This window comes from Heterodontus francisci, unplaced genomic scaffold (genome assembly GCF_036365525.1).
Source record: "Heterodontus francisci isolate sHetFra1 unplaced genomic scaffold, sHetFra1.hap1 HAP1_SCAFFOLD_341, whole genome shotgun sequence".
Taxonomy (NCBI): Eukaryota; Metazoa; Chordata; class Chondrichthyes; order Heterodontiformes; family Heterodontidae; genus Heterodontus; species Heterodontus francisci.
In genome coordinates, this window is record NW_027141749.1 from 571,871 (window position 1) to 643,959 (window position 72,089).

The following is a 72,089-nucleotide window of genomic DNA, read 5'->3' on the forward strand; positions in this document are numbered from 1 at the left end:
CAGAGATAATGTTTGAATTAAAATGATTGTCTCAGTTTGATCAACTTCTTATATAAAGGAAGTCGTGGAGAAGACGAACTAAAATCAGGAAGAGGAATGGAAAAATTGTGGGTGGAAAATGAGAGACAGACACAACGGGATAAATGTACTGTCAGAACAGGCAAAGGGAAAGACATACATGGAGTCATAGAGTTATACAGCGCAGAATCAGGCCCTTTGGCCCATCGTGCATGTGCCGGCCATCAAGCACCTAACTATTCTAATCCCATTTTCCAGCACTTGACCCGTAGGTTTGTATGCTATGGCGTTTCAAGTGCTCATCTAAATACTTCTTAAATGTTGTGAGGGTTCCTTCCTCTACCACCACTTCAGGCAGTGTATTCCAGATTCCAAGCACCCTCTGGGTGATTTTCTTCCCGTCAAATCCCCTATAGACCTCCTTCTCCTTACCTTAAAGCTGTGTCCTCTGTTTATTGACTCCTCTGCTGAGGGAAAACGTCTCTTCTTATCGAACGTATGGCCCTCATAATTTTGAAAATCTCAATCCCTTCCTCCATCCTCTTCTGTTCTCAGGTAACAATGCTAGCCTTTTCAATCTCTCTTAATAGCTGAAATGCTCCAGACCAAGGCAGCATCCAGTTGAATCTCCTTTGCACCCTCTCCAGTGCAATCACATCCTTCCTATAGTGTTGTACTGTACACAGTACTCCAGCTATGGCCTAGCTAGCGTTGCATACAGCTCCATCATCACCTCCCTGCTCTTATATTCTATGCCTCAGCTAATAAAGACAAGCATCCCATATGCGTTCCTGACCACCTCATCGCACTGTGCTGCTGCCTTCAGTGATCTTTGCCGAAACATGAATGGAGAAAAATGAGAAAAAAGAGAAGCAGGAGAGAAAAGGACTCGAACAGGAAGATGCGACCACCAGAAAAAAGGAAAGGGAGAGGGAGAGAGAGATGGCGAAACATGGAGACAGAAATAGAGATAAACAGAATGTAAAATCAGGACCGATAAAGATACAAAGACATAAAGATAGGAATATATGGAGAAAGAGAGAAATCGAATAAGGGACAAACAGGCAGGAGAAACAGGATAATAAATAAATAAATGGACAACATCAAGGGAGAAAAGAGAAAGATATGCTCACTGACACACAGATTGTCAGAGGCAAACACATGACACAGCATGGGTGATAGACGGGTGTTCAGACAAAAATACAGATGTAAACAACAAAAATGAGAAGCACTAGCTAAATTAAGACAAATTGATAAAAGAGGCAAGTAAGCCAACGCCAGAGAGAAGGCATTAAGCAGTATTGAGACACAGAATGAGCAAAGTAAATGGTGACATATAAAATAGAGACAAAACAGCACTATATAGAGACATTGACAGAAACAAATATTAATATGACAAGGAAAAAAAATCACAGAAAAAATAAGAAAATTTGTGAAACCTACACCAAGACACAGAATCAATGAAGGGCAGTCAGATACAAATGCAGAAATGTGATGGAGGAATGAGACTGACACATATGGCCATTCAGTAATAATTCAAAACAATACCTGGAATATGTGAACAGAGCAGCAGAACTGCACCAGAGGAAGGAGATAGGCCAGTTAGTGTCTATTCAGGATTTTAGTTTTGACAGTTCTAAAGGTGGTGCATTCATGCTGCAGAATAAAGTCACTCAGTTATCTGTGACTGATCCTGTCCATTACTTACTACAGATTTATCTCCTGCAGTTCTGTCCAATATGTACATGTTTCAGCGCCTTGCATTTCCTGGAGTGCATAGCGAATTGGATTAGAGGATGGAAAAAAGTAGGTATGCTGTGATGTGCCCCTGCAAGTTGTACTGGAGCCCCAATTTTTCACAACAATTGATAATTATGTTTTGATAAAGGAATAGAGGGATGCATATCCAAGTATGGTGACTGAAGTAAATTAGTTGGTACAATGAATAGTGTTGATGGGATCAGAAAGTTGGACAGGTGTGGAAAAGACTGGTGCATTTTGGCACTGTAGGCTAAATAAGGAAGACCTTAATACTTCTAACAAGTTCCCTAAACGGTTCTTAATGATAACGTCATCTGCACATATTACAGCTTATGCAACAACGGTTGTATAAGCAGGATCAAAGTATTCATCTTCAACACAACTTCAGAAACTAAAAAAGAAAATTATTGAAATAATAACCTGCAAGGACAGACCCGGTGTGTTCTAATCTTTGGGCCAATCCGTTCAGAGATGCTCAGACAACTTCTGAATACAAAAGATTGTGAGAGAAAGGAAGGCAAAACAAAGAACTAACAAAGAACAGTACAGCACAGGAACAGGCAATTCGGCCCTCCAGGCCTGCGCCGATCTTGATGCCTGCCTAAGCTAAAACCTTCTGCACTTCCGGGAATCGTATCCCGCTATTCTCATCCGATTCATGTATTTGTCAAGTTGCCTCTTAAACGTCCTTATCGTACCTGCTTCCACCACCTCCCCCAGCAGCAAGTTCCAGGGACTCAGCACCCTCTGTGTAAAGAACGTACCTCGCACATCTCCTCTAAACGTTGCCCCTCTCACCTTAAACCTATGTCCCCTCGTAACTGACTCTTCCACCCTGGGAAAAAGCTTCTGACTAGCCACTCTGTCCATGCCGCTAATCACTTCGTTAGCCTCTATCATGTCATCCCTCCACCTCCGTCGTTCCAGTGAAAGCAATCCGAGTTTATCCAACCTCTCCTCATAGCTAATGCCCTCCAGACCACGCAACATCCTAGTAAACCTCTCTGTACCCTCTCCATAGCCTCCACGTCCTTCTGGTAGTGTGGCGACCAGAATTGCACACAATATTCTAAGTGTGGCCTAACTAAAGTTCTGTACAGCTGTAGCATGACTTGCCAATTTTTATACTCTATGCCCCGACCGATGAAGGCAAGCATGCCGTATGCCTTCTTGACTACCTTATCCGCCTGCGTTGCCACTTTCAATGACCTGTGGACCTGGACGCCCAGATCTCTCTGCCTGTCAATACTCCTAAGGGTTCTGCCATTTACTGTATACCTCCCACCTGCATTAGACCTTCCAAAATGCATTATCTCACATGCATCCGGATGAAAATCTGAGATGGCAAGGTGAAAACTGAAAAAGCAGTGTCTTACAGGTGTGCTGCCGAGCACAAGATGAGTTCATTGGTCAGCATGAGATGCAATATCAAATGAAGCAGCAACCTGTTGACATATTATCACCAAGCTTAATAGCACAACAAATGGTGCAACAGACAAAAGCTCATTGGCATTTGAACTGCTGCCTTCGCTCAAGCAAATCAGATAAAGTTAAGGGGTGATATTTCCTCCTGATGAGTTGTCGCCCTTTGTGATCATCTCTCTGTGACAGTAATCTCATACTCACTCTCTGTAATGAGCTGCAGAATAAGAATAAAGAAGCTTTTAACAGATGCCTCATCATTTCCCACTTTTCAGGCTTCAGGGGTCTGTATATGGACAATCCAGGAAAAGGTAAAGACACGTTTCGCCTATTTTGTGGCAAAAGCAAAACATTGGAATGATGGTCGTTATATCAAAGGTGCTGGAGTATAAAGGGGTGGACGTTATGTAACAGTTATATACAGATATGGTTAGCTATATGTTGTGCCACTTTCGATAATGCAAGGGAGAATTACGCTGAATATAGAAAGCGCAAAGTAACTGTGATAGGAACAATACAAAAGGCCAAGCGATAGTTCGAGAATAGATTTGTGGTTAACCTTACAGGGAATCTAAAGATATTCTAGTGGCATATTCACAGTGGCAGGTTTGTCAGAGAAGTGGTGGTATTTATTTGGGACAATCTACTGGTAAAAGCAGAAGACATAGCTGAGGTACTAACTGATTTGCATCAGTATGTCATCAGGAATGTGACTTTGCCAAGGATATGGTAAGTAGGGAAGCTGTCTCAATATTGGATGACACAAAATTGGTTCAAGAGAAGGCAATAAATGGGCTGCCAGTAGTTAAAGTGCATACGCCAACCAATCGGGGTTGGATGAATTCTCGGTTGCTGCGGGAAATAAGGGTAGACATTGCGGAGATGATGGCCACAATCTCACAATCCCTCATGGATGCAGGGGTGTTGCTAAAGGAATGCAAATGTTTCAACCTTGCTCAAAAATACAGAAAAGTTATAAACTTGACAACTGCAGAGATTGGGTGGTGGGGAAGCTTTTAGAAACAAGAATCAAGGGGAAATGTAACATTCACTTGGGCGACGTGTGCACTGCATAAGGAAAACCTGTACAGATTGAGCAATGGCAAATTCTGTTTGACTAACGTGCTCGAGCGTGGGCGGAAGGAAACAGTGCAGCTGGTGATTTGTACATGTTCCTCCAAAGTATGTTCGATAAAGCACTGCAAAACAAGACCTTTTGGCAAAATATAAGCCTGGAATAAAAATAAGGAGGTCGCAGCATGACCAGAAAATCAGCTAAGACAGAGAAAACAGAATTGTGGTGAATGATTGTTTTCCAGAATGAAAGGAGGTATACCGTGGTGTTCTACAGGATTCTGTACTAGCACCACTGTTGTCTTAGTTATCGGTTAATGATTTTCGATTTCCTGGTATCAAGCACAAAATATAATTTGCAAATGACATGCAACAGTGTGGAGGATAGTTAAAGCATCATATATGTATAGAATGGTTACAGCACATAAGAGGTCCACGCAGGAAGGATGTTCCCGATGGTGGGGGAGACCAGAACGAGGGGTCATAGTCTAAGAACACGGGATAAACCTTTCAAGACTGAGATAAGGAGACATTTCTTCACCTCAAGAGTGGTGAGCCTGTAGAATTCGCTACCACAGAACGAAGTCGAGGCCAATTCATCGTATGTTTTCAAGAAGAAGTTAAATATAACTCTTGCGGAGAAAGGGATCAAAGTATATGGGGGGTCAGTGGGAACAGGTTACTGAGTTGGATGATCAGCCATGATCATAATGAATAGCGGAGCAGGCTCAAAGGGCTGAAGGGCCTACTCCGGCTCCTATTTTTTACGTTTCTATGTTTCTATAACAATTACATTTTGAAAGTGTGCAGTCAGTGATAATATGTAAGTAAGTGTTTTTTAATAAGCAAGACAACCCAAAGTAAGAATTTCCCAGGAATCTTCGTGCGACGAATGCACTTCGAAATTGATCAGTAATTTCTGACGCACTTCCTCTTGCTCTCTTGCAGTTAATTTGATTGCCATCGTGATACTATCCCGAGGAAAATGCGGTCTATCCAAATGTATCACTCTCTACCTGTTGGCCATGGTTGTGACGGATCTATTGGTGATTATCACTGAGGTCGTATAGTTTCGGATTAGTTATGAATTTTACCCAGGATCATTACTGTCCATCACTCCTGTGTGCAGTATCATTGCTGTCCTGACTCGTGCATCCAGAGACAGCTCGGTCTGGTTAACCATCACTTTCTCCTTTGATCGCTTTGTTGCTATTTGTTGCCAAAAGCAGAAAAGAAAATATTGCACGAAGAACACAGCATCTGTGGTTATAGCAACAACGTGCATTCTTCTGAGTTTGAAAAGCATTGTTTGGTACTTTATATATAAACCACAGGAGATCATCGACAATGTACCGTGGTTTTGTGATCTAAAACCAAGCTATTTTACTGAACCCGGATGGGTGGCCTTTGACTGGTTTGATACGATTTTAACTCCAATGCTCCCATTTGCATTGATCTTGCTACTCAACGCTCTGACTGTCAGGCACATTTTAGTTGCCAATCGTGTCCGTGAGGGATTAAGGGGACAGACCAAGGGAGAGAATCACATCGACCCAGAGATGGAAGGCAGAAGGAAGTCGGTTATTTTACTCTTCACAATTTCTGGCTGTTTCATACTTCTATGGTTGACCTATGTTACAGAATTCTTATATTATAACATTGCAGGGACAACTCTCCTGGACTACAATCACTCATTAAATACTTTTGCTCGCGTCGGGTTTATGCTGCAGAATTTAAGTTCCTGCACAAATACTTTTATTTATGGGGTGACGCAGAGCAAATTCAGAGAGCAGTTCAAGAGCATTGTGAAACATCCGATTATCCTGATTACTAAACTTATTTGCAATAAGAAGTGCTGAGCTCAGTACAGAGGCAGTAATGGTCGTGCCCAGTTCAAACTATGGAAAATAATAAAAAGAGAAATTATATTTGGAGTCAGGCCGCTATTGTTGGATGATGCGCCATTTTGGTTCAGGTGCAGGAGAGTCATTTTGATGACATTCAGCTGAAGATATTTTGGTTATTAGTTCATCCCTTCCGTGCAACAAGCAATGAATCGCATCCATAATGATGCCTTGCCAATAAGTGGAAATACAGACCTGGCTGATGTTTAAGGTAGATATTGTGTAATATTGCAAATTGAATTTTGGCTTTTCTTGCTGAAGGAATAGAGTATAAAGTAGCGGAGTGTTGCCGCAACTGTACAAGGCAGTCGTGAGACCGCACCTGAAGTATTGTCTACAGTATTGGTCCCCTTACCTGAGGAGGGATGCAGTTGCATTGGAAGCAGAGGAGGTTCACTCGATTGATTCCAGGGATCAGGGGCCTGTCTTATGAAGACATTTTGGACACTTTAGGCCTTTTCACTCTCGAGATTATTAGAATGAGAGGAAGTCTAAATGAGGTATATAAAATGATTAAGGGGATTGCCAAAGTAGATGTAGATAGGATGTTTCCTCTGGTGAGGCAATTTAGACCGAGAGGTCATAGTTTTAGGATAAGGGACAGCAGAGTTAAAACAGAGATGAGGAGAAATGACTTCTCTCAAAGGGTCGTGAGTCGGTGTAATTCACTACCCCAGAGTACGGTGGATGCAGTGACTAAGGAGGAGACAGACAGTTTTTAAATTAGTAATGGGTTGAAAGGTTATGGACAGGAAAATGGAATTGAGGCCGAGATGGGATTAGCAAAGATCGTATAGCAGGCTCGAGGGGCTGAATTGCCTACCCCTAGTTCTTACGTTCTGATGTAACAAGGTGTCATTTTTAATTACTTGTTAAAACGAAAAGCTGAATGGAATCTGAAATTTTACTGCATAACCATGATGAACGTATACCATTTTGGATACGGTTGGGGGGGCGACCTACCAGAGGAAAGACACAGTGGCCAGGTCTCTGGCACTGAGCCTGGCTCAGTGGCTCAGAAGGGAAGGGGGGAGAATAGGAGAGCGACAGTGATAGGAGATTCAATGTTTAGAGGAACAGACAGGAGATTCTGCTGTCGCGAACGAGACTCCCAGTTGGTAGGTTGCTGACCGGGTGCCAGGGTCAGGGATGTCTCGGATCGAGTCCACAGGATTCTTAAGGGGGAGGGGGAGCAGCCAGAGGTCGTGGTACATATCGGTACCAATGACATAGCCAGGAAAAGTGATGAGGACTTGAAAAGCGAATATCGGGAGATAGGTTGGAAGCTGAAAGGCAGGACGAGCAGAGTAGTAATCTCAGGATTGTTATCGGTGCCACGTGCTAGTGAGGCGAGAAACAGGGAGCGAGTGCAGCTGAACACATGGCTACAGAACTGGTGTAGGAGGGAGGGATTCAGATACGTGGACCATTGGGATACCTTCTGGGGAAGGTGGGACCTGCACAAGAAGGACGGGTTGCATCTGAACTGGAGGGGCACCAATATCCTGGGCGGGAGGTTTGCTCGAGCTCTTCGGGAGGGTTTAAACTAGTTTGGCAGGGGGATGGGAACCGGAGCCACGGATCAGTGGATAGGGTAGCTGTTGAACAGGCAGATACCGAGTGTAGAGAGTCTGTGAGGAAGGTTAGACAGTTGACACGACAAAGTTGCAGCCAGTATGATGGGTTGAAGTGTGTCTATTTTAACGCAAGAAGTGTCAGGAATAAGAGTGGTGAACTTAGAGCATGGATGAGTACTTGGAGCTACGATGTTGTGGCCATTACGGAGACGTGGATATCACAGGGGCAGGAATGGATGGTGGATGTTCATGGGTTTAGATGTTTCAAAAGGAATAGGGAGGGAGGTAAAAGAGGTGGGGAAGTGGCATTGTTAATCAGGGTTAGTACCACAGCTGCAGAAAGGGAGGTCGTCGAGGAGGGTTTGTCTACTGAGTCATTATGGGTGGAAGTCAGAAACAGGAAAGGAGCAGTCACTTTGTTGGGTGTTTTCTGTAGACCCCCCAATAGCAACAGAGACATGGTGGAACAGATTGGGAGGCAGATTTTGGAAAAATGCTGAAGTAACAGGGTTGTTGTGATGGGTGACTTCAACTTCCCGAATATTGATTGGAACCTCCTTAGTGCAAATTGTTTGGATGGAGCAGATTTTGTCAGGTGTGTCCAGGAAGGTTTCCTGACCCAATATGTAGATAGGCCGGCTCGAGGGGAGACTATGTTGACTTGGTGATTGGCAACGAACCAGGCCAGGTCGCAGATCTGTCGGTGGGAGAGCATTTTGGTGATAGTGATCACAACTCCCTGACCTTTACTATAGTCATGGAGAGGACAGGAGCAGACGGGATGGGAACATATTTAATTGCGGGAGGGGAATTACAATGCTATTAGGCAGGAAATGGGGAGCATAAATTGGGAACAGATGTTCTCAGGGAAATGCACGACAGAGATGTGGAGGTTGTTTAGGGAGCACATGCTGCGACTGCTGGACTGGTTTGTCCCGATGAGGCAGGGAAGGGATGGTAGGGTGAAGGAATCTTGGATGACAAGAGATGTGGAACAGCTAGTCAAGGGGAAGAAAGAAGCTTACTTAAGGTTGAGGAAGCAAGGATCAGTCAGGGCTCCAGAGGGTTACAATGTAGCCAGGAAGGAACTGAAGAATGGACTTAGGAGAGCTGGAAGGGGACATGAAATAGACTTGGTGGACAGGATTAAGGAAAATCCCAAGGCGTTCTACACTTATGTGAGGAACAAGAGGATGGCCAGAGTGAGGGTAGGGCCGATCAGGGACAGTGGAGGGAACTTGTGCCTGGAGTCGGAGGAGGTAGGTGAGGTCCTAAATGAATACTTTGCTTCAGTATTCACTATTGAGAGGGACCTGGTCGTTTGTGAGGACAGCGTGGAACAGACTGATATGCTCGAACATGTTGAGCTTAAGAGGGAGGTTGTGCTGGAAATTGTGAATTATATGAGGACAGATAAGTCCCCGGAGCCAGACGGGATATACTCAAGGATATTACGGGAAGTGAGGGAAGAGATTGCTGCGCCTTTGGCGATGATCTTTGCGTCCTCACTGTCCATTGGAGTAGTACCGGATGATTGGAGGGTGGCAAATGTTGTTCCCTTGTTCAAGAAAGGGAATAGGGATAACCCTGGTAATTATCGACCAGTCACTCTTACGTCGGTAGTGGGCAAATTATTGGAGAGGATTCTGAGAGACAGGATTTATGATCATTTGGAAAAGCATGGCTTGATTAGAGATAGTCAGCATGGCTTTGTGAGGGGCAGGTCATGCCTCACAAGCCTTATTGAATTCTTTGAAGATGTGACAACGCACGCTGATGAAGGAAGAGCAGTGGATGGGGTGTATATGGATTTTAGCAAGGCGTTTGATAAGGTTCCTCATGGTAGGCTCATTCAGAAAGTAAGGAGGCATGAGATGCAGGGAATGTTGGCTGTCTGGATACAAAATTGGCTGGCCCATAGAAATCAGAGGGTGGTAGTAGATGGAGAGTATTCAGCATGGAGCTCGGTGACCAGTGGTGTTCCACAAGAAACTGTTCTGGGACCTCTGCTCTTTGTGATTTTTATAAATGACTTGGATGAGGAAGTGAAAGGCTGGGTTAGCAAGTTTGCCGATGGCTCGAAGGTTACTGGAGTTGTGGATAGTGTGGAAGGCTGCTGTAGGTTGCAACGGGAAATTGACAGGATGCAGAGCTGGGCTGAGAAGTGGCAGATGGAGTTCAACCTGGAAAAATGTGAAGTGATTAATTTTGGAAGGTCGAATTTGAATGCGGAATACAGGCTTAAAGACAGGATTCTTGGTAGTGTGGAGGAACAGAGGGATCTTGGGGTCCATGTCCATAGATCGCTCAAAGTTGCCACCCAAGCTAATAGGGTTGTTAAGAAGGCGTATGGTGTGTTGGCTTTCATTAATCGGCGGTGGAGTAATGCATATCAAGGTACAGATCTTTTATGGGCGGCACAGTGGCGCACTGGTTAGCACTGCAGCCTCACAGCTCCAGCGACCCGCGTTGAATTCTGGGTACTGCCTGTGTGGAGTTTGCAAGTTCTCCCTGTGTCTGCGTGGGTTTCCTCTGGGTGTTCCGGTTTCCTCCCACATGCCAAAGACTTGCAGGTTGATAGGTTAATTGGCCATTATAAATTGTGCCTAGTATAGGTAGGTGGTAGGGAAATATAGGGACTGGTGGGGATGTGGTAGGAATATGGGATTAGTGTAGGATTAGTATAAAAAATGTGTGGTTGATTGTCGGCACAGACTCGGTGGGCCGAAGGGCCTGTCTCAGTGCTGTATCTCTAAAAAAAAATTAAATGGTCAATTCACTTGTGCACATAAACACTTCACAGACATCGCTATGGAATGTGCTATCTGCTGCATTCCCAAGACAAGATATGGACAGTGAATGACAGAAAAAAATGAAGTGATGGGGGAAGAGCGGGAGAGTGTGACTAACTGGACTGCTCTTCAAAAGAGATAACACAGATTCAATGGATCGAATCGCCTCCTACTTTGTTATCGTACACTATGATTCTATGGCGCTCTTCAGAGAGAGAGAGAGAGATAGAGCGAAAGAGATGGGTTCAGGAGAGGGAGAAAGAGAGAGATAAAAAGAGAAAGAGATGGGTTCAGGGGAGAGAGAGGGAGAGATACAGAGATCAGGCGAAGGAGAGAGAGCGCGATGGGATGAGGGAGAAAGGGTTGGGCTGAGCGAAAGAGAGAGAGAGAGAGACTCAGGGAGAGGGAGAGGATTAAAACATCCCTCAGGGATGTAACAAGCTCGAGGGGCCGATCGGCCTCCTCCTGTCGTCCCGAGGGCTTTATAAATATTACACGCGAAAATAAACAAGGTCGTGATGATAATTTTGGGAAAATAAAATGGAATTAATTAACAATAGTTTCTCGTTAACGATTACTGACCCTATCGCCTCCGAATGTGTTATAGTACTCTATGATTCTATGGCGCTCTTCTGCAAGAGAGAGTGAGGGAGATGGGGTGAGGGAGAGAGAGAATTAAAGAAACAGAGATGGGGTGAGGAAGAGAGAGAGAAATGGGGTGGGAGAGGGATAGATAAAGACAGGGTGAGGGAGGGAGAGAGACGGGTAAGGAGGAGGAGAGAGTCTGGCTGAGGTACAGAGAGAGAGAGAGAGAGAGAGAGGGAGAGGGAGACACCGTAAGGGAGTGGGTGAGGAAGAAAATGTCTCAAAGAGGTAGGATGGGCTCGAGGAGCCAAACAACCTCCTCCTGTCTTCCTAAGGGATTTATTATTACATCCTGAACTAAACTAGGTCTTAATGATAATTTTTAGCAAATGAAATGGAATTAATTAACAATAGTTTATCCTTTGAATTATTCATCCGAATTCATAATATTACTTGTGTGAATTTGGCCTTGACAGATAATTTGCTGTTTATGAACATCACTGAATAAATAAATACTGGAAGATTCAATGTCACTTTGTTTCCATCCTTGTTCAAACACCTGCTGACCTACTCGAAGGTTTAAACCTGAGCAGCAGTTCTGATGGTGCAGGGTCCCTTTCAGAATTTGGGACTGACCCTCTCCCTGTTGCCACCTCCCCCCACCCCTCTCTGGGTCACAGTGCTGGGTCAGGGGTCACAGACTGCACGGACACTGGGATTGACCCACTGACCCAAAGACAAGAAAAGTAAAGCAAAATTCTCCTGGTCCCTGTGAAATCAGATTGACAATAAATGTAAACGCCGAGAGTGAAAAATAGAAGGAGAACAGAGAGATTTTGATGTTTGTATAAACATGATTTACACAGAGGGAAGTGTTTGTGTTTATCTGTCTAAATTGGTCAATGTGAATATTTGTGTCTCTGTGTGGGTTTCTCTCTCTCTCTCTCTCTCTCTCTCCTTCTCTCTCGGTCAGTGGGAATGGATGTGCCTGGCTGTGGATTTCCATGTGTGTGTGTGTTTATCTGGACATGTTAGTATGCCTGTGTTTATGTGACTGTCTTTGTGTCCGTGTGTGGGGTTGTTTCTCTGTGTTTGTGTTTCCAAGGCTGGATATGAGGGTGGGAGAGGACACAGAAGGACATTCTCAAATCTCTTATTAAAGATCTTTCATCTTAACAACTCTGATGAATATCCAGAAATATCCTCCACAAAATATCAAGCAGTTGTATCTCAATACATGTCAGGACAGAAATGCCTCTCTCAAACACTGCCCATGTTAGGTTTATATGGGCTGATGATATAAAGTTAGGTGGAACAGTAAGCTGTGGGGTGGGCACAAAGAGACTGCAAAGCGAGATTGACAGGTTAAGTGAGTGGGCAAGGAAGTGGCAGCTGGAATATCATGTGGAGAGATGTGAGGTTCTTCACTTTGGCAATGTTGAAGTTATGCCCTGTAAACCCAAGTCCAAGTCATTAATATATATCAAAAAGATCAGTGGTCCTAATCCAAATACCTGGGGAATACCACTGTCCCACCATCTCTTCTCCTTTTCCGACCCGTGGAGGCAGATGATGCGGGCATGGGTCTTAATGAATACATTGCGAATGTCTTCACAACAGAGGGGACGAAGCAGACATTGTAATCAATGAGGAGGGGTTTGAAATATTGAATGGGCTGAAAAGTGAGAGTGGCAATATTAAGGGATTTAGCATCTTTGAAACCTGATAACTGACCAGGCTCAGACTGTTAAGAGGTACAAGGGAGGAAATAGCAGAGGCCCTGACCATCATTTTCCAATCCTCTCTGGTTACAGTCGTGCTGCCAGAGGACTGGAGGACTGCGAATGTTGTACTGTTGTTTAACAAGGGAGAAAGTAAGAGACTGAGTAATTACAGGCCACCCAGCCCAATCACAGTGGAGGGAAAATTATTGGGCATAAGGTAATGATTGATTCCTTTCTCATACTGTGTGTCTCAGTGTCTCCATTTCTGTGTCTCTGCCACATTTAAGCACGACCCTTACATTGGTGAGGAGACAGTCCCTGAAATAAATGTCCCAGTGTTGTGGTAACATATAACGGATACCGAGAACGAACCTAAAATGGCTGACTAACGTTGGTGGATTTCCACATATGTTTGAGAGAGGGAGGTGAGAGAGGCAGACAGACAGAAAGATATACAAAGAGGCAGACACAGACGCGACACAGAGAGTGATAGCAGAATAATTGCCGTTGGAGAGAGGAAGAGGAGGAGGCCATTTAGCCCCTCAACCCTCCTCTGTCATTCAATCACCTCATGGCTGATGCGTGATCTAACTCCATGTACCTATCGTTGCCCTTTAATACCTTTGGTGCAAAAAAATCTTTCAAACTCAGACTTAAAAATTAACAAGTGTCTCAGCATCAATTGCCGTTTGTGGAAGAGAGTTCCAAACTGATACCACACCTGGTGTGCTGAGGTGTTTCTTCATTTCACTCCTGAATGGTATTTAGAGTACGTTTAGATATTTAGAAGAGACCCCCAAGTTCCTGACTCCGCAGCCAGTGGGAATAGTTACTATCTGTCCACCTTATCAGTTTCCCTTATTATCTTTAAATCATTCATCGAATCATCGATAACCTTCTAAATTCCATGAATAGACAGTAAAGCTCCAGCTACACTGTCCCATTAAACATTCCCAAGCTAAGCACAATGTTGCGTTTGACATAGAGTAAATTTCCCTCTATGCTGTCCCATCACACACTCCAAGGGCAGGAACATCATGGGGTGGATGCAGAGTGAATCTCACTCTACACTGTCCGGATTGAACAGAGAGAGAGACAGAAAGAGAGAAACAGAGAGACATCGACTGACAGGGTGACTGAGAGAGAAAGTAGAATATTTAACAGGGGATATTGGAAGAGGAGGATGCAATTTAACCCCACGACTCTGTTCCGGCATTCAATGCGATCATGGCTGATCTGTGATCTAACTTACACCATGTCTCTTGCCTTTGCCCCTTATCTCCTAACCCCTTTGGTTAACAAGGATCTCTCAATCACAGATTTAAGAATTAACCAATAAGCCAGCATGACATTTGCATAACCAATATCACGAGTTTGTGTTGGCTCCCACAGTGGAATAGCTTTCTGGATGTTGAAAATGGAGGCTATTCCTTCTGGATCATCAAACGTGGCCGCCCGGGCCCCAACTTCATCTGAGTTTCTCCCTCTCGCGATGTTTTTTCTCTCCAAACCTATCTCGCATACATTTGTGCACACAGCAGTGAAGCATTACGTCAAATTAAAATTTCTTACATTATACTTTTCATCCACCTCAACAATCTCCATCCCGACAACTTTGTCCCTCTCTACAGCACTCTCTCTGCCTGAATATCTAACCCTCTCTCCTTCTGTCTCCCTCTTAGTGTCAGAGATAGCAGGAGGGAGAGAAAAACAAAGAGAAACACAGAGAACAACACCAGCTTCTCCCATCTATCCACGTAACTGAAGTCCCTCATCCCTGGAACAAGGCTTGTGATTCTTTTCTGCACCCTCTCTAATGCCGCCACATCCTTCCTCAAGTGCGGTGCCCAGAATTGTATACAGTACTCCAGTTGAGGCCAAACCAGTGTTTTACACAGGTCTGTCATAGCGCCCTTGCGTTTGTACTCTATGTCTGTATTTATAAAGCCCAGGACACCTTATGCCTTTTAACCACTTTCCCAACCTCCCCTGTCACCGTCAGTGATGTGTGTACAAATGCTCCACAGATCTCTCATTCCTGCACCTCCTTTAGAATTTTATCCTTTACTTTAGATCGTCTCTATTCCTTTTTCCTACCTGTGAAGGCGGAAGATCTGGGCATGGTTCTTATTGAATACATTGCGACTTGTCTTCACAAAAGAGGGCACGAAGCAGATATTGTAGTTAATGAGCAGGGGTTTGCAATATTGAATGGGATAAACAGTGGGAGAGGAAATATTAAGGGGTTTAGCATCTTTCAAAGCTGATAATTCACTAGGCTCAGACTGTTCAGAGGTGCAAGGGAGGAACTAGCAAAAGCTCTGACCATCATTTTCCAATCCTCTCTGGTTATAGTCGTGCTGCCAGAGGACTGGAGGACTGCGCATGTTGTCCTGTTGATTAACAATGAAGAAAGTAATCGACTGAGTAATTACAGGCCACCCAGCCTAATTACAGTGGAGGGAAAATTATTGGGTACCAGGGATTGATTCACTCCTTTCTAGTACTTTGTGTCTCAGTGTCTCCATGTCTGTGTCTCTGTCACGTTTTAAGCTCTGACCTTACATTAGAGAGGAATCGGTCTCTGAAATAAATGTCCCAGTGTTGTGGTAACATATAATGACCACCGAGAACCAGCTTAAAATGGCTGACTAATGTGTGTAGATTTCCACAGATGTTCTGAGTGGGGAGAGGACAGACAGACAGAAAGAGAGACTAGGAGGGAGATACAGACGTGACACAGATTGTGATAGCAGGATATTTGTCGTTGGACAGAGGAAGAGGAGGAGGCCATTTGGCCCCTCAACCCTGTTCTGCCATTCAATGAGCTCATGGCTCATGTGTGATCTAACTCCATGTACCTATCTTTTCCCCTCAATACCTTTGGTGAACAAAACTCCATCAAACTCAGATTGAAAAATTAACAAGTGTCTCAGCATCAATTGCCGTTTGTGGAAGAGAGTTCCAAACTGATACCACACCTGGTGTGTTGAAGTGTTTCTTCATATCATTCCTGAATGGTTTTTAGACTGCGTTTAGATTTTTAGACTATGCCCCCAAGTTCCTGACTCCGCAGCCAGTGGGAACAGTTACTCTCTGTCCACTTTTTCAGTTTCCCTGATTATCTTGAAAACATTCATCAGATCACCCCAGAGCCTTCTATATTCCATGGATAGACAGTAAAGCTCCAGCTACACTGTCCCATTAAACGTTCCCAAGCCAAGCACAATGTTGGATTTGGCACAGAGTAAATTTCCCTCCATGCTGCCCCATAACACACCCCGAGGGCAGGAACCTCATGGGGTGAATACAGAGTGAATCTCACTTTACACTGTCCGGAATGGACACAGAGAGAGACAGAAAGAGAGAAATAGAGAGACATCGACTGAAAGGGTGACTGAGAGAGAAAGAAGGATACTTACCCGGGGATATTGGAAGAGGAGGATGCATTTTAACCACACGACGCTGTTCTGGCATTCAGTGAGATCATGGATGACCTGTAATCTAACTTACACCATATATCCCGCCTTTGCCCCTTATCTCTTGATACCTTTGGTTAACAAGAATCTATCAATCACAGGTTTAAAAATGAACCAATAAGCCAGCATGAAATTTGCACAACAAATATCATGATGGTGTGATGGCACCCACAGTGGAATAGCTTTCTGGATGTTGAAAATGGAGGCTATTCCTTCTCGATCCTCAAAAGTGTCCACCTGGGCCCCAACTTCATCTACATTTCTACGTCTCCTGATGTTTTTTCTCTCCATACCTATCTCGAATATGTTTGTACACGCAGCAGTGAAGGATAACATCAAATTAATATGTTTCACATTCTTCCTTTCAGTCGACCCCAATAATCTCTCTCTCTCCAACCATGTCCCTATCTACAGCCCTCTCTCTGCCTGCATATCTAACCCTCTCTCCCTCTGTCTCCCTCTTAGTGTCAGAGATAGCAGGAGGGAAAGATAGAGAGAGGAGGACAGAGAGAGACACAGAGAACAACCCCAGCTTCTCCAATCTATCCACGTAACTGAAGTCCCTCATCCCCGGAAACAGGCTTGTGATTCTTTTCTGCACCCTCTCAAATGCCTCCACATCCTTCCTCAAGTGCGGTGCGCAGAATTGCATACAATACTCCAGTTGAGGCCAAACCAGTGTTTTACACAGGTCTGACAGAGCCTCCTTGCTTTTCTACTCTATGTCTGCATTTATAAAGCCCAGGACACCTTATGTCTTTAAACCACATACTCAAACTGAAATGTCACCATCAGTGGTGTGTGTACAAATATCCCCCAGATCAGTCTGTTCCTGCACCTCCTTTAGAATTCTATCCTTTATATTAAATTGTCTCTCCTCCTTTTTCCTACCCGTGGTTCTTCATGAACACATCGCAACTGTCTGCACAAAAGTGGGGACGGCGCGGACATTGTGGTCAATGAGGAGCGGTTTGAATATTGAATGGGATAAACAGTGAGAGAGGAAGCTTAGTTTAGTGATACAGCACTGAAACAGGCCCTTTGGCCCACCGAGTCTGTGCCGACAATCAACCACCCATTTATACGAATCCTACACTAATTCCATATTCTCATCTCATCCCCACCTGCCCCTATATTTCCCTACCACCTACCTATACTGGGGGAAATTTATAACGGCCAATTAACCAGCAAGTCTTTGGCATGTAGAAGGAAATCGGAGCACCTGGAGGAAACCACGCAGACACCGTTGGTTAGCAAGAATCTGTCAATCACAGTTTTACAAATGAACCAATAAGCCAGCATGAAATTTCCACAACCAATATCATGATGGTGTGATGTCTGCCACAGTGGAATAGCTTTCTGGATGTTTAAATTGAGGCTACTCCTTGTCGATCGTCAAAAGTGTCCACCTTGGCCCCAACTTCATCTACATTTCTCCCTCTCCTGTTGTTTTTTCTCTCCATACCGATCTCGAATATGTCTCTCTCCTCGTGCCAGAGATAGCAGGAGGTAGAGATGGAGAGAGAATTTTGAAGGAACTGTACTCTGTTCCTAAGCTGTGCTGAAACTGCTCTCGGAGTGTTTGATGGGCTCCATTAATCGGCCGTGTACAGTCCTATATCACGCTGTGAAGAAGCAGAGCATGTTCAGTACAGAATGGGTCAAAGGGAACGATTCACTCCTGTTTGCTCCTGGGAAGACAGACTGACGTTAACATCAAGGCAGTGTTTGACTGAGTGTGGCATCGAGGAGCCTGAGTAAAATTGAAGTCGTTGGGAATCAGGGGGAAAGCTCTACACTGGTTGGAATCATACTGAGCACTGAGGAAGATGGTTGTGGTTGTTGGAATTCAATCATCTCAGTGCCAGGCCTTCACTGCAGGAGTTTATCAGGGTAGTGTCCTCAGCCCAACCATGTTCAGCTGATGTCCCAGCCGATATACTGAGCAGGTCAGGCAGCAGCTGTGGACAGAGAAACAGAGTTGGTGATTCAGCTCGATGGATTCCAGATTTCCAGCATCCACAATTTTTTGCCTCAGATAACGAACAAATCCAGAGCCGCATGCAACAAGACCCGGACAACATTCAGGCTTGGGCCGACCAGTGGCAAGTAACATTCACGTCACACAAGTGCCAGGCAAAGACCATCTGCAACAAGAGAGAATCCAACCACCTCCCCTTGGCATTCAAAGCATCATGCCATCGCTCAGGGACACAGGGCGACAGAAGAATATTTCAATTTTCAAAAGGCATTTGGTGAGATCAATCTTAGATTGAAAAAGAACATTTAATTCTGCATAAATGCGCGTGTTCGGAAGACACGTTCCAAACTACTACCACCTTTTGCCTGGAGTGTCGGATTAACCTGGGTGCCCGGCTCAGGCTCAAGACTCACCTGCCTCAGTCACTGAGACGCGCCTGCATCACCTGCCTCAATGTAAGTTTGGGAACGAGACAGGCAAACGGGATGAGGACGACTGCTCATGTGGAGGATAAGCATCAGTAGTCGCTCAGCGATTCAGAACAGACCAGCGAGACTCAGAAAAGGAAATTTGTGTTGAATTTGTGAGCCTCGTTTTCTGGAATGCTTCAGTGTTTAGTGAGAATGTTGATCCAGTGACATTTTGCCCCAGTGGGACGAATAGATACTATGTGAACTTCTTTGGCCTCCTTATCTCGAGAGACAATGGATACGCGCCTGGAGGTGGTCAGTGGTTTGTGAAGCAGCGCCTGGAGTGGCTAGAAAGGCCAATTCGAGAGTGACAGGCTCTTCCACAGGTGCTGCAGAGAAATTTGTTTGTCGGGGCTGTTGCACAGTTGGCTCTCCCCTTGCGCCTCTGTCTTTTTTCCTGCCAACGACTAAGTCTCTTCGACTCGCCACATTTTAGTCCCGTGTTAATGGCTGCCCGCCATCTCTGGCGAACTCTGGCAACTGACAGGCAAACGGGATTGGGACGACTGCTCATGTGGAGGATAATCATCAGTAATCCCTCAGAGAATCAGAACAGACCAGCGAGACTCAGAAAAGGAAACCTGTGTTGAATTTGTGAGCCTCGCTTTCTGGAATGCTTCAGTGTTTAGTGAGAATGTTGATCCAGTGACATTTTGCCCCGATGGGACGAATAGATACTATATGAACTTTTTACAACAGTAAGGTACCGTGTGTACTGTAAATATGGACTGAAATAACAATGTAAATGATCAATTTTCAGCTGAATACTATGACTACAGTTATACCTGCCATCCTGTAAGACACGATGTGACACTGTTGAATTTGCACCTTGATCTTTGTATGAACACAAGGGTTAAGTAAGTTAAAAATATTAAATGGTCAATTCAATTGTACAAATAAACACTTCCCAGACATCGCTATGGAATGTGCTCTTTGCTACATTTCCAAGAGAAGATATGGACAGTCAATTACGGAAAAAAAAATGAAGTGATGGGGGAAGAGCTGGAGAGTGCGACCAGCTGGACTGCTCTTCAGAAGAGATAGCACAGATTCAATGTGTCGAATCGCCTCCTACTTTGTTATAGCACACTATGATTCTCTGGTCCTCTTCTGAGAGAGAGGGAGAGAGAGATACAAAGATTGGGCGAGAGAGAGACAGAGAGAGATGGGGTGAGGGAGAAAAAATTGGGGTGAGGGACAGAGAGAGAGAGACACACACACAGGGAGAGGGAGAGGATTAAACATCCCAAAGGGATGGAACAGGCTCGATGGTCTGAACGGCCTCGACCTGTCTTCCTAGGAGCTTTATAAATATTACACACTGAAATAAACAAGGTCGTGATGATTATTTTTAGCAAATGCAATGGAATTAATTAACAGTAGTTTCTCCTTTAAAATTATTCATCCGAATTCACAATATTACTTGTGTGAATTTGGGCTTGACAGATAATTTGCTGTTTATTAACATCACTGAATAAATAAATATTGGAAGATTCAAAATCACTTTGTTCCCATCCTTGTCCAAACTCCTACTGACTCACTCGAAGGTTTAAACCTAAGGAGCAGTTCTGACGGTGCGGGGTCCCTTTGAGAGGTTGGGACTGACCCTACGCCCACCCCCCCACCCCCCTCGGTGTAACAGTGCTGGGTCAGGGCTCACAGAGTGCACGGACACTGGGATTGACCCATCACTCACTGACCCCAGAGACAAGAAACATAAAGCAAAAATTCTCCTGCTCCCTGTGAAATCAGATTGACAATACATTTAAACCACGAGAGTGAAATAGAAAAGGAGAAAAGAGAGATTTTGATGTTTGTAAAAACATGATTTGCACAGAGGGAAGTGTTTGTGGTTATCTGTCTAAGTTGGTCAATGTGAATATATGTGTCCTGTGTGGGTTTCTCACTCTCTCTTTCTCTCAGGTCAGTGGGAATGGATGTACCTAAGTGTGGATTTCTATGCGTGTGTATGTGTCTATCTGGACATGTTAGTTTAGTCTGCCTATGATTATGTGACTTTCTTTGTGTCTGTGTGTGACTTTGTGTCTCTTTCTTTGTGTTTCCAATGCTGGATGTGAAGGTGGGAGCGGACGCAAAAGGACACTCTCTAATCTCTTATTAAAGATCTTCCATCTTAACAACTCCGATGAATATACAGAAATATCCTCCACAAAATATCAAGCAGTTGTGTCTTAATACTTGTCAGGACAGAAGTGCCTCTCTCAAACACGGCCGAAGTTAGGTTTATATGGGCTGATGATAAAATGTTAGGGTGGGTAGTAAGCTGTGAGGAGGGCACAAAGAGACTGCAAAGGGAGATTGACAGGTTAAGTGAGTGGGCAAAAAGTGGCAGTTGGAATATCATGTGGAGAGATGTGAGGTTCTTCACTTTGGCAGGAAGAATAGAAACACAGAACATTTTTCAAATGGTGAGAAACTATGAAATGTTGGTATTCGAATGGACTTGGGTGTCTTTGTACACAAATCACAGAAAGTTAACATGCAGGTATAGCAAATGGAGTGTTGGCCTTTATTAGAAGGGGGTTAGAGGTGCAATGGTGAGGAAGTCTTGCTGTAATGGTACAGGGTTTGGTGAGCCCACACCTGGAGAGAGACGGAGTGAAGGAGAAGGTGAGGGATAAGAAGTCCCAAAGGTGCTACACAGGGTGCTTTATGAAACAAAATATGACGCAAAACCCACAAAAGGAGAGATTAAGGCTGATGAACGAACGCTTGGTCAAAAAGGTTAGTATTAAGGAGCGTCTTTAAGCAGGAATGAGACAGAGTGAGAGACGGAGAGGTTCAGAGAAGGAATTCCCCAGTGGTAACATGCAGTGACATTAATTCCTGATTGCCGGTAGAGATTTGATAGGAAAGGGTATTAATGTTTACAGAACCGAGAGAGCTCGATGTGGATAAGTAGAGAGAAAGAGTTACAGGGTGAGCGAGAGAGAGAGAGAGACAGGGGGCAGGGGATAGTGAGAGAGTGTGTTAGGGAGGGAATGAAATAGACAGGGTGAAGGAGAGAGAGACAGAGTGAGGGGGGATAGTGAGAGAGAGAAATAGAGGGACAGGGAGAGAGAGAGAGAGAGAGGAGAGAGAGTGACAGGGTTAAGGGAGGAGAGAGAGTTAGAGAGAGAGAGAGAGAGAGAGACAGGGTTAAGGGGAGAGAGAGAGAGCGAGAGAGAGAGGGGGGTTAAGGGGAAAGAGAGAGAGAGCGAGAGCGGGAGAGGGGCTATCCCTGTCTATCGAACAAATGGAGGGAGCGCCCCCTCTGCATATAAAATGGAGGGAGATCCCCCTCAACATAACGTGGAAGGAGATCCCCATCTACATATAAAGTGGAGGGAGATGCCCTTCTATGTATAAAATGGAGGGAGATGCCTTCTATGTATGAAATGGAGGAAGATTCCCCTGTATATTTAACGTGGAGGGAGACGCCCTTGTATGTATAGAATGGAGGGAGCTCCCCCTATACAAAGAAAATGGAGGGAGCTCCCCCTCGACATAGAAAATGTAGAGGCACTGAGAGAGAGGGAGATTCAGGGAGAGAGAGGGAGGCAGATGCAGGGAGAGAGAGGGAGGGTGGGAGATACAGGGAGAGGGAGGGACGGAGCTAGAGGGAGCGAGAGACAGAGGGAGATACAGGGAGAGAGAGGGAGAGGGAGTGAGATAGAGTGAGAGGGAGTGATAGGGAGGGAAAGACAGATGGAGGGGCAGAGAGAGAGACATGAGAGATGGAAGGAGAGAATGGGACAGATAGGGAGGGATAAAGAAAGAAGGAGAGAACGAGACAGACTAAGGGAGAGATAAGGGTAGAGAGAGGGAGGGAGAAACAGAGGGAGAGAGACAGGGATTGGGAGACACAGGGATTGGGAGAGAGGGTGAGACAGAGAGAGAGAGAGACATGAGATAGAATGAGAGAATGGGAGTGACAGAAAGGGAAAGACAGATGGAGGGACAGCGAGAGACAGAGAGAAAGGCAGAGACAGAGATAGAAGGAGAGAGTGGGACAGAGAGGGAGAGATAAAGAAAGGAGAAACGGTTGAAACCATTGCTGTGCTGGGAGCGAGGGAGGAAGGAAGAGATGAAAAGAGAGAGGGGGGGATAGAGAAAGGGAGAAATGGTGTGATAGAGCCACAGACAGAGTTATGGACAGAGGCAGAGAAAGAGAGAGGGAGCGACAGAGACACAGAGAGAGAGGGAGAGACAGAGATAGAAGGAGAGAGAGGGAGTGACAGGGAGAGAAAGACAGATGGAGGGACAGAGAGAGAGAAGGAGAGAGAGGGAGAGACAGAGATAAGGAGTGTGGGAGTGACAGAGAGGGAAAGACAGATGGAGGGGCAGAGAGAGACAGAGAGAAAGAGGCAGAAATAGAGAGGGAGATACAGAGACAGTGAGAGAGAGGGACATAGAGAGAGAGAGGTAGAGATGGTGTGAGAGAGACACAAATAGAGTCATGGACAGAGGCACAGAGAGAAAGAGAGTAACAGAGAGAGAGAGAGAGAGAGACAAAGACTGAGAGAGAGAGAGAGATAGAGACACAGATAGAGAAGCCGAGAGAGAGGGAGCGGCAATGAGAGAGAGAGACAGAGACAGTGATAGCGAAAGACAACGAGAGAGAGAGATGGGGGCGGAGGGACAGTTGTAGGGGGGAGAGGGAGAGAGATAGAGAGAAGCAGAGACAGAGATAGAAGGAGAGAGAGGGAGAGACAGAAATAGAAGGAGAGAGAGGGAGTGACATGGAGGGAAAGACAGATGGAGGGACAGAGAGAGAGAAGTAGACAGAGGGAGAGACACCGTGAAGGAAAGAGGGATGGACAGAGAGGGAAAGAAAGATGGAGGGACAGAGACAGAGACAGAGAGAAGACAGAGAGAGAGTGACAGAGAGGGAAAGACAGATGGAGGGACGAAGACAGAGACAGAGAGGAAGAGGCAGAAATAGAGAGAGAGACCGAGATATAGAGAGGGAGAGACAGAAAGAGTGAGAGAGAGATACAGAGAGACAGAGGCAGAGATGGTGTGCGAGAGACACAAATAGAGTCAGGGACAGAGGCACAGACGGAGAGCGAGTAACAGAGAGAGAGAGAGAGAGTAACAGCGAGACAGAGAGAGAGAGAGAGATCTATAGGCACACAGATAGAGAGAAACAGAGAGAGAGGGAGCGGCAGTGAGAGAGCGAGACAGAGACAGTGATAGTGATAGCGAAAGACAACGACAGAGAGAGATGGGGGAGAGAGAGTAGTAGGGGACAGAGAGAGAGAGAGAGGGGGAAGAGAGAGACAGAGGAGGAGAGGGAGATAGAGGGGTAGAGAGAGAGAGGGGGAGAGAGAGATAGTGGGGAAGAGTGAGATAGAGGTGGAAGAGAGCGCTGTAGGGGGCAGAGAGAGAGAGAGAGAGATAGAGTGGAAGAGAGAGATAGAGGGGGAGAGAGAGACAGAGGGGAGAGGGAGATAGAAGGGGAGAGGGAGTGAGAGGGGGAGACACACACAGGCACACACATACATAGACACACACAGAGACACACAGAAACGCACACAGAGACACGCAGACACACACTCAGCCACACACACAGCCAGAGAGACACACACAGACAGATACACACACAGACAGATGCACACACACACAGACACACACAGAGACACACAGACACACACAGCCACACACACAGATTTTACAATCAACACTGATGACAGTAAAAATGGCCAAAAGAAGCTCAGTAACAATCCCCAGTGTATGCCCAGTCCTGAGAGAGACAGTGGAAGAGGGAGTACAAAACAGCTTGTCAGAGAAACGTCACATTTATTTGTGTTCCACAGATTTTATTAAAAGTTGAAAGGGACTGGACACTGAAAAAGCTGTCAGTGCACAACAACAACCCTGAGAGACTTTAGAAGTGAGGGAAGGGGAGAGACTTTACAATCCACACTGATGTCAAGTAAAAATCTCCAAATGCAACCTCAGTAACAATCCCCATTATGTGTCCAGTCCTGTATTGCGGTTTAGTGTGAAGGTTTTTGGGGGGAGTGTTGGTTCAATGTTTGATATTTTCAAACCGCTGGGAAAGAATTAAAGGTTTAAAGTTAACTAAGAGATGGCTGAAAGCATTGCTGTGCTGGGATTAACATGTCAATGGACTGGAAGCGTCATGAAGATCCTGTCCTGGGATTAACGTATCAATGGACTGGAAGAGTCAGGAAGGTCCTGTCCTGCAATTAACATATCAATGGATAGGCCCCCGAGGCAGGAGATTGAGAGACAGCCCAACCTGTCAGAGGTTCAAGGGGTGGAGTTTGCAAACAGTTCACTCAGGATATAACTGGGTAGGAAGATCCCAGTTCCAATCACAAAACCCACCTTTCACTCTCTCTCTAGAGAGAGTAGAGACATTGCCCAGTCTGGTTCAGTGTGTGTGTCTGTGTATCTGTGTGTGTGTGTGTGTGTGCTCTCTCTGTCTCAATTTGGTTAATAACTGTGATTTGATTGCATTTGAATATTGCTGATTGTCTGTGTTATTGAGAGAGGAAATCCTGGGCTCTTGCTGTGCTATTTTGTTTAAAAATGTCCTCGCTTTGTATTTTAATCCAATTTTTTCTCCTTCTTTCCCCTGAGGAATTTTCATTCTGAAAACTGCATTGTGACGGTGAAAAGAGAGAAAGTCTGGGACGAGTATTCCTTGGACAGGAGCTTCCTCCAGAGGGAACGGACTGAGACCTTGTCCACAGGCGGCACCTAAAGGGTCCACTTGAGTTGTGCCTGTTTATTAGCCTGAGGTTTAATTTCCTCTCTGGGGTCCTGGGTTAACTAGTTCCTGTCGAATTGGGGCCCTGGAGTTTTAAACAGGTTGAAAGCCTGGGGTTAAAGGAGCAGCCCCAGGAAAGAGTCCAATTTGCCACTTGCTCCTTCCAGCCCTGTCTGTGAGGTTTGCTGCTGCTTTGGGCAATGCAATGAAACTAACAGTTAAATAAGATGCATGGTAGCCATTTTAATTCATTTTACTATAGTTCAGAGGTTAGCTTTCTTTCTTTCTCCACATTCTTTCCCTGTGTCTCAATTCCCCACCACCCACCCCCCCCCCCCCACCCCCCATCCCCAGCACCTCCCCACACCCCCCATGCTTTCTCTTCTCTGTTTCGGTTTCACACTCACCTGCTCCATTTAAACCTTTAATAAATAAAAAACATGCCACATACAAAAATTTGTCGTTATTTGAAATGGTGAGACAGAATCAGCAGCTTGTTCCCACTTTAAAGTTGGAATGTTACCCTTTCTGGGGACTGAAATCTGGCTATTAGCACATTGCTGCTTGTGGGATCTTGCTGTGCATCGAGTGCCCTGCCGTATTTCCTACTTGACAACAATGAGGACACTTTAAAATTCAGCTTCCTGAGAGGCTGAGTGTGGATTTCTCTGTGTTTGACAAGAATTTTACAACAATTACTAGAGCTGAATGTGAAGCTGCATAAAGACTTGTTATAAGTTTAAAGATGAGGTTTAGCATTTACTGAGGACAGTGATGGGATATCTGGCTATGATCACATTGTGGGATCCAGCTGTGCATACATTCCCTGCATCAATTTCTACATTACAACAGATGGAGAGAAAAAGAGGGAGAGTGAGAAACAACTGGAGGTGGCACGTTAAACAGACAGACAGAGAGAGAGAGATAGGGGGAGTGTGGGCGAGGGAGGGAAGGCAGAGAAAGATGGAGGAAGACAGATAGAGAGAGATAAATCCACACTCAAAACCTCGGTAAACTGAATTTTGAAGTGTCACCATTGCTTCGATCTTGCTGTTTACAGCTTGCCTGCAGAATTCCCTGCATTCTAACAGTCACTACATTTTCGAAGTGAATTCATTCAAAAGCTCTCCTGAAGGCCTGGAATTAAAGTCCTGAGCTTGAAGCTGGTATAATTCCCGAATATTCCTGGTGTTTTGAGCTGTGCCGTGAATTTGAGGGTGAAATGAAATGTTCAGCAGCCATTTCAATTGAGAGTGAGGTTCTGAGAGTGGATTTCTCTGTCTCGCTCTCTCTGTCTCTATCTCCATCGGTCTCTCTAAACGCGAGTCACAGGAGGGAGAGATATGCAGGAGAGTGAAGGAAACATGGAGGATCTGAAAGGGGGAGAGGAGAGGTAGCCGGCTGTTATCACACTGCTGCTTGTGGGATCTTCCTGTGTACAAATGGCACGCAGTGCTTCCAACATTGCAACAGTTACAAGCAGTTTAACGATCAATTCACTGAGTTTCAGTCATTTCAATTCATTTTACTGAAGTTCTGGGTTTCGACTTCTCTCTCTGTCTCTCTCCAGCTTTCTTTCCCTCCGTCTCTCTATTTAACCCTTTAATAGTTAAAAACATACCACAGCAGTGCGATTTGTTGCTGTTTTAAATGGTGTGACAGAAATATTTCATAGCTATTTTCAGTCAAGATTACAGATGAGACAGAGGGAAAAAACAGATATGGACAGAGAGCGAGAGAGAGAGAGAGAGACAGGGGGCGAATGAGATAGGAACAGAGAGATATACAGAGACAGGGAGAGAGATACCGAGACAGGGAGAGAGATACAGAGGCAGACATACACACACTGGTGGAGGGAACTGTCTGAACACTTCTGGCCTCTGGTTTATTAACTGTGATTTGTCTACATGGCGGTTATTGCTGAGAGAGTGTCTGTGTAACCGAGGGCAATTCTTGGGCTCTTGCTGCGCTATTTTGTTTTACAATGCCTTTTAATCAATTTTCCCTCTCTCCCTCTTGCCTTAGGAATTTTCCTTCTGAAAACTGCATTGTGAAGGTGAAAAGAGGGAAAGTCTGGGACGTGGAATCCTTGGACAGGAGCTTCCTCCAGAAGGAACGGACTTAGGCCTTGTCCACACGCTTTACCCAAAGGGCCCACGTGAGTTGCGCCTGTTTATTCGCCTGAGGTTTAATTTCCTCTCTGGGGCCCTGGGGTAACTAGTTCCCGTCGGATTGGGGCCCTGGAGTTTTAAACAGGTTGAAAGCCAGGGGTTAAAGGACCAGCCCCAGTAGGGAGTCCCATTTGAAACTTGCTTCTTCCAGCCCTGCCTGTGAGATTTGCTGCTGTTTTGGGCAATGCTATGAAGCTAACAGTTAAATAAGTTGCACGATGCCCGTTTTAATTCATTTTACTGTAGTTCAGAGGTTAGCTTTCTCTCTGTCTCCACATTGCTTCCCAGTGTCTCTATCTCTCCGCCCCCCACCCCCCACCATGCTTTCTCTTCCCTGTCTCTGTTTCACACTCGCCTGCTCCATTTAAACATTTCATAAATAAAAAATATACCACACACAGCAATGTGATTTGTTGTTATTTGAAATGGTGAGACAGAATCAGCAGATTGTTCCCAGTTTAAAGAGGGAATGTTACCCTTTCTGGGGACTGAAATCTGGATATTGTCACATTTCTGCTTGTGGGATCTTGCTGTGCTTCAAGTGACCTGCAGCATTTCCTACATGCCAACAATGAAGGCACATTAAAATTCAGATTCCTGAGGGTCTGAGTGTGGATTTCTCGGTGTTTTCTCTCCATCTTCCTCTGCTTTTCTCTCCCCCCACACTTCCTCTATTTTAACCATTAATCGAAAGGAGCCACAATGTCACGTGTGGCTATTTCAAATGGTGACAGAAACAAATAAGAGGACGCTTCAGTCCAGATTAAGTCCCAGATCGAGAGAAAAACAAACAGATGTGGATAGGGTGTGGGGCAGGAAGCAGGAGAAAGACAGGGAGAGGGGTGTTTGAAATTTTCAAACTGCAGGAATGTTCCTCTCTCAGGGATTTTGAAACTTACATCACTAAAAACAACCTGCATATTATCATATTGCTGCCTGTGAGATCTTGCTGTGCACAAATTGCCTGCAGGTTTCCTGCATTGCAGCAGTGACGACCATTTTCAAAATTAATTCATCGAGTGCGAACTGCTCCTGAGGGCCAATAATTACAAGAGCTGTCTGTGAAGCTGTATAAAGGCTTGTTATAAGTGTAAATATGGAGTTTAGAATTTCTGAGGACTGTGATGGGATATATGGCTATGATCACATTGTGGGATCCTGCTGTGCATACATTCCGTGCATCAATTCCAACATTACAACACTGAGGCTGAAACAGATGGAGAGAAAAAGAGGGAGAGTGAGAAACAGCTGGAGGTGACAGGTTAAACGCAGAGAGAGAGAGACAGGCGGAGTGTGGCTGAGGGAGCGAAGGCAGGGAAAGATGGAGAAAGACAGAGAGAGAGAAATAGAGAGAGAGAGAGAGATAGAAATCCAAACGCAAAACCTTGTTAAACTAAATGTTGAAGTGTCACCATTGCTGGGATCTTGCTGTGCACAGCTTGCCTGCAGAATTCCCTGCATTGTAACAGTGACTGCAAGTGAATTCATTGTGTATAAAGCTCTCCTGAAGGCCTGGAATTAAAGTCCTGAGCTTGAAGCCGGTGTAATTCCCGAATAATGCTGGTGTTTTGGGCAGTGCCATGAATTTGAGAGTGAAATGAAATGTGTAGCAGCCATTTGAATTGAGAATGTGGTTCTGAGAGTGGATTACTCTGTCTCTCTCTCTCTCTCTTTCTCTCTCTCGTCATCTGTCTGTCTGAACGAGTGTAACAGGAGGGAGCGAGACACAGGAGAGTGAAGGAAACATGAAGGGAATCAAAGAGGTAGCTGGCTGTTATCGCACTGCTACTTGTGGTATCTTGCTGTGCACAAATGGCTTGTTCCCAGTTCAAAGAGGGCGTTTCACCCTTTCTGGGGACTGAAATCTGGCTAACATCGCAGTGCTTCTTGTGGGATCTTGCTGTGCAACTAGTGTCCTGCAGAATTTCCTACATGGCAAAAATGAGTACACTTTAAAATGCAGCTTCCTGAGGGTCTGAGTGTGGATTTCTCTGTGTTTTTACCAGAACTTTACAACAATTACTGGAGCTGAACGTGAAGCTGTATAAAGACTTGTTGTAAGTTTAAAGATGGAGTTTAGCATATTCTGAGGATTGTGATGGGATATCTGGCTAGGATCACATTGTGGGATCCTGCTGTGCATACATCCCCTGCATCAATTTCAACATTACAACACTGAGGCAGAAACAGATGGAGAGAAAAAGAGGGAGATTGAGAAACAGCTGGAGGTGGCAGGTTTAACGCAGAGAGAGAGAGAAATCTACACTCAAAGCCTTGGTAAACTGAATGTTGAAGTGTCACCATTGCTGGGATCTTGCTGTGCACGGCTTGCCTGCAGCACTTTCTGCATTGTAACAGTGACTGCATTTTAGAAGTGAATTCATTGTGTGAAGCTCTTCTGAAGGCCTGGAATTAAAGTCTTGAGCTTGAATTCGGTATAATTCCGGAATAATGCTGGTGTTTTGGGCAGTGCCATGAATTTCTCTCTCTCTCTCTCCATCTGTCTCCCTGAATGAGAGCAACAGGAAGGAGAGAGACTCAGGATCGTGAGGGAAACATGGAGGGAATCAGAGGGGGAGAGGAGGGATAGCCGACTGTTATCACACTGCTGCTTGTGGTATCTTGCTGTGCACCAGTGCCCTACAGCATTTCCAGCATTGCTGAACACTTTAAAAATTCATTCATTGAGTGTCAAATACTTCTGTGAATCAGCAATGAAATGGCTGAAATGTAAAGGTTTGTAAAGGCTTGTTCTCATTCCCGCATATTGCTGGTGTTTTAGGCTGTGGGCTGAATTGACTAGTGAAATGAAATACCTGGGGGCCATTTGAATTCAGTTTTTCTGGGTTGGGAATGTGGATTTCTCTCTCTATCCTTCCACGGGAGAGGGGCTGGGGGTCACCAGTGTTTGTGTGTTTTTACAATGAGGCAGAAACACACAGAGAAATAGAGGGAGAGAGTGAGCAGGAAATGACAGAGTAAACACATCCACACTTCCCAATCTCGGGCTCTGTGTCGGGGTATGTGTTTATAAGATGGGGAGTCACTGAGAGATTGTTTTGTGTCAGTGAGTGACAGAAAGAGCCCTGGGCTCTTGCTGTGTTTTATTTCTGTTCAAAAATGCTTTGCTTTGTTTGAGTCAATTTTCTTTCTCTTATTCCCAAGGAGAATCTTTTCGGAAGCTGCAGCTGTGATGATGCACAGGTAGAATCCTTTGGTCACGTGAAATTCTCAGACAAGAGCGTTAACCAGAGAGGGAAAATAATAATAAATCTATATTTGTCATTGTCAAATTCATTTCTAGATGCAGAAAAGAAGACTGTGTGTTTTCGGGGCTGATAGAAAAACAAAGTGCTGGAAATGCTCAATATTTCCAGCACGGTTTTTACTTCAGATTTCCAGCATCTGCAGTATTTTGATTTTGTGTCTTTGGGGGTCTGTGGATTTTTTTTACCACAAGGGAGGGGGCTGGAGGGTGCTCCAAAGGGAATAGTTTGGGAAGTGCTGCTCCAGAAAACTCAATGTAATCCCGTAGATTTCCCTCTCTCCATCTCTTGCTGCAACATGTTCCCTGCTCCTTCCTCTTTGTTCCTAGCTCTGTTTCTTCACATCATTAAATCCTATCTCTGTATCTCTCAACATCCTTTCTTTCTCTGCCCCTCTCGAGAGTCTCACAGGTTTCCATTCTCATTCTCTTTCTGCAACTCTCTACATCTTTGTCTGTCTCTTGCTCAGTCTATTTCTTCTCTCACTCACTTTCAAATCACTGAGTCTTTCCATCTCTGCTCCTCCTTTCCTGCAACATTATCTCTGCATTTTCTCCCCCCTGTCCCGGGACACCCCTCTCTCTTCTGTAAACGCATCTTACTTTGTATCTCTGCCCCTTCACATCTTTCTGTCTCTGCATCTCTCTCTTTGTCTGGGATCCTTCTCAATATCTACATCTCTCTGTGTATGTCTCCATTTCTCTCTCTCTCTCTCTGCCCTTCTCGATATTTCTGACCCTCTGTTCTCAGTTTCTCTCTCACTGATTTCGGACTCCCTGCATCTCATTCTCCATCTCCCTTTCCATTTATCTCTCCCTCTCTCTGTTCTGTCCTAATGCTGGGATCTGTTTTCTGTGTCTCTGTCCCTCTGTCTGGGGGTGGATTTGAACTCGCTGCCTTGGTGTTGTACAGGCTGATTGTGAATCGGAATCCTGCTTTCCATCTCTGCCCAGCTTTGCTCCAATTGAGGTAAAAACAGGGGAGAGATGCTGAACGGGCAGCCGATTGACAACCACCCTCCTCCCCTCCACCCTGCATTGTGCCATTGGCACCAAGTCCGAGTCCAGCCCAGTGGTTCTTTGCCTCTCCGTGTATCTGCTCCCCGACTGTCTCTGCCTGTCTCCTTGTAGCTCAATGGTGGATGGGATAGATCAGCCATGATCTAACATGTATGGGACAGGATCAAAGGGCTGAATGGTCTCCTCCCTGTGCCATTTAGTGTGTGTGTGTTTTTGTATGTCTCCCTCTGTTTGAGTTCCTGAAGCCGATGGGAAGAACAGGTGGAACACCTTTCTGCAGAAGGGATGTGGATGTGTCTGGGATCTTCCTGTGTGTTAAAGGCTCAGAATGCCTGTTAGCCTCTGGAGGTAATTGCTCTGTGCCTGGTCCTGTGTTTGGCCAGACAGTAGTTAAATTTGCCGGGGGTCTGGGAGCCAGTTGATGGAATTCCTCTGGCTTTTCTGGACCTCGAATTAAAGTGAATGAAAGATTGTCAGGAGACGGAGGCAAACCCAGGAAAGTGATGTAGGTGGGAATAACACGGGGGAGAAGGGGACTGTTCACGGGGGAGATGACACTGGGTGGGAATTAGTAGAGGTTGAGTTTTTAAAGGACAAGGAGGGTATTTAGAAAGGGGGGAGTGTTGAGAGTGGAGGGCAGGGGGCGAATTAGATTGGGGTTAGTTAATGGGGAGGGTGTATTTCGATTGGAGTCTGTTCCTGGGGGTATTTAAATGGGGGTCTGTACACAGGAGGGGGTTATTTAGAATTAGAATTTTTTTTTAGAATTAGAATTAGAACATTACAGCGCAGTAACAGGACCTTCGGCCCTCGATGTTGCGCCGACCTGTGAAACTATCTGACCTACACTATTCCATTTTGATCCATATGTCTATCCAATGACCACTTAAATGCCCTTAAAGTTGGCGAGTCTACTACTGTTGCAGGCAGGGCGTTCCACGTCCCTACTACTCTCTGCATATCGAAACTACCTCTGACATCTGTCCTAAATCTATCACCCCTCAACTTAAAGCTATGTCCCCTCGTGTTTGCCATCACCATCCGAGGAAAAATACTCTCACTATCCACCCTATCTCACCCTCTGATTATCTTATATGTCTCTATTAAGTCACCTCTCCTTCTCCTTCTCTCTAACGAAAACAACCTCAAGTCCCTCAGCCTTTCCTCGTAAGACCTTCCCTCCATACCAGGCAACAACCTAGTAAATCTCCTCTGCACCCTTTCCAAAGCTTCCACATCCTTCCTATAATGCGGTGACCAGAACTGCACGCAATACTCCAGATGCGGCTGCACCAGAGTTTTGTACAGCTGCAGCATGACCTCCTGGCTCCGAAACTCGATCCCCCTACTAATAAAAGCTAACACACCATATGCCTTCTTAACAGCCCTATTAACCTGGGTAGCAACTTTCAGGGATTTATGTACCTGGACACCAAGATCTCTCTGCTCATCTACACTACCAAGAATCTTCCCATTAGCCCAGTACTCTGCATTGCTGTTACTCCTTCCAAAGTGAATCACCTCACACTTCTCCGCATTAAACTCCATTTGCCATCTCTCAGCCCAGCTCTGCAGTCTATCCATGTCCCTCTGTACCCTACAACACCCTTCGACACTATCCACAATTCCACCGACCTTCGTGTCATCCGCAAATTTACTAACCCACCCTTCTACACCCTCATCCAGGCCATTGATAAAAATGATAAACAACTGTGGCCCCAAAACAGAACCTTGCGGTACACCACTAGTAACTAAACTCCAGGATGAACATTTGCCATCAACCACCACCCTCTGTCTTCTTTCAGCTAGCCAATTTCTGATCCAAAGCTCTAAATGACCTTCAACCCCATACTTCCGTATTTTTTGCAATAGCCTACCGTGGGGAACCTTATCAAACGCCTTACTGAAATCCATATCCATTTAGATGGGGGTCCGTTACGGCGGGGAGGGGGGTATTTTTGTGGGGATCTGCTCCCGCGGGTTAATTAGAGGATAGTATGTTCCCACGGGGGTATGTGGATGAAACTTTTTTCCCAAGTGGGTATTTAGATGGGAGTTTGTTTCCGGGGTGGGGGTGGGAGGTTATTTAGATGGGTGTTAGGGCGCAGAGGGGGTATTTCGATGGGAGTTTGTTCCTGGGGGGTATTTAGATGGGAGTCTGTTCCCGGAGGGTATTTAGATGGTTTGTCCTGCAACAGGGGGAAGGGGATAATTAGATGGAGGTCGGTTCATAGTGAGGGTATTATATGGGGGTCAGTTAACAGGACATATCAGATAGGGCTCTGCAGACCAGGATTATTTAGATTGGGGGGATCTGTACAAGGGCAGATGTTTCCGGGGATGGGGGAGATATTGCAGGGAAAAGATTTGCATGGTGGATGAAATTTTACAGGGGGGAAATAAATTGGTTGGGGGATGTATTGCGGGGAGGGGATATGTTGCAGGGGGAGGAATATATTGCGGGGGGCATATATTGCCGGGGGTGGGATATATTGCTGGTGGGGATATATTGCGGGGGGGGGGGATAAATTGCGGGGGCAAATATTGCGGGTGGGAAAGGGGTTAGAAAAAGACAGAAAAAGAGAGAGAAAAAGAATGAGAGAAAAGACAGAAAGAGGGGAAAAAATAGAGAAAAGACAGAAAGTCAGAAATAGGGACAAGGCAGAAAGAGACAGAAAAAAAGAGGAGGGAAAAAGTTGAGGGAAAGAACAGAGACACAAAGAAATTGCAGGCAGCAAAGAGACAGCCAGAAAGCCAGTGAGAAAGGCACACAGTGAATCACATAGAGATTGAGAGAGAGAAGGACAGAGCAATTCATTGAGACAGAAAGACACACAATCACTCAGAGAGAAACAGAAAGAGAGCGAGAAACACACAAAGAGAGAGAGGGAGAGATGAAGGAACACAGAGGGAGAGGGAGAAACAGAGAGAGAAAAACACAAAGTGAGGGAGAGAGAGAGAGGGATGGAGGAACACAGAGATGAAGAGTAACAGAGAGAGAGACAGAGACAGAGTGGGAATGAAATAGATAGAGAGAAACACAGAGAATGAAGAAGAAAGGGAGAGAAACAGAGAGAGAGAAACACAAAGTGAGGGAGAGAGAGATTGAGAAAAAAACAGAGAGAGAGAACCTGAGACAGAAAAAAAACAGAGAGAGAGAAGCAGAGAGAGATCCAGAAAGAGAGAGAAAAAAACATAGAGAGAGAGAAGGAAACAGAGAGAGAGAGAACCAGAGAGAGAACAAAACAGAGAGAAAAAACAGAGAGAGAGATCCAAAGAGAGAGAAAAAACAGAGAGAGACAACCAGAGAGAGAAAAAAAAACAGAGAGAGGGAGAAACAGAGAGAGAGAGAGAGAGAAACACACACACACAGAAACACGAACACAGAGAGAAACACACACAGAGAGAGAAACAGAGAGAGAGAGAAACACACAAAGAGAGATTGAGGAACAGAGGGAGAGAAACAGAGAGAGAGAGAAAGTCAGAGAGAAATAGGCACAGCGAGATTGAGAAACGTTGAGAAAGAGATTGAGAAAGTGATTGAGAGAGAGAGATTGAGGGAGAGATTGAGGGAGAGAGACTGAGTCAAAAGGAGGGAGAAAGGCAGATAGAGACATTAAGGATGTGATACTCACCTTCCCATACGGTCTGCGCTCCATCGTTGGACTCTAACACCTTCCCACCATCAGCTCATCCATGGGGAAAAGTTCCGGGATAGGGAAATTAGGGTGGGAATTGAAGAAAGGGGTCAGAACTGGGACAGAGACTGCGGAATTCGGACTGGACTCACTCACACACACACACACAGACTGTAATCGGCTTGCAATTCACCTGGGCACAGAGACACAGAGACTGAGAAACAGAAACTCACCTTCTCAAACCAGCCGCATGGAAAGAAAGAATGGAGGCTGATGTCGGAAGGGTGCAGTCACGATGAATAGGAAGGGTGCAGACACGATGTTGGGGGTTCACTACAAGCCTCCCAACAGCCAGAGGGAGGTAGTGGAGCAGATATGCAGACGGATTTTGGAAAGATGTAAAGGTAACAGGGTGGTGGTGGGTGATTTTAACTTCCCCTATATTGACAGGGACTCACTTAGTGCTAGGGGCTTGGATGGGTCAGAATTTGTGAGGAGCATCCAGGAGGGCTTCTTGAAACAGTATGAGATAGTCCAACCAGGGATGGGGACATTCTGGACCTGGGATTGGGGGATGAGCCCGGCCAGGTGGTAGAAGTTATAGTGGGGGAGCATTTCGGGAGCAGTGACCATAATTCCATAAGTTTTAAGGTACTTGTGGATAAGGATAAGAGTAGTCCTCGGGTGAAGGTGCTAAATTGTGGGAAGGCTAATTATAACAATATTAGGCAGGAACTGAAGAATTTAGATTGGGGGTGGCTGTTTGAGGGTAAATCAACATCTGACATGTGGGAGTCTTTCAAACGTCAGCTGATTAGAATCCAGGACCTTTCTTCCTGTGAGGAAGAAAGACATGTTTGGCAAGTTTCGGGAAGCTTGGATAGCACGGGATATTGTGAGCCTGGTCAAAAAGAAAAAGGAAGCATTTGTAAGGGCTGGAAGGCTAGGAAAAAAGTCATTGGCAAACAGGATTAAGGACAATCCCAAGGCTTTTTATACATATATAAAGAGCAAGAGGGTAACCAGAGAAAGGGTTGACCCACTCAAGGACAGAGAAGGGAATCCATCTGTGGAGCCAGAGGAAATGGGCGAGGTTCTAAATGAGTACTTTGCATCAGTATTCACCAAAGAGAAGGACTTGGTGGATGATGAGCCTCGGGAAGGGAGTGTAGATAGTCTAAGTCATCTCGTTATCAAAAAGGAGGAGGTGTTGGGTGGCTGGCAAAGCATTGAGATAGATACGTCCCCAGAGCCTGATGGAATCTACCTTAGAATACTGAGGGAGCCAAGGGAAGAAATTGCTGGGGCCTTGACTGAAATCTTTGCATCCTCATTGGCGAGCGGTGAGGTCCCAGAGGACTGGAGAATAGCCAATGTTGTTCCTTTGTTTAAGAAGGGTGGCAAGGATAATCCAGAAAATTATAGGCCGGTGAGCCTTACGTCAGTGTTAGGGAAACTATTAGAGAGGATTATTTGGGACAGGATTTATTGCCATTTGGAAACAAATGAACTTATTAGCGAGAGGCAGCATGGTTTTGAGAAGGGGAGATCGTGTCTTACTCCTGTGATTGAGTTTTTTGAGCAAGTGACGAAGATGATTGATGGAGGAAGGGCAGTGGATGTTATCTATATGGACTTTAGTAAAGCATTTGACAAGGTCCCGCATGGCAGATTCGTACAAAAGGTGAAGTCACACGGGATCAGAGGTGAGCGGGCAAGATGGATACAGAACAGGCTCGGTCATAGAAGACAGAGGGTATCAGTGGATGGGTGTTTTTTTGAATGGAGGGATGTGACTAGTGGTGTTCCGCAGGGATCAGTGCTGGGACCTTTGCTGTTTGTAGTACTGGTCTGATTAGTAAGCTAGCGGAGGAATCAAAGGTTGGTGGAGTTGCGGATAATGATGAAGATTCTGACAGGATATGGCAGGATATAGATCGGTTGGAGACTTGGGCGGAGAAATGGCATATGGAGTTTAATCCAGACGAATGTGACGTAATGCATTTTGGAAGGTCTAATGCAGGTTGTATGTATACAATAAATGGCAGAACCCTTAGGAGTAATGACAGGCAGAGAGATCTGGGCGTACAGGTCCACAGGTCACTGAAGGTGGCAACGCAGATGGATAATGTAGTCAAGAAGGCATACGGCATGCTTGCCTTCATCGGTCGGGGCATAGAGTATAAAAACTGGCAAGTCATGTTGCAGCTGTTCAGAACCTTAGTTATGCCACACTTAGAATATTGCGTGCAATTCTGGTCTCCACACTACCAGAAGGACGTGGAAGCTTTGGAGAGGGTACAGAGGAGGTTTACCAGGATGTTGCCTGGTCTGGAGGGCATTAGCTATGAGGGGAATTTGGAAAAACTCGGATTGTTTTTACTGGAACGACGGTGGTGGAGGGGAGACATGATAGAGGTTTACAAAGTTATGAGCGGCATGGACAGAATGGATATTCAGAAGCTTTTTCCTAGGGTGGAAGAGTCAGTTACTAGGGGACATAGGTTTAAGGTGCGAGGGGCAAAGTTTCGAGGGGATGTGCGAGGCATGTTTTTTACACAGAGGGTGGTTTCTGACTGGAACTTGCTGTCAGGGGAGGTGGTGGAAGCAGATACGATAGCAACGTTTAAGAGACATCTCGACAAATACATTAATAGGAAGGGAATAGAGGGATATGGGCCCCGGAAGTGCAGTTGGTGTTACTTTCGGCAGGCATCAAGATCGGCGCAGGCTTGGAGGGCCGAATGTCCTGCTCCTGCGCCGTACTCTTCTTTGTTCTTTGTTCTTTTGTTGTCCTGAGATATCCCAGAACCTGTCGCTCAAAACAGACAGTCCACCCAAAATACAGCTCATCCAATCAGCTCTCAGCTTCCTCCATCTGGACACTGACTCCCAGGTTCGGGAAAGTCCAAGGTGAGTCTGTGTATAAACAGGGAGTGGGGGAGAGAGGGATATTCCAGCCATATCCCAAATGGACCATTCCAGACGGAAACCTGTCTCTCTCTCGTTCTCTCTCCCTCCCCCAAAAACATCATTAACAGAGCACAAAATCTGCCGTAATATAAAACGGGGGGGGGGGGGCGGTTTGGATAATGGCCATTTAACACTAATTGTATTAAATGTATTTCACTGTTCACCTCCAGTTAACAGAAAGTTCAGAAACTGACTCACTGCAGTTACCTTGAAATTCTGACAAAAGGTTTTTGCTGGAGAGGTCGGTTTGACTTCAGTATAAAGAGGCAGTTGTCTTTCAGATTTTCAATTCCCCTGTGTGACAAAGACTGAAACGACAGCCAGGTTAATGATGCAGCCAAGAGAACATTAAAAACTGGTGACATTTCACACAACAATTCTCAACTATATTTACAGTTATATTTCTCAGTGATTCTTTGTACTTTATTTGCTGCTGCTGTATTTATGCTTTAGGCTATATTCAATCCAAAAAACCTTCTTAACATTTACCAGTTTAATGTTACAAAGGTTTTGTAAAGTTGGGAAACGGACATTTAACACAATTGTATTACATATCTTCCACTTTTCACCTCCAGTTTATATAAAGCTCAGCGATGACGACCTCCACATTCTGACAAAGAGTTTTTTTGCTGTAATAAAGTGTCACTTGCTTCCATTTTCCTACTGACTGTTTCTTTCCTCTGCTCTCCTGAGGGATTCAGAGATGAATTTTGTCCATCACTTGTCCACATTCAGGAGGTTCCATCTCCTCTGCAGCTGCTGTCCTGGGGAAATTAATTGTATTCAACATCTTTCCCGCAGTTTGTAGACATGAGGAGAGACTGTTTACACGAGCAGAGGGGAGAAACAAATCGTCAGGGAGTTGTTCTGGTCTGGAATTCACTGTGTGACAGGTTTCTGAAAGCAGATTCAATATTAATTTCGAAAAGACAATCGGATCAAAACTTCAATTACTCTGAGTTATAGTAGAGAAGATACCAGCATAGAGAGAGAAGTGAGAGCGAGAGAGAGATGTCATAACTTTAGTGATGAAGAATTCAACACAACAGATTTAGAGAGTTAAATAAAAACAAGAAATGCTGGAACCACTCAGCAGGTCTGGCAGCATCTGTGGAAAGAGAAGCAGAGTTAACGTTTCGGGTCAGTGACCGTTCCTCGGAACTTCTATTCAGAACTCTCTATTTAGAGAGTTTTTATTTGTAAATGATTGTTGAGTTTTATTTTATCTTGTTCTTTCATTTATGCATTATCTTTAAACACTCAAAATAATTTTCCAAATTGGAACCAGTTTAATGTTACAAGTGTTTACATAGTTGGGCAATAGTCATTTAACAACAATTGTACCGAAATTATTTCATTCAGCATCTCAAGTTTACTGAAAGTAAACTCCTCAAACTTTTGGAAACTTTCAAACTCTCAGGAACACAGAATTTCCAATCAGCAATAGCTCAGCTACGCCATCTGCTGGTGTCCTTGTATCACTGCAGTTACTGTCCCTCTCACCACCTCCATCTGCTGGTGCCCCTGTCTCACTGCAGTTGCTGTCCTCCTCTCACCATCTCCATCTTCTGGTGCCCCTGTCTCACTGCAGTTACTGTCCCCTCTCACCATCTCTATCTGCTGGTGTCCCATTCTCACTGCAGTTACTGTCCCCTCTCACCACCTCCATCTGCTTGTGTCCCTGTCTCACTGCAGTTACTGTCCCCTCTCAACACCTCCATCTGCTCGTGTCCCTGTCTCACTGCAGTTACTGTCCCCTCTGACCACCTCCATCTGCTGGTATCCCTGTCTCACTGCAGTTACTGCCCCTGTTGGAGAATTTTGCTGAGCTTCGCTAATTATTACTTAACTTTATAGAAGCAGAAAAGCAGGACACAGCTTGTAGCTAATCTAACCACAATCAACTGTCATAAAATGTAGACAGAGCAGCTAACCACAATCAGACGTTATGGCCAGAAATGGTGTCTGGAGTGGGCATTGCAATAAGGAACTATAGTTTGTTATTGTCGAAACTAACACTTTCCACATAACGGACTCTGCATGGTGCACCATCACGTAGGCAGTCTTCTGATTGTCTTGTGGGTGTTTCTCTAATTGTGAAACTGTTAGCTCTGCCTCTTTTGTACTATATAAGTCCACGCCGATCTGTAGCTCTTTGGAGTAGCACTGGACCGCCTTTAGGTAAGGTGGGACCCCATGATATCATGCAATAAAGTGTTTGATTTGATTCTCAACGTCTGAGTCTGGAGAATTTGTTCAACAATTGGGCATAATCTGGATTTTCTCCAACAGTCCCCCTCTCACCATCCCCATCTGCTGGTGTCCCTGTCTCACTGCAGTTACTATCCCCACCTTCACCATCTCCATCTGCTTTGGAGAAGTGACTCAAAGCTACAGGTACATGGAAGCGTGCCACAGAAGGAGTCGACCTTTTCTGTGAGTGGAGGGAAGAAAATGGGCAGGAACAGAAGAAAAAATAATCTATTATCAAAGTGTTGCCCCGGATTTCTTCTACTTTTGAAAAGGACTTCCCTGCAGTCGAAGTTTGTATGACAATTAAAAGTCAACTTAATGTTACTGGTACAGGTGGAATAATCGTGATAAACAGCTGGTATCATGTTGTGGTTCTCCGCCTCCTCGGTGGCCCCACCCCCACTCCCAACAGACCCTTACCCCACCACTAAGTGCTTGCTGCTCTCCATCCCCACATGACTCCGCGAAAGGTAATTCACCTCCAGTTTTCCTGTAATCACACAGCGTAGGAATAATCCATTAGGCCCATCGTAGCACTGCCAGCTTTTTGAGAGAAATAGCCAATTGATCTAATTCCCTGTTCTTCCCCGTAGCCCTGCAGATTTTTCCTTTTTAAGTGGACAGCCAATTCCTCTTTAAACGTTATGACTGAATCGGCTCCCGACAACCGTGGACAGTAGATTCCAGATCATAACTTGCAACATTTATTCAAAAAATTCTCATTCTCCTTCATCTCCACTGCACCCCGCCCACCCCCCACCACCACCCCAGAATGTTTGCCAATTAACTTAAAACTGTGCCATCTGTTTCCCATCATTATTTACTCCATCAAAACCCACCAAAGGAGAACAATCCTAACCTCTCCATTCAAACTACTTTGTAAGATATTTAAATTGGCACATTAACATGCCAGATACTCCAATACATATTTATGTCTCTGCGGCAATAGAGGTCATTTCCCCTCATTCCCTCATGTTTGCTTTTGGCAGTTGTATCAAAACTCTTGGTAGTATTGAATGTCATTATCTAGTAAAACATGGGGTTCTCTAACTGAACATTGGCGCAGGAGCTCTGTCAAATGCAATCAGTGATGATACGTGAAGTATTCCACCAACTTTACAACATATAGCTGTTCAAGAATACTTCATTTCGTTGCTACCAATGTTTATATTTAACTGCAATAAGTTTCGGTCCTGCACATTGTGCAGGTGACCTCACAATAGTTTGGCTATGACAGCATAAACCAGTAACCATGTCAACACAGTTTTACCTAAGGATTGCTTCATCTCATCGAGAGTTAACGTGTGGAAACATCGTAGACTTCAGTGCTGCTTTATTTAAGCATCCATCACTTTTTTTTATCTGAATAGTTGTTGGTGTGATTTGTACTGGTACAAATCAGGTACAACTGATACAGTTTTGGTATTGAAAGGAAGCTGGGCGTTCTTGTTCACAAATCAGCAAGTTAACATGTAGATACATAAAGCAAATAGCCTTTTAATCACCAACCCTTTGTAAGAGAGTGAATAAATCTTATGACAACTGTGTATAAGGTCTGAGTGAGACCACACCTGCAGTACTGTTTATAGTTTTGGTCATCTTATTGTAAGGGAGGACACACATAGCTTGGAGGGAGTTCAACAATGGTTTACTGCGCTGATTGCTAGGATGAGGATGTTATGAGAAGAGACAGAGTAAACTCGGCCTAGATGCCAAAGAATTTTTAAATTTCTTCATGGGATGTCAGTATTGATGGCAAGGCCAGCACTTGTTGCCCATCCTTAATTGTCCTTGAGAAGGTGATGTTGAGCTGCTTTCTTGAACCCCTATGATATTAGGAAGAAAGTGCCAGGATTTTGACCCAGCGACTGTGAAGGAAATGCGATATAGCTTCAAATAAGGATGATGTGCAGCTTGGAGGGGAACTTGCAAGAGGTGTTGTTCCTATGTGTCTGCTGCCCTTGTCCTCCTAGTGATAGAGGTCACGGGTTTGGAAGTTGCTGTCAACGGAGACTTGGTGAGTTGCTGCAGTGCATCTTGCAGGTGGTTACACTGTTGCCACTGTATGCCAGTGATGGATCAAGTGGTCTGTTTTGTCTTGGATGATGTGGAGCTTCTTGTGTTGTCGGAGCTGCACTCATCCAGGCAAGTGGAGAACTTCACACTCCTGACTTTTGCCTTATGGATGGTGGACGGGCTTCGGAGAGTCAGGAGATGATTTAAACGCTGCAGAATTTCCAGCCTCTGACCTGCTCTTGTAGCACGGTAGTTATATGGCTGGTCCAGTTAAGTTTCTGGTTGGTGTTGTGGCGAACAAAAGAAATTAAAGATTGCATTAGATGAAAGGAAGTGGTTTATAAGGTTGCTGGAAAAAGTGGTAAGCCTGAGGATTGGGAACTATTCAGATTCCAGCAAAGGGTAAAGAAAGGGAAAAGAGACTATGAATGCAAACCAGTGAGAAACATAAAAGCGATTGTAAAACCTTCTTTAGGTCTGTTAAAATAAACAGATTCGTTTGAAAAAATGTGGGTCTATTACAGGTGGAGACAGGACACTTTGTGGTAGAGATACTAAACAATGACTTGGTGTTTGTCTTCACGGAGGAAGATACAGAAAATCTCCCAGAAGTAGCAGGGAAACCAAGGGACTTGTAAAAGTGAAAGAAATTAGTATCAATAAAGAGGTGGACCCGAAAGATTAATTGAATTGAAAGTTGATAAATCCACTGGACCAGATGAGCTACATCCCAGATTATTGAAGGAGGTGGCTTTCGAGATGGTGGATACATTGGAGGCTATCTTTCAAAATTCTATAGATTCTGGAAGAGTTCTTGTGAATGGAAAGTAGCAAATGTAACCCAATTATTTCAGAAGGGAGTGAGACAGAAAACGGAGAATTACAGACCTGTTAGTTTGACGCCAGTCGTGGGGAAAATGTTAGAACCTATTATTGAAGATGTGATAATTAAACACATGGACAATAAGGATATGATTGGACAGAATCAACGTGAATTGATGAAAGGAAAATCATGCTTGACAGAACTGTTGGAGTTTATTGAGGATGTTCCTTGTAGCATAGATAAAGGAGAACCAGTGGATGTGGGTATGTGGATTTTCAGAAGGCGTTTGATAAGGTCCCACACAGGAGGTTAGAAAACAAAATGGGATTGGGGGTAATATACTGTTGTGGATTGAGAATTGGTTAACAGACAGTAAGCAAAGACTAGGAATAAACAGCTCATTCTCAGTATGGCAGGCTGTTACAAGTGGGATACCACAAGGATCAGTGCTTGGGTCACAGCTGTTCACAATCGATATAAAAGATTTGGATGTGGGGACCAAGTGCAATACTTCCAAGTTTGGAGAGCCAGCATGAACTCGATGGGCCAACCGGCCACCGTCTATGCTGTAAATGACTCTGACTTCAATTTTGCTGGAGCTCCTTGATGCCATACTCAGCCAAATGCTGCATTGATGTCAAGGGTCATCACTCTTGCCTCATCTCTTGAACTCAGTTATTTTATCCCTGTTGGGACAAGGCTGTGATGAGGTGTGGAATTGAGTGGCCCTGGTGGAACCCAAACTAAGCTTCGGGAAGCAGATTATTGCTGAATAAGTGCTGTTTGATCGCACTGACAATGACACCTTACATCTCTTTGCTGTTGATTGAGAATAGACCAATGGGATGGTAATTGGCTGGATTGTATTTGTTCTTTTTTTGTGGACAGGACATACTGGGACAATATTCCACATTGTCAGGTCGATGCCAGTGTTATAGCTGTACTGGAACAACTTGGCTCTTGGCACAGATAATTCTGGAGCACAAATTTCAGTTCTCCATCCTGAACGTTGTTGGCACCACAGCCTTTGCTGTATCCAGAGCATTCAGCCATTTATTGGTATCATGATAGGATGTGCAGGACTGCAGGGCTTTGATCTGATCCTTTGGTTGGGGATTGCTTTGCTCTGCCTATCGTATGCTGCTTCTGCTGTTTGCATGTAGTCCAGTGTTGCTGTTTCACCAGGTTGACACCTCATTTTCAGGTATGCCAGGTGCTGTTCCTGGCCTGCTCTCCTGCACTGATCACTGAACTATGATTGAATCCCTGATAATGGTATGGTGAGTGATATGCCAGGCTGTGAGGTTACAGATTGTGGTTGAATACACTTGTGCTGTTGATGGCCCACAGCGCCTCATGGATGCCCAGATTTGTGCTGCTAGATCTGTTCTGAATCTATCCCATTTAACGCGGTGGTGGTGCCACACAGTACAATGGAGGGTATCCTCAGTGTGACAACTGAAACATCGTCTACACAACCACTGTGTAGTGGTCACTTCTGCCAATACTGGCATGGTCAGATGCATCTGTGGCATGCAGATTAGTGAGGATGAAGTCAAGTACGTTTTTCCCTCTTGTTGGTTCTCTCACAACTTGCAGCAGGCGCAGTCTAGCAGATATGTCCTTCAGTACTCTGCCAGCTGAGTCAGTAGTGGTGCTACCAAGCCACTCCTGGCGGTGAACATTGAAGTCCCCCACCCGGATACTCTCAGTATTTGTTCCAAGTTGTGGTCAACATGGAGGAGTACTGATTCTTCAATTGAAGGAGGGCAGTAGGTGGCAATCAGCAGGAGGATTGCTTTTACCTGATATCATGAGACTTCATGAGGTCTGAACCATATGTTAAGGACTCCCAGAGCCACTCCCTTCCAACTGTATATCATTGTGCTGCCACCTCTGTTGGATATGTCCTGCTGATGGGACAGCACATATCCAGGGATAGTAATGGAGGAGACTGGGACATTGACCCAGAATCACACGTAAGCTATGATTCTGTGAGCATGGTATGTCAAACTGCTGCTTGTCTTGTCTGTGGGACAGCTCTCTCAATTTTGGCACAACAACCCTGATGTTAGTGAGGAGGACTTTGCAGGGTCGACTGAGCAGAGACTGTCTTTGTTTCCAGTGCTTTGGTCGATGCCAGGTAGTCTCTCCAATGTCATTCATTTTCGACATTTCTATCGCTATTTGATACAAGTGAGAGGTTTGCTAGGCCATTTCAGAGGGCAGTTAAGAGTCAACTATTTTGCTATGGGTCTGAAGTCACATGTAGGTCAGACCAGGTATGATGACAGATTTTCTTCCGTTAAGGTTATGAGTGAGCTAGATGGGTTTCGAAGAATGAGAGGTGATCTCATTGAAATGGATGAAATTCTTAAGGAGTCTGATAGAGTGGATGCTGGGAGGATGTTTACCTGGCTGCTGACCCTAGATCACAGTCTCTGAATAAGGGGTCATCCATTTGGGACTGAGATGAAACATTTGTTCTCTCAGAGGGTTGTGAATCTTTGGAATCTTCTACTCCAGAAGGCAGTTGATGTTCAGCCGGTGAATGTAATCAAGATAGAGATCAATAGATTCTTGGAGACTAAGGAAATTAAGGACTATGGGGAGAGTGTGGGAAGTTGGAGTTGAGGTAGAAGATTAGCCATGATCTTATTGAATGTTGGAAGCAGACTCAAAAGGGCTGAATGGCTTTCTCCTGCTCCTATTTCTCAATTCTTATTCTGTTTTTTGGTCAAAGACACCCAGCAATCGAGGTAAGCTTGTGGCATTGATGGGTAATTGGTTGGGAGGTAGGAGGTAGTGTGGATGAGGGTTCAATAACTGATTGGTGGGAGGTGACAATTGGTGCTCCCCAAGTATCAGTATTGGGACCTCAGCTTTTCAGCATATACATCAATGAATTACGTGAAGGAATGGAGTTACATATCTAAGTTTGCAGATGGCACTAAGTTAGGAGACACTGTAAGTTGTGCAGATGACTACCAGAAGCTATAAAAGGACATAAACGAATTAAGTGAGTAGGTAAAATTGGCGGATGGAGTTCAAAATGGGGAAGTGTGAGGTAAACCACTTTATATAAAAGAGAAAGAAATTGGAATAGTTTCTTAGTGGTTGGAGATTAGGAGAGGTTACAACATGAAGGGATTTTGTCTCTTTGCTCAAATCACTAAAAGCTAGATCACAGATATTAAAAGTAATCAAAAAGCTAAAGGAATGTTGGCCTCTCAACGAGGTTTAATACAAAAGAGAGGAAGTGATGCTTCACTTGTGCAGAGCCTTGATCAAACTCTATCCGGATTGCTGCATTCAGTTTAGGGCACCTCAGTATGGGTAGATTGGTTGTGCAGGGGATACTGCACAGAATGATATGGTGGGTTAAAGGGCTAAATTATTAGGATAGATTGCAAAGACTTGGCTTATAAACTTGAGTTTACGTGGTTGAAGTGTTACCACTGATTTGTTTTAAGATGATAAAGGGATTTGTTGGGATAAATGAAGATAATTTCCTCTGATGGGTGAATTCGGAAAAAGGTGGCACAATCTTAAAATTCGTGCTAAGCTATTTAGGTGTGAAATTGGGATGTAGTTGTTCACACAAAGTGCATGGACTTCTGGAACTTCTATAAGGCTAGGAATGCTGGGTTAATTCAAAATGTCAAGGCTGAGAGGTAGATTGTTTTGTTGGGTCATGGGTAAAAGGCAATGGAAAAAATGGAATTGAGATTCCAAAGAATGGAATTGAGAGAAAAAATAGTTATGATTTGATTGAATGGTCCAAGAGGCCTCCTGTATCTATGAATACAAATAAGATGGTTTAAGACTTTAAGATTTGCCTCAGAGAATATAAGAGGAAGAGAAGGGTAAGGATATTCAAGGTGCCAGAATGGCGATCTGCACAAACGTTGGAGATTAACATGAAATAAAGTAACAGTGTAAATAATATTTAAAGGATTTTTCAGGATGGTGGTCTAAATCGAATTTCCTATATATCCCACGCTTGATATTTTCATCCTGTATGAAGGCAACACACATCAACTAGATGCAACAACCAAAACAGTATTAGGCCACATGATGTAAAATGGTGGCCGTGATTTTAGGGCCCCAGCGAGGCAGAATCGGGGGCGGGGGGGACACAGAGTATTGTGACCAATAGCATAGGGCAAGGCGGGCCAGAGGGCCCGTTGACTAGCGATCTTCCTGGAGGCAGGATAAGTGGATCTCACCTCCTAAAACCTTGAATCAAAAGGACTTGGAAGATCACCGCTGGGGGACACAAAAAGGCAGAGGTGGGGTTCTCCCCATCTTTTTGGAATGGTGCATTGAGTCCTGCCTCCAGCACATAATCCAGCCTGGTGGTTGTAATGAAGATAACGGACTGCTACAGTTTTTGTTTCTTTTTCTTTAAAAATTACTTTTTAACCACTAACTGCAGAGGAACTTTTTTCACCTTTTAATTGGGGTTAATGATGAATCTTGGACAGTGTTTCATTTGTTGGCCAGCCTCCATTTCCTCTCCCACGTGTTCTCCCTAACAATATTCGGTAAACCAATTCCAATTTCAAACCAGATTTTCAAACCAATTCCTGGACAGAATACAGGGAAGTAAAATGTCGGCTGCTTGGCAATCCTTCTGCTCACTGCTTGCATGTTGTGGTATTATAACTATGAAAGCAACACTGTTCTTGTGGGTGTATACGTTATAATTTTTAAATTGCATTTATAATGGTGGCGCAGTGGTTAGCACCACAGCCTCACACCTCCAGTAACCCAGGTTCAGTTCTGAGTACTGCCTGTGCAGAGTTTGTAAGTTCTCCCTGTGTCTGTGTGGGTTTCTGCCGGGTGTTCCGGTTTCCTATCACAGCCAAAGAGTTGCAGGTTGATAGGTAAGTTGGCTATTGTAAATTGCCCCTAGTCTAGGTAGGTGGTCGGAGAATGGCGGGGATGTGGAAGAGAATATGGGGTTAATTTAGAGTTTGTATAAATGGGTGTTGTTGGTTGGCATGGACCCAGTGAGCCACAAGGCCTGTTTCAGTGCTGTATCTCTAAAAAAACAAATTGACTTGCTCCACTGCATGTTTAACTACAACAACCCATCAGTTTTTACTTTGAATATTAATAAGCTGCAGGAGTTTTCTTAATCTCTGTTGATCTCTTAATTTGTTCATTGTGCTGTAAAAAGACCACAGTTCTGTTTTATTGCGATGTGTGTTTGTGGAGTGGGGGAACAGTGACTTGCTGTGCTGGATTATGTGTACTTTTATGGCAGGCACTATTAGCATTGAAAAGAATTAGAGATACTGGAAGACAAGACCTTGCCTTCCATCATGGGTACTGTTTCTTCTTCTGTTTCACCATGTAGTGAATTGGGGGGAAGGGAGTAACAAGGAGGTCAGAGTGCAGGGAGGATTGCGATGAAGTTCAGGGAGTGTGGAGAGAAGCCCAGAGTATCCATATAGTGAACACGTGATGCTGCGGAGAACCAGGTTTCTGGATATTCCTTTCAAAGTGAGGATCATTGGGGAGTGTCAGTTTTGAAAAGGAAACCATGATATTGAGTTACCTGGAAAGTTAAGAGTTTGTAGAAATAATTTGATTTGATGGTAATTAAAGGGGTGAGTGTGAAGAGGGAAAGCTAAGCAGGAGATGCTGACAGCCTGGTACCTCTATGGCAGAAGAGATGGAAAGAATTATCAATTGTGAAAAAGAGGAAGAAACACGAGAGGGCAAAATACTCACACATTATAAAGGTTGGAGGCAATGCACTGACAGCTGGTGACCTTTATTTTAGAAATTTTGTAAGCATGGATTTTCCATAATTTTTCTTCCTAAGATTGTCAGGGTGGCTGAAATTTATCAGTTTATTTTGCTAACATTATCTTAACTGGATTGAAATGTGATGACATAAAAACAACAACAGCATTATATCCACCAGCGCTTTGTCAAAACAAAGAAGTGAATGATACATTGCTCATGATTTTTTGTTTGAGCTCATAAAACAATGCAGCACAAACTTAAAGGCAGTAATTACCGATTTTCAGTCCTTGTGATAAAGTTAGGTTTTGTCATCTTGACTGACCATCTATCAGAATTTTCATGGGGGTTGGGAGACTTGAATGATTTTTTTTAATAGTTCGTGGGATGTGGGCGTCACTGGCTAGGCATGTCGTTCGTGTCTACTGGCGCAAAATCCTACACTTTTATTGCCTATCAGGCAGGTTCCCCTCCTGGTGTCCCTGTCAAACATACGAATATGTGAATCAGGAACAGGAGGAGGCCATTCGGTCCCTCGAGACTACTCCTCCATTTGATAAGATCATGACTTATCTGAATGTGGCCTCAACTACACTTCCTGTCTGCCCCCAAAGCACTTGACTCCCTTGTCTATCAAAAATCTATATAACTCAGCCTTGAATAAATTCAATGACCCAGCCTCTACTGCTCTCTGAGGAAGCAAATTCCACAGATTAACGACCCTCTGAGAGAAAGGATTACTCCTCAACTCTGTCTTAAATGGGAGACCCGTCATTTCTAAACACTGTCCACTAGTTCTAGTCTCACCCATAAGGAGAAACATCCTTCCAGTACCCACCCTGTCAAGTCCTCTCAGGATCATATATGATTCAATTAGATCACCTGTCATTCTTCTAAACTCCAATGGATGAACGTTCAGTCAAGTGAACCTTCTCTTAACTGCTTCTAATGCAATTTCATCCTTTCTTAAATAAGGAGACCAAAATTGTACACAGTACTCCAGATGTGGTCTTACTCAATCCCCGGAACAGCTGCAGCAAAACTTCCCTACTTTTATCTTCTATTCTCCTTGCAATAAATGACAACATTCCATTTGCCTTCCTAATAACTTGCTGTGCCTGCATACTAACCTTTTGTTAGTCAAGTACCAGGACACAGAGACCCCTCTGTACTGTACAGCACTGCATTTTCTCTCTATTTAAATAATATTCTACCTTTCTATTCTTCCTGCCAAAGTGGGCAAGTTCATATTTTCCCATATTATACTCCATTTTCCAAACTTCTGCCCACTGACTTAACCTATCTATATCCCTTAGTACACTCTCTGGGGGGCGGGGATTTTATGCACTCCCCTGCGGTGGTTTGGAGGCGAGGGCACTCCGCCATGATCCAGCATCTACTAACATTTATTCCGGACGGGAAGGTCTGTGAACGGCCTTCCCGCCCCACTGCCAATTGAGACCCTTAACTAGGTAACTAGGGCCTCCTCTTGTCGCAGACGCAATTACCCATGTGATGGGCAGCCCTGTCAGCGCACGGGAAGCACGGCGTGAAAATTCGTGCTGGCTGTTTCATGGCTGCAGGGTGGGGGTGTGGGGTGCAGTGGTGGGAATCCCTCATTCAAAACCACTTGGTGCTTGAATGAGGAACCAGTCATCAGGAAGGGGGTCCCACTGAAGACCACCACGCTGCCCTTGCTGCTGACCCTCCACCCCTGTGACCCCCCACCCTGCAAGACTCCTCCTGCCCTGACCTAATTTGAGACTGGTTCCTGCACCGCTTCTCAATGTCTGGTGACTGCAGCTATAGCAGCAGTCACCGCCTGCACGGTGGCACTGCAGCTGCTGGCCTCTGATTGGCCAGCGGCTCGGCAAGGTTGGACCTTCGACGGGGTCCTAAATCGTAAGGAAGGCCATCCTCAGTCAAGTTAAGTGTCTGATTAGAACGAAATTCGGCGTGCCTTCCATACAAGAGGCGATGTGGGGATTTCAGTGTCAGTTTCCCCGAATGTCTAGCCCCCCACCACCAGCTTAAAATTCCACCTTCATGTTCTCTTGACAACTTACCCGCTGAGCTATCTTTGTGTTATCTGCAAATTTAGCTCCCCCAGATTAGGTCCCTACATCCAGGTTATTGATGTAGATTGTAAATAGTTGAGGCCCCAACATTGATTCTCCCTGGCACTCCACTAGTCAAATGCTGCCAACCTGAAAATGACCCACTCCTTCCTACTCTCGGCTGCCTGTCAGCCAACCAATCCTCTATCCATGCTAATATGTTACCCACGACAACATGAACTCTTATTTGGTGTATTAACCTTTGATGTGGCAGCCCATTTAATACCTTTTGGAAATTTAAGTACACCAAATCTGCAGGTCCCCTTTTGTCCACGTTGTTTGTTACATCCGTAGCTGCACTGATGCCTATTCTTTTCACAACAGTTGTACACTCATCTCTTGCCACTTTTCAGGCAGGATTTAGAGAACAGAATCATTTAAAGTTTTATTTCTCGAAATCACATTTATACTGTTGGTTTCAGTCTCTATTGTTTGAAAGTTTCTTTTTGTGCATGCCCTCAAGATAGTGTAAAAGATGCCATGGCACTATTTGATGGAAGAGCAGGGAAGCATCTTGTTTCCTGAACAAGATTTATTCCTTATCCAACACCTTCAAAATCAGACGAACTGGTCATTATTTCATTGTTCTTAGTGAGACGTTGCTAGGCATAAATTGACTACTGCGTTTCCTACATTCAATGATGACACTTCAAAAAGTACTTGATTGGCTGAAAAGTGCTTTGGAACATTCTGAAGTCTAAAAAAATTGGAGTGTTTACCCCCAAGCCTCCATCCCTGTATGGGTTATCCAGTGAGCTGCAGAAACTCGCAATTATTTAGCACCTTTTAATGTAGAGAAACATCCTAAGGCACTTCAGGGGTGTAAGGAAGGGTAAGAGAAAGCAGTTATACAATCCACAAAGGCCCAGTGTCTGCTGAGGTTGCTACTGTTCACTGCAATAACAATAAAAGTCCTTGAATTAGTCTCGGCATCTCTGGGATCGGGTGAGGAAAGTTGGCCAGGAAACCCACCATGTTGCAGTCCAGAGACTCCTGCTTGAACTGCTGACTTCACTGTCCAAGATCACCTGGGCCTTATGGTTGATATTCGAAACTGGTTCCTTGCACTAAAGAGAGGAAAAGCAATAATTAGTTATTTCTAGTGAATATATTCCCTCGTCGCACACCTCTGATTTATTTTCTTTCTTCTTTTCCTTTTCAGAACACAATATTGAATGATAAAATGATGTACTTTAACATCAAGCGTCCCAGACGCCAATCAAAGTCATTCGAGGCATTCTATTGAGCTTTTTGTAATGTTTTCTGATATATCAATCCAGTGCAGTTTGCTGTGTTTTTATTGCTGTAATAGGAGACTGTTACTAAATCTCTATACTCACCTGAAATGTCTGGGTCAGCAGACTAAGGAGTCATTGCGATCTGCCCACTGTTGATGTTCCAGAACATCTGCAAAGTGGCTTTTAATCGACTTGCTTGTTTTGATGATAACATTTGCACCTACTCCAATGTCGGAAACAAATCTGGGCACTTCAGAGAGTTTTTTTCTTTCAGTAGTGAGGTTTTTTTTTAGATTAGAGATACAGCACTGAAACAGGCCCTTCTGGCACCGAGTCTGTGCCGAACATCAACCACCCATTTTATACTAATCCTACACTAATCCCATATTCCCAACAAACATCCCCACCTGTCCCTATATTTCCCTACCACCTACCTATACTAGTGACAATTAATAATGGCCAATTTACCGATCAACCTGCAAGTCTTTTGGCTTGTGGGAGGAAACTGGAGCACCCGGAGAAAAACCACGCAGACACAGGGAGAGCTTGCAAACTCCACACAGGCAGTAACCGGAATCGAACCCGGGTCCCTGGAGCTGTGCGGCTGCGGTGCTAACCACTGCGCCACTGTGCCGCCCTGTTATATATGCACACATCCACACCACCCCAACTAAAGAATGTTCAGTGAACTTCATTGTAAATCCTGCTGTGTCATACAGATGACATTCTACCAACCTTGCTGCATCAGGGAATGGCAGCATAGCAATGTTCCTCGCTAGCAATCCAGTGGCCTGGACTAATGCTCCAGAGACAGTACTTCAAATCCCACCATGGTCGTTCAGGGAATTTAAATTCAATTAATAAATTTGGAATTAAAAGCTCGTTTCAGTAATGGTGACCATGAAACAACTGGATTATCATTAAAAAAAAAACATCTAATTCACTAAGGCCGTTCAGGGGAGGGAAACTTCTGTCCTTACCCGGTCTAGCCTACATGTGACTCCAGACCCACAGGAATATGGTTGACTCTTAACTGTCCTCTGAAATGGCTGAACAACCCTCTCAATTGTATCAAACTGTCAGTGAAGAATGAAACTGGACAGGCCACCTGGCATTGACTTAGGCACTGGAAATGACAAAGGCAGACCCTGCCTCATCAACCCTGGAACGTCCTCCTCATTAAAATCTGAGGACATGTGCCAAAATGAGGAGAGCTGTCCCACAAACTAATCAAGCAGCAGCCTGACATAGTCATATTCACTGAATCATACCTCACAGCCGATGCCTAAACTCCTTCATCAGCATAATAATAGCTAAATAATCTCGATGCTGGAAATCGAAATAAAATCAGGCAGTGCTGAACATCAGACCTGAAACGTTAACTCTGTTTTACTCTCCACAGATGTTGCGAGGCCTGCTGAGTATTTCCAGCACTTTCTGTCCTCATGTCTTTTTTTCATATATTGTGCAAATGGTGATGATCTTTGGAGTGGCTTTTTCTTTGCCACACTAGAGAGGGAGTGATGGGAAAGGAATCGAGAATTAATTGAAGCAAAAAATGCTGCAATCCAAATATTTTAAGGACTCTCCCTAATTTCCATGCCTGATTTAATCCTATCATATCAATGACACTTTAGATTTCTGGAAATGCGCAGAGCAAAAGGAGGTGTGTGTGAGCAGAAAGTTGTTTTTATTTGTTTTGAGGCATTTCACACTCGCTTATCGTATGTTTGTTTGGAAGATTTCCATTGTACGTATCTGTTGTCACGCTCACGCAAGGGGTAAATATGAACTATAAAGTGAATGGTGAATTAAACTCCAAAATTGGCACACTTTTGATATAAGACAAAATGGAATAAGAGGTCACGTGACTTCCCCTGTACTGAGAATTATACACAGTGACTGCTGGAGACAGAAGCCATCATCATGTCTGGACCAGTCTGGAGAAAGCATACTGAAATTTAAGCAGTCCATTCGATGTTAATGGCCCCTATGTTCAAGGATTGGGTTGACCATGACTTCACGGACAGGGAGATTCCAAACTCCAAGCCAAGATAATAAGTGTGAAATACCACCAGTTTATCAAAATGGGCAACATTCAAGCACCATTGCCGAGCAATGGCCACACATTCAGAGACACAGATGGTGGTCATTCAGCCCATCGTGTCTGCACTCATCACAAAAATAAAAGCCACCCAATCTAATCCCACCTTCCAGCTCCTGGTCCGTAGACTTGCTGGTTACAGCATTTCAGATGCATGTCATGCACATTTTAAATCAGTTGAGGATTTCTGCCTCCATCACTGTTCCAGGCAGTGAATTCCAGACACCCACTCTGGGTGAAAAAGATTTTCCTCCTGTCCCCTCAAATCCTTCTACCGATCAACCTTAAATCTGTGCCCACTGGTAATTGACCTCTCCAATAGGACAAGGGCAGCAGAGTCCCCGATGTGCTCAAAGAGGTGATGAACTAAACTGTGGTTGACGCTGAGTTGGATTCTGGACAGCTGATTCCCACTGGCTCTTCCAGAACAGATCTTCCTTCAACAGCTGGGTTTTGTTGCACCATCTGCATTATGATGCAAAAGAATGCATGTTCAGAGAACGGGAATGACTCTCCCTGTGGAGATACTATAGTAACAGACCCACTCAGTGATTCTTCCTGTGGAGATTCTATAATAACAGACCCACTCAGTGACTCTCCCAGTGGAGATACCATAATAACAGACCCTCTCAGTGACTCTCCCTGTGGTGATGCCATAACAACAGACCCGATCAGTGACTCTCCCTGTGGAGATACTATAATAACAGACCCGCTTAGTGACTCTCACTGTGGAGATACTATAATAACTGACCCACTGAGTGACTTTCCCTGTGGAGATACTATAATAACAGACCCACTCACTGACTCTCCCTGTGGAGATACTATAATAACAGGCCCACTCACTGACTCTCCCGGTGGAGATTCCATAATAAGAGATGCACTCAGTTCGTCTCCCAGTGGTGATACTATAATAACAGATCTACTCAGTGACTATCCCAGTGGAGATACTAAAATATCAGACCCACTCCCTGACTCTCCTTGTGGAGATACTATATTAACAGACCCACTCAGTGACACTCCCTTTGGAGATACTATAATAACAGACCCACTCAGCGACTATCCCAGTGGAGATACTTAAATAACAGACCCACTCACTGACTGTCCCTGTGGGCGGGGGAGTGGGGGAGGAGGTGGGGAGGGAGATAGAGAGAGAGATAGAGAGCGACAGCTGGAAATGACATTGTAAACACAGAGGGAGACACACTGGCTCATGGGGGTCTGCAGTGTTTAGTCACTGCCCAGCTCCGAGCCCCTGCAGAGAATGTTGGCACATTCATCTTAGTTTAAAGAGATAATTTCACAGTATCTGGGAACAGACTGGAGCTGATTGCTGCAAATGTCTGTAAATTGCAGCAATGTTCTACACAGTGGGGTTTAGAGTGAAAAGTTTGCAGGTCATCAGGAATCAGCCTGTCATGTCTCTGCTCAGAGCTGGCTCTGGTCCCTGGATTAACAGTACAATGGGCAGGTACTCAGCTCCTCAAACCCTGTTTCACATTCCAATCACTTCCCATTCTCTGGCTCTGTATCGGGGGATGTGCTTGTAAGATGGGGAGTCACTGAGAGATTGTTTTATGTTAGTGAGTGAGAGAAAGAGCCCTGGGCTCTTGCTGTGTTTTATTTATGTTCAAAAATGCTTTGCTTTGTTTGAATCAATTTTATTTATTTTATTCCAAGGGAGAATCTTTTCGGAAGCTGCAGTTTTGATGATGCAGAGGGATAACTTTTTTGGCACGTGGAATTCTCAGGCAGGAGCTTTAATCAGAGAGGCAAATAATGATAAATATATATGTGTCATTGTCAAATGTATTTCTAGATACAGAAAAAAAGTCTGTGCGTTTTCGGGGTTGATAGAAAACAAAGTGATGGAAATGTTCAGTATTTCCAACACGGTTTTTATTTCAGATTTCCAGCATTGACAGTATTTTGATTTTGTGTTTTCGGGGTCTGTGGATTTTTTTACAAGGGACGGCGCTGCAGGGCGCTCCGAAGGAAATAGTTTGGGAAGCGCAGCTCCAGAACAGTCAATATCCCATAGATTTCCCTCTCTCCATCTCTTGCTGCAACTTGTTCCCTGCACCTTCCTCCTTGTTCCTAGCTCTATCTCTTCACATCTTTAAATCCCTATCTCTGTATCTCTCAACATGCTTTCTATCTCAGCCCCTCTCTGGAGTCCCACAAGTTTCCATTTCATTCTCTTTCTGCGACTCTCTGCATCTTTATCTGTCACTCACTCTCTCTCAGTTCATTTCTTCTCTCACAAACTTCCAAATCCCTGAATCTTTCCATCTCTGCTTCTCCTTTCCTGCCACATTATTTCTGCATTTCCCCTCGCCCTGGGACAACCCTCTCTATTCTGTAAACAGATCTTACTATGTATCTTTGCCCCTCCAAATCTTTCAGTCTCTGTGTCTCTCTCCTTGTCTGCGATCTTTCTCAATATCTACATCGCTGCTGCATTCTCTCTTTCTGCACCACCATATATCTCCACACCTGCTCCATCACGGTTTGCACGACTAGCACCCACCAAGTCCAAGTCCAGCCCAGTGTTTCTTTGTGTCTCCGTGTATCTTCTTCCCGACTGTCTCTGCCTGTCTTCTTGTGGCTCAATGGGGGAAGGGACAGATCAGCCAGGATCTAAAATTGGTAGGACAGGCTCAAAGCGCTGAATGTCCTCCTCCTGTCCCGAAGCCAATAAGTGTTTGTGTGTTTCTCCCTCTGTTCAATTCCCTGAAGCCGATAAGGAGAACAGGTGAGTCGCCTTTCTGCAGAGAGGGATGTGTCCCGTGCAGGGATCTTGCTGCGCATTAAGGGCTCCGAATGCCAATGAGCCTCTGCTGATTCTTGGTCTATGCACGGCCCTCCCATTGGCCAGGCATGAGTTAAAGGTGCCGGGTGTGTAGGAGCCATTTGATCGAATTCCAGCGGCTTATCTGGACTGGAACGACAGTGAATGAAAGACTGCCAGGAGATGGAGCCAAAGCCAGGAAAGTGATGGAGGTTGGAATTACACGGGGTTTTGGCTGCGAGGGGTTGATGGGAGGGCAGTTATACAGCGGTGTGCTGTTCAAAGGAGAGAGGATACAGAGTAGGATTTAGGAGAGGGGGGTTTTGCAGGAGAGGTTGGTCATTTAGAAAGGGGGGGTGTTTACAGTGGGGGCGATGGGTAGAATTAGAGGGTAATATTCACAGAGGCAATTAGTTATGTTAAAAATGGGAGGGCAGAGGATTCTCAAGATTCAAAATGGGTGGGTCAGGATTCTCTAGGTTTAAAATGGTGGGGGGGGGGATTAGCAGGTTTAAAATGGGAGGGAGAGAATTCTCCAGATTTAAAATGGGAAGGGGAGGATTCTCGAGGTTTAAAATGGGAGGGTTGGATTCTGCAGGCTTAAAATGGGGGGAGGATTCTCCAGTTTTAAAGTGGGTGGGGGAGGATTCTCCAGCTTTAAAACGGTGGTGGTGGGGGGTATTCTCCAGGTTTAAAATGGAAGAGGGGGTGATTCTCCATGGGGGTCTGTTCACAGGAGTAGTATTAGATGGGGGGTCTCTTCACAGGAGGGGTATTAAAAGAGGTTCGGTTGACAGGAGAGGTATTAGATGAGGGTCTGTTCACAGGAGTGCTTTTAGATGAGGGTCTGTTCACAGAATGGGTATTAGATGATGGTCTGCTCACAGGACGGCTCTGTGAAGGGGGTCTGTTCGCAGGAGGGCTATTAGATGAGGGTCTGTTCACAGGAGGGTTATTAGATGGGGTCTGCTCACAGGAAGGGTATTAGATGGGGAACTGTTTACAGGAGGGGTATCATATGGGGGCCTCTTCCTGGGGGTATAATTATACGAGGTCTGCTCACATGCGGGTGTTTAGAATGGAGTCTGTTCACAGCAGGGGTATTAGATGGGGTTCTGTTCACAGGAGGCGTATTTAGATGAGGGTCTGTTCACAGGAAGGGTATTAGATGGGGGTGTGTTCTCAGGAGGGTTATTTGATGGGGTCTTTTCACAAGAGGACTATCAGATGGGACCTCTTCCTGGGAATATAACTATATGGGGTGCTGCTCACATGGTGGTGTTTAGATGGGAGCCTGTTCGCAGGAGTGATACTTAGTTGCGAGTCTGTTCACAGGAGGGGTATTAGATGGGGAGCTGTTCACATGAGTGGTATCAGATAGCGGTCTGTTCACAGGAGGGGTAATAACTGGGGGTCTGTTCAGAGGAGCGTTATTAAATGGGGTTCTGTTCAAGGAGGGGTAACAGATGGGGGTATGTTCACAGGATGGGTTTAAATGGGGGTCTGTTCAGGGGGGCGAATTATTTGGGAATATGTTCTCAGGGGTTATTTCGATGCGGGTCTGTTCACAGGGGCTATTTAGATGGGGATCTGTTCACAGGGGGTATTTAAATGTGAGTCTGTTCAAAGGATTTTTTGTAGATGGGGATCTCTTCCTTCGGGGCGGGTGATAATTATATGAGGGGCTGTTCACAGTGGGTATTTAGATGGGGATCTGATCAGAGGAGGGGTATTAGATGGGAGTCTGTTCACAGGAAGGGTATTAGATGGTGGACGGGAGTCAGTGAACAGGGGGATATCAGATAGGGCTCGACAGATGAGGAGCATTTATATGAGGGGGTCTTTTCACGGTCGGGAAATATTCCAGCTGGGGAAATATTGCAGTGGGAAAATTTGCTAGGTGAAATTTTCAGGAGGGTGAAATTTGCCGGAGGGGGGTGCGGTAAAATGGCGGGGAGACTTCTTTTGGGTATATATTTTTCGGGGGGGGACGTATATTTTGCGAGGTGGGGATATTTTGCGGGGGGGTTATTTTTTGTGGGGGGGGAGTATTTTCCTGAGGAGGGGGCAATACTTTCGGGTGGTAGTGAGAGAAGTATTTGCCAGGGGAGGGTGGGGACAAAGAAAGAGAGAGAAAGAGAAAAAGAAGAGAGCGAAAGTCATAAAGAGGCAAAGAAAGAGAGAGGAAGGAGAGAAAGAGAAAAAGAAGAGAGGGAAAGTCAGAAAGAGGCAAAAAAAAGCGTGAGAAAGCAAAGGGAAAAAGAGAGAGAAAGCAGAGTAAGAGGAAAAGAAGAAAGAGAAACTCAGAAAGAGACAAAGATAGATAGAGAAAGCAGAGAAAGATGAAAAAGAGAGCGAGAAAGTCAGAAAGAGGCAAAGAAAGATTGAGAAAGCAGAGAAAGAGAAAAAGAGTGAAAAAGCAGAGAAAGAGAGAGAAAGCAGAGTAAGAGAAAAAGAAAAAGAGAGAAAGCAGAGAAAGATAAAGAGAAAGTCAGAAAGATGCAAGTTAAAAGAGAGAAAGAAGGGAAAGGGAAAAAGGGAGAAAGCGATAGAGGCAAAGTTAGAGAGGGAAGATCAGAAAGAGCCAAAGAAATAGAAAAAGTCAGAGAAATGGAGAAAAAAATCAGCAAGAAACAGAACAGAGAGAAAAGAAGATAAATAAAGAGAAAATACAGAAAAAAGTGGAGGGAAAGAAACAGAGGGACAGAACGGAGACAGAAACAAATTGCAGGCACCAGACGAACAGAGAGTGAGCGACATACACAAAGAGAGAAAGATTGAAAGAGAGATGGACAGAAAAAGACAGTGTGACAGAAAGACACACAATCATTCAGAGAGAAGTAGAGAGAGAAACACAAAGTGAGGGAGAGACAGAATGAGGAAAAGAGAGAGGGAGAGAGAGAGACAGAGAGAGAGAGAGAAACACAGGGAGACAGAGAGAAACACAGGTAGACAGAAAAAAAAACAGAGACAGAGAGAGACATAGAGACAGAGAAAAACACATAGACAAAGAGAGACACAGAGACAGAGACAGAGACAGAGACAGAGACACAGATTGAGGGAGAGAGATTGAGGGAGAGAGATTGAGGGAGAGAGAGAGAGAGAACGAGAGAGAGAGATAGAGATTGAGAGGGAGATTGAGAGAGAGAGACTGAGTCAGAATTAGGGAGAAAGGCAGAGAGAGACAATACAGATGTGATACTCAACATCCCGCAAGGCCTGTGCTCTATCGTTACACACCATTAACATATCTTTGCTCCATGACCTTCTGGTCAGCTATTCTGAACCTTGTCCTTTCTACACCTTCTTATTTGTTTTATCTTGCCCCACTCCCACTTTACTTGCTTATAACCTTTTACATTTCGAATATGTGCCAGTTCTGAAGAAGGGTCACTGACCTGGACGATTAACTCTTCTTCTCTCTCCTCAGATGCTACCAGACCTGCTGAGTGTTTCCAGCATTTCTTGTTTTTATTTCAGATTTCCAGCATCCGCAGTATTTTGCTATAAATTAAGAGATAGAGAGAGATTAAGGGAGAGAGGGATTGTGAGAGAGAGGGGGGTAGAGAGACTGAGAGAGAGAGAGAGAGAGAGAGAGAGAGAGAGAGAGAGAGAGAGAGAGAGAGAGAGAGAGAGAGAGATTGAGAGAGAATGATAACGAGAGAGAGAGAGAGCTTGAGAGAGAGAGAGACTGAGTCAGAAGGAGGGAGAAAGGCAGAGAGAGACAAGAAAGATATGATACTCAACATCCCGCAAGGCCTGTGCTCCATCGTTGCACTCTAACACCTTCCCTCCGTCAGCTCGTCCATGGGGAAAAATATCCTGGACGGGGCATTGGGGTGGGAATTGGAAAAAAGGGTCAGGACTGGGACAGAGAGAGGGGGATTCAGACTGGACTCTCTCACTCACACACACTGTAATCTGCTCCAATTCACCTGGGCACAGAGACACGGAGACTGAGACACAGAAACTCACCTTCACAAACCAGCTGCATTGATAGAAAGAATGGTGGCTGATGTTGAACTAATAAATCCCGGAACCTGTCACTCAAAACAGCCAGTACACACAAAATACAACTCATCCAACCAACTCTCAGCTTCTTCCATCTGGACGCTCCCTCCCAGGTATGGGACAGTGCAAGGTGAGTCTCTGTGCAAACAGGAATGGTGGACAGAGGGATATTCCAGCCATATCCCAAATGAACCGTTCCAGACAGAAACCTGTCTGTCTGTCTCGCTCTCCGTCTCTTCCCCAAAACCTCATTAACAATGCAGAAATGCTGCTGTTATTTTAAACCATGGAGGAGCCGGTGTGGAGAATGACCATTGAACATAAATTGAATAAAATGTATTTCCCTTTTCACCTCCAGTTAACAGAAAGTTCAGAAACGGCTGACAATGTCTCACTGCTGTTAGAACAAAGAACAAAGAACAGAAGATCACAGGAAAAGGCCATTTTGCCCTCCAAGCCCTCGCCGATCGTGATGCCTGCCTAAACTTACACCTTCTGCACTTCCGGGGACCGTATCCCACTATTCCCATCCTATTCATGTATTTATCAAGATGCCTCTGAAACGTCGCTATCGTCCCTGCTTCCACCACCTCTCCCGGCAGCAAGTTCCAGGCACTCAGCACCCTCTGTGTAAAGAACTTGCCTCGCACATCCCCTCTAAACTTTGCCCCTCTCACCTTAAACCTATGTCCCCTAGTAACTGACTCTTCCACCCTGGGAAAAAGCTTCTGACTATCCACTCTGTCCATCTCACTCATAAATTTGTAAACTTCTATCATGTCACCCCTCCACCTCCGTCGTTCCAGTGAGAACAATCCGAGTTTAACAAACCTCTCCTCATACCTAATGCCCTCCAGACGAGGCAACATCCTGGTAAACCTCTTATGTACCCTCTCCAAAGCCTCCACGTCCTTCTGGTAGTGCGGTGACCAGAATTCCACGCAATACTCTAAATGTGGCCTCACTAAAGTTCTGTACAGCTGCAGCCTGACTTGCCAATTTTTATACTCTATGCCCCAACCGATGAAGGCAAGCATGCCGTATGCCTTTTTGACTACCTTATCCACCTGCGTTGCCACTTTCAGTGACCTGTGGACCTGTACGCCCAGATCTCTCTGCCTGTCAATACTCCTATGGTCCTGCCATTTACTGTATACTTCCCACCTGCATTAGACCTTCCAAAATGCATTACCTCATATTTGTTCGGATTAAACTCCATCTGCCATTTCTCCGCCCATGTTTCCAACCGATCTCCGATATATGTCCTGCTGTATCCTCTGACAATCCTCATCACTATCCGGAACTCCACCAACCAACCCGTCCACAAACTTACCAATCAGACCAGCTACATTTTCCTCCAAATCATTTATATATACCACAAAGAGCAAAGGTCCCAGCACTGATCCCTGCTGAACACCACTAGTCACAGCCCTCCATTCAGAAAAGCACACTTCCACTGCTACCCTCTGTCTTCTATGACTGAACCAATTCTGTATCCATCATTCCAGCTCACCTCTGATCACGTGTGACTTCACCTTTTGTACCAGTCTGCCATGAGGGACTTTGTCAAAGGCTTTACTGAAGTCCACATAGATAAGATCCACTGTCCTTCCTTCATCAATCGTCTTTGTTGCTTCCTCAAAAAACTCAATCAAATTAGGGAGACACGACCTCCCCTTCACAAAACCATACTGCCTCTTGCTAATAAGTTTGTTTGTTTCCAAATGGGAATTAATCCTGCCCCAAAGAATCCTCTCTAATAATTTCCCTACCACTGATGTGAGGCTCACCGACCTATAATTTCTTGGATTATCCTTGCTACCCTTCTTAAACAAAGGAACAACATTGGCTATTCTCCAGTGCTCTGGAACCTCACCTGTCGCCAATGAGGGTGCAAAGATTTCTGTCAAGGCCCCAGCGATTTCTCCACATGCCTCCCTTAGTATTCTGGGGTAGATCCCATCAGGCCCTGGGGACGTATCTACTTTAATGCTTTACAAGACACCCAACACCTACTCCTTTTTGATAATTAGATGAATGAGACTATCTACACTCCCTTCCCTAGGCTCATCATCCACCAAGTCCTTCTCTTTGGTGAATACTGATGGAAAGTATTCATTTAGTACCTCGCGCATTTCCTCTGGCTCCACATATGGATTCCCTTCTCTGTCCTTGAGCGGGCCAACCCTTTCCCTAGTTACCCTCTTGCTCTTTATATATGGATAAAAAGCCTTGGGATTCGCCTTAATCCTGTTTGCCAATGACTTTCCATGACCCCTTTAGCCCTCCTTACTCCTTGCTTAAGTTGCTTTCTACTGCCTTTATATTCCTCAAGGGATTCGTCTGTTCCTATCCTTCCAGTCCTTATGAATGCTTCCTTTTTCTTTTTGACTCGGCTCACAATATCCCGCGTTATCCAAGGTTCCCTAAACTTGCCAAACTTATCCTTCTTCCTCACAGGAACATGCTTGTCCTGGATTCTAATCAACTGACATTTGAAAGATTCCCACATGTCAGATGTTGATTTACCCTCAAACAGCCGCCCCCAATTTAAATTCTTCAGTTCCTGCCTAATATTGTTATAATTAGCCTCCCCCCAATTTAGCACCTTCACCCGAGGACTACTCTTATCCTTGTCCACAAGTTGCTTGAAATTCTGGCAAAGAGTTTTTGCTGGAGAGGCCTGTTTGACTGCAGTATAAACAGGCCGTTTGTATTCGTATTTTCAATTCCACTATGTGACAAAGTCTGAAACTAGATCCAGGTTAATGATGCAGCCAAGAAAATTTAACAACTGGTGACATTTCACAAAACAGTTCTGACACTTATTTACAGTTATATTTGTCAATGATTGTTCATACTTTATTTGACGCTGCTTTATTTAGGCATTACCCCGCAATCACTGGAATAAAACTTCCTTGACATTTTCCTCTTTAATGTTACAAGGATTTACAAAGCTGGAAAATGGACATTTAACACAAATTGTATTAAAGATCTTCCACTTTTCTCCTCCAGTTTATATAAAGCTCAGCGATAACGACTTCCACATTCTGACAAAAAGTTTTTGCTGCTGCAATAACGTGGAAAAGTTTAGGGGGGATATGCGTGGAAAGTTCTTTACGCAGAGGGTGGTGGGCACCTGGAACGCATTGCCAGCGGAGGTGGTAGATGCGGGCACGATGGAGTCTTTTAAGATGTATCTAGACAGATACATGAATGGGCAGGAAGAAAAGAGATACCGAACCTTAGAAAATAGGCGACATGTTTAGAGAGAGGATCTGGATCGGCGCAGGCTTGGAGGGCCAAAGGGCCTGTTCCTGTGCTGTAATTATCTTTGTTCTTTGTTCTTTTCTTTGTGTTACTTGTTTCTTTTTGCTTCCTGACTGTTTCTTTCCTCTGCTCTCCTGGGGGATTCAGAGGGATTTTTGCTCATCGCTTGTCCAAATTCAACAGGTTCCAGCTCCTCTGCAGCTGTTGCCCTGGAAAAATTAACTGTATCCAAAATCGTTCCCTCAGGTTGGAGACATGAGGAGAGACTGTTTACACTAGCAGAGGGGTGAAACCAATAGGCAGGGGGGCTGTTATGTTCTTGAATTCACTGTCTGACTGGTTTCTGAAAGCATATTCAATTTTAACTTTCAAAAGACAATTGGATCAAGACTTCAATTACTCTGAATTATAGCAAAGAAGATACCAGCATAGAAATAGAAGTGAGAGAGAGAAGTCATAACTTTAGTGATGAAGAAATCAACACAACTTATTTAGAGAGTTGTTATGTATCATTGATTGTTTGAGTTTTATTTGATGCTGTTGTTTCATTTATCCATTGCCTTTAATCAATAAAAATACTTTTCCAAACAGGAACCATTTTAATGATTCAAGTGCTTGCATAGTAGAAAAATAGCCATTTAACACAAATTGTCTTGAAATTATTTTATTCAGCATCTCAAATTTACATAAAGTAAATTCCTCAAACTTGTGGAATATTTCAAACAATCAGTAACACAGAATCTCCCATCAACAATGGCTCAGCATCCCCATCTGCTGGTGTCACTGTCTCACTGCAGTTACTGCCCCCTCTCACCATCTCCATCTGCTTGTGCCCCTGGCTCACTGCAGTTTCTGCCTCTCTCACCAGCTCCATCTGCTGCTGTCCCTGTCTCACTGCAGTTACTGTCCCACTCTCACATCGCCATCTGCTGGTGTCTCAGTCACAGTGCAGTTACAGCCCCGCTCTCACCATCCCCATCTGCTGGTGTCTCCGTCTCAGTGCAGTTACTGACTCACTCTCCCCATCTCCATCTGCTGGTGTCCCTGTCTCACTGCAGTCACTCTTCCCCTCTCATCATCTCACCATCTCCATCAGTCGGGGTCCCTGATTCACTGCAGTTACCCCTCTCACCATCTCCATCTGCTGGTGGCTCCGTTTCAGTGCAGTTACTGACCAACTCTCCCAATCTCCTTCTGCTGGTGTTTCTGTCTCACTACAGTCACTCTTGCTCTCTTATCATCTCATCATCTCCATCTGCTGGTGTTCCTGTCTCACTGCGCTTACTGCCCCCTCTCACCATCTCTATCTGCTGGTGTCCCTGTCTCTATACAATTCCTGTCCCCCTGTCACCATCTCCAACCGCTGGTGTCCCAGTCTCACTGCAGTTACTCCCCCTCTCACCATCTCCATCTGCTGGTGTCTCTGTCTCACTGCCGGTACTGTCCCCTCTCACCAACGCCATCTGCTGGTGTCCCTTTCTCACTGCAGTTACTGCCCCGCATCAGCATCTGAATCTGCTGGTGTCTCTGTCTCAATGTGGTTACTGTCCCCCTCCCACCAGCTCCATGTGCCGGTGTCCCTGTCTCAGTGCAGTTTCTGTCCCTCTCACAATTTCACAGTCCCTGTGATTTGCAGCTTTGTCCACTGGCGGCATTTGTTAACAAAGCAACCGCTAGGTGGCGCTGCACTGGAACGTGCGCAAATGCAGACTGTTCCACTTAAACGTCAAGGTCATCCACGTTCAGGCACCTGCCAGAACTAAAGATGGCGCTGGTCAAATAATCACAACGGCGGGTGGGGGAGGCTGGTGGAGCGCGGCGGGGCGGGGGTGGGGGCGGAATGGGATTTAGTTCCAGTGTTTGAAACCCTTCAGCCCTTTCTATGATTTCACTAATTTAACAATGAGATTGAGTGGGTACTTCATTGCATTCTTCAGCTCCTGTCTGAATTTAGTCTGGGTAACAGTGTAAATACATGTGTTGGTGCAGCAACTGTAAATCTGCAGCATATCTGATGTGTGATCTGTGATAAAGAGAGGGTCAGTGTCGGACGAATAAGACTGAATATCTGCAATTCGCCTATAAATATTATACACAACCCGGGTTATCCATAACAGTATAAAACTGCCGGATATACTGAAGAGTAAAACAATTGATTTCCTGCGATTCTCCATCTCTGGGTCCTTGTGATTCTCTCCATTCCTGTGGCGCCGGAGTCCCTTACGGACTTTACTGGAGAATAAAATCCTTCTGACAGTCAGAACATTGACCAGCAAAATCAGAAAGACCGGGATACAAGGGGTTAAAATGAGGTGAAACAATTCAAATGCCCCCCATATGGGGGAAATAAAGAAGCTCAGTTTATAATCACAACCCATGGGAACATTGTCAATAATGCAATATTTTTCCAGTGTAAAGTACCAGGGGAGAGACTCTAAAAGGCCCAGCACACTCACTGTTCCAACAACCACAGCCGCCGTTTTCTCGCTGCAATATTTTGTTTTCAGCTTCTCACAACAAATGGCCACAAATCGATCAAAGGTGAAAGTGACTGTGAGCCAAACAGAAACAACTGTGGATGCAGAAATCAGAACGAGAATGAGGGAACACACAGGAGTAATTCTCAGGAATGAATACGGGAGATAAATTAAAACAATCCAAGTCAATATGGGATTAGTGATAACCACGAGGAGATCAGACACTGCCATTCCCACCAGGTAGACAGAGATACATTTGGAGAGACCGCACTTTCTTCGGGACAGGATCACAATCGCCACCAAGTTAACTGGAAGAAAGAGAAAAAGACGCAGAGAAATTACTGATCAGACCTGGAGACAAAGCAACAGTTTGACAGGATTTGGTCTCAAATTTCCAACTTTGTTGCTGCATCGAGTGGTGAAAAGTGATTCATTGACCTGGGCAGTGCTTTGTCATTGTGAAATGTTTAAAACACAATTATTCACAATGAATTGGGAAATTGATACAGTAAATGAATAAAGTCAGCACCGGATTTCCTCGAAGTACTGAGTGAAGATGCAGTGCCAGTGAGGGAATGAGTTGGATTTTACAGAGATGGAATACGATGGGTTAATTGGAATTTGCCTTCAGAGTGTTTTTCTTAGAAGGAAGTTGTTTGGGAAGGTGTGGGGAGAGCGGGATGTGCAGCTCGTTTGTTGCTCTGCGTTTAGGGAACCGACAGGGAATGTTACCAAATGGAAAAGGCTGAAAACTGCAGCGCTGAGTTTGAGTATCAGCCATGATCTGGAATGGTGGAGCAGGCTCGAAGGGCTGAGTGGCCTCATCCTACTCCTATGTTTCTGTATTCCTATTAGGTTGGGCGAGGCAGGTGGAGGCAGAGAGTGAGATTGGGAGGGAGAGAAGGAAACGGACATGTTGGAGCTGGAGGGGAGACTGGAGCAGATGGTTTGGGAAAGTGAATAAACTGAAGCAATGGATGAGGAGACTGAGGATTCAATACAGTGAGAGGAGAGGCTGAGATTCACAGGGAGAGACTGCAGCAGAGTGTTAGAGGAAATCTAATCTATAGATCCCAGTAATACAACTCAATTAATACATTCAAACAATAATCCATGTGGTTATTGGTGTTGGAGAACAGTTCATTGTTTATACAATATAGTCAATATATTTAGCTTGTACAGGCTATTAAATATAAATTTAAATATATTTCTGATATCAGCCTCGTTCTTTTTTGAATTCAGCAGTCGCAGAGATTTTAAAGTGCAGCATTTAAATAATGAATTACCATCTGTGATGAACTGCTTTTATTCTTTTTATTCAGTCACTAAGTAAGGAATAGGAACTTTCTGCAAAACAAAATGAGGACCTGACAGAAATCCTCACAGAGGATCAAGTCCAACAGGAAAATGAACACAATCTGACAACAGACAACTTCAAGTAACAGTTTCTCTCACTAATTGTTCTGGACATTCCAGCACTTTATGACAGTGAATTATTCACAATGCTGCTTCCTTCTCTTTCCCTTTACTTGTGCTTATCTCTTTCCCTCAGTTTCGTTCTCCCTGCTCCTTTTCTCCTTCCCTATCTCTCTGGAGTGCTCACACACTGCAAACTGTTACTTCATGCTACTTTTCACCTACGATTTACTCCTCACATTCTGCGCCTATGTACTTTTCACCAGCTCCTTTTTCAATGATTCTATTCTCAGAGTCAGTTTCTTCAATGGTAAAGCCTCTGTGAAAAATGTAATGTATCAACAGAACACCCAAGTCTCCAACTGCTCACCTACACTCTTCACTTCATCTACAATACATGGAATAAACAGGATCGAAAGCTACTTCCAGGCAAACCTCACAATCATTTAAATTCCTTCTCCTGGAATTATAAAGTAATCCATTAAAATGTGAGATTGCTTAATTAACAAAACACCAGCATCAGCGCTGCAGCTGATAAACTACAGATAAATGGAAAGACTCTTGATTCCAACTGCTAGAGTGCAAACCAATAAAACATCACATCAATACTTTCTATTTTACAATGTAGTCCAGTGACAGTGAAGGTCCACAATGAAGCAGAGAAGGAGATGTGAAAGTGTCAGCAGCAAACTTAGTTCAGTAGCCAGACCTCTGAAGCAGTGTCACACACACACATAATAAAATAACATTTGATAACAGTGATAACCAATTGAAATTTCAAACATTGAAATCCCAGTTAAACTGAGGCATGTTATTGGGGAGGGAGGACATTGTGCTGTCCCCTTGTAACACTGAAACTGTGAGATGTCTCATTATCAATCAATGAAAAAATATTTTCCTGAAAATATTCTTGGACCGGTTCGATCCACATCATGAAACTGTTTAAAGCTCCTTATGGTCTGATTCTTGATCCCAACCGAGACATCTCATTCAAATACATTCAATACACGGAATAATCCAGCAACAATGCCAGCGTTGCTTAAAACAATACCATTAAAGATATAATAGATTTCCTGCAAAACTGAAATAGTAGGCAATGAGGAGATTCCATCAGTAAATTGTTGGAAAGGAACATGTGGCTGTGTAACACACAGAGGGAAATAATACAGAGTACAGCAGCATAGTTAACTTCGATTTACACCATTAACAGCTGGGATACTGCTTACCAGGAACTCCAATTGCTGCAAGTACCGGATAGTAAATGTCTTCTGTCTGATACATGACTGGATATCCCATTTTGTGAGAAGCAGAGACTTCTTTCAGCCTGGAATCCACAGCTCTACCAGGCACTCCGAGCTGATCTATTCCAACGGGTCCTGATTTTTACAGGGGATAAATCTCCACTGACACGGTTATACCCCTGATCATTGCTATTAGTAACACTCACCTGAACAAAGACATTACTTCAGCAGCTGATTCTAATGTAAAAAATGTGGGGATAAAACATGATCAATTCAACGTCAATGACATTTTCTTAGTAAGGACTCTCTCGGGAATAAACCTGAAATCGGTACTCATTCGGGATAGATGCAACAATTATGAGTGGCATTATTTACATTTTCCATATTATTGCATTGACCTTGCTCACTCTCAGGTTTCTATTGTAAATGTAACTGATCTGTCTGCTGTGGACACTGAATCCAGGGACTAAATCAAACCCGTTTCACTCTGTTCCTGCCTTTTCCCAGTTAAAATGTGATCTTTGGGGATCTGATTCGAGACTATGTACCGGGATACAGCCTAAAAACAACTGTGGGACACACTCTGTTAACGTCCATTAGGGAGGTTAGTGATAGTGACAGTGATAAAACCACTGGTCAAGTAATCCAGATGCCCAACCCAATGGCCTGGCGACAGGGGTACATATCCCACCATAGCAGCTGTACAAAATAGAGGAACCTACCTCTCTACGTATAAAATAGAGGAAGCTCCCTCTCTATGTAGAAAGTTGAGTGAGTTCCCTCTCTGTGTGCAAAGTGGAGGGAGCACCCTCTGTATGTATAAAGTGGAGGGAACTCCCTCTCTATGTATAAAGTGGCGGGAGCTCCCTCACTGTGCATAAAGTGGACGGAGCACCCTCTCTATGTATAAAGTGGAGGGCGATGAAGGACAGAGGAGAGAGGGAACTGAAAACAAATGGGGAATTGGAGAGAGGGCCAAAGTGGAAGGTAGTGAGAGACAGAAGAGATAGTGAAATGACACCTTGTTAGAACCCCAATAACAATCCCCAATGTCTGCCCAGTCCGGTACTGGGGCTTTAGTGTGATTGTTTTAGTGGTGAATGTTCGATCAGTGTTTAATATTTTCAAACTGCAGTGACATTCCCAACAAGGGCAAGAGTTTCAAACTCAAAATTAATCAAAAAATGTCTCAAAGCATTGCTGTCCTGGGACAGAAGGAGGGAGCGATGGAGGGAGAGAGATGCAGACAGAGACAGATGGGGCGAGAGAGACATAGAAGTAGAGAGACAGAGGGCGATGGAGAGGGAGAGAGAGGGAGACAGGGTGAGGGAGAGACAGGGAAAGAGAGATAGATAGGGGGAGAGATAGACTGGATGAGGGAGACAGAGAGAGACAGGGTGAGGGGAAGAGAGAGAGGGAGAGAGACAGAGTGCGGGAGGGAGAGACAGACTGGTGAGGGAGACAGAGAGAGAGAGAGAGACTGGGTGAGAGAGAGGGACTGCGGAGAGAAAGAGGGAGGGAGACGGGGTAAGAAAGAGAGAGAGAGAGAGAGAGACTGGTGAGGGTGAGAGACAGAGAGAGTCAGGGTGAGGGAGAGAATGAGAGAGAGTGGCAAGGTGAGTGAGATGTAAAGAGCGAGAGACAGGTGAGGGAGAGGGAGAGAGAGAGAGTGAGAGGGAAAGAGAGAGAGACTGGTGAGGGGGAGAGGAAACAGTGTAAGGGAGAGAGAGAGAGACTGGGTGAGGGAGAGAAAGGGAGAGACAGGGAGAGGGTGAGAGAGAAAGAGGCAGGGTGAGTGAGAGGAAAAGAGAGCGATTGGTGAGGGAGAGAGAGGGGCTGAGGGAGAGAGAAATAGAGAAAGATACAGAGATAGGGTGAGGGAGAGAGAGACGGATGGGCTGAGGGAGGGAGCCAGAGAAAGGATGGGGTGAGAGAGAGAGAGATGGATAAAGCCAGGGTGAGGGAGGGGGAGAGACGGATAT